The sequence below is a fragment of the Lupinus angustifolius genome, chromosome LG18, assembly GCF_001865875.1.
Source record: "Lupinus angustifolius cultivar Tanjil chromosome LG18, LupAngTanjil_v1.0, whole genome shotgun sequence".
NCBI classification, from domain to species: Eukaryota; Viridiplantae; Streptophyta; class Magnoliopsida; order Fabales; family Fabaceae; genus Lupinus; species Lupinus angustifolius.
Window position 1 is genome coordinate 11582005 of NC_032026.1, and position 72089 is coordinate 11654093.

General features: G+C 31.8%; 6 protein-coding genes, 1 non-coding gene and 1 pseudogene across 9 annotated transcripts in view; 4 read left to right on the forward strand and 4 right to left on the reverse strand.

The window, feature by feature from the left end:
- Window positions 1-733, forward strand: part of LOC109332634 (tobamovirus multiplication protein 1-like) — a 3690-nt gene extending 2957 nt beyond the window's left edge. For both annotated transcript variants that reach the window (XM_019567644.1, XM_019567645.1), the window contains one exon: window positions 491-733. In XM_019567644.1, coding sequence (XP_019423189.1) covers window positions 491-583 — 93 coding nt within the window. In that variant the 3' untranslated portion in view covers window positions 584-733. The remainder of the gene's footprint in view (window positions 1-490) is intronic.
- On the forward strand, window positions 3675-5869 carry LOC109333478 (alternative oxidase 3, mitochondrial-like). The gene is made up of 4 exons (XM_019568980.1): window positions 3675-4087; window positions 4193-4321; window positions 4927-5415; window positions 5659-5869. The coding sequence occupies exons 1-4, from the start codon at window positions 3785-3787 to the stop codon at window positions 5716-5718; spliced, it is 981 nt and encodes a 326-aa protein (XP_019424525.1). The 5' UTR covers window positions 3675-3784; the 3' UTR covers window positions 5719-5869.
- Window positions 7859-8530, forward strand: LOC109332730 (ubiquinol oxidase 2, mitochondrial-like). Its single transcript, XM_019567740.1, has one exon. It carries the CDS (start codon window positions 7991-7993, stop codon window positions 8402-8404), a length of 414 nt encoding a protein of 137 aa, XP_019423285.1. The 5' UTR covers window positions 7859-7990; the 3' UTR covers window positions 8405-8530.
- Window positions 12265-19856, reverse strand: LOC109333205. The gene is made up of 4 exons (XM_019568552.1): window positions 19152-19856; window positions 13962-14570; window positions 13073-13364; window positions 12265-12538 (listed from the first exon to the last, which is right to left on the reverse strand). Exons 1-4 carry the CDS (start codon window positions 19767-19769, stop codon window positions 12504-12506), a joined length of 1554 nt encoding a protein of 517 aa, XP_019424097.1. The 5' UTR covers window positions 19770-19856; the 3' UTR covers window positions 12265-12503.
- Window positions 28315-28933, reverse strand: LOC109332551 (annotated as a pseudogene).
- On the reverse strand, window positions 33974-34044 carry TRNAG-GCC. The gene has a single exon. It is a non-coding gene; the product is annotated as a tRNA-Gly (tRNA).
- LOC109332355 (exocyst complex component EXO84A) lies at window positions 34544-39702 on the forward strand. Its single transcript, XM_019567309.1, has 7 exons — window positions 34544-34781; window positions 35910-36007; window positions 36533-37586; window positions 37774-38277; window positions 38463-38651; window positions 38990-39126; window positions 39308-39702. The coding sequence occupies exons 1-7, from the start codon at window positions 34608-34610 to the stop codon at window positions 39426-39428; spliced, it is 2277 nt and encodes a 758-aa protein (XP_019422854.1). The 5' UTR covers window positions 34544-34607; the 3' UTR covers window positions 39429-39702.
- On the reverse strand, window positions 43985-49478 carry LOC109332362. Of its 2 annotated transcripts, XM_019567318.1 has the most exons (10): window positions 49398-49478; window positions 49012-49286; window positions 47953-48036; window positions 47460-47837; window positions 47038-47173; window positions 46719-46881; window positions 46421-46549; window positions 45950-46144; window positions 44918-45040; window positions 43985-44474 (listed from the first exon to the last, which is right to left on the reverse strand). In XM_019567318.1, the coding sequence occupies exons 2-10, from the start codon at window positions 49190-49192 to the stop codon at window positions 44367-44369; spliced, it is 1497 nt and encodes a 498-aa protein (XP_019422863.1). In that variant the 5' UTR covers window positions 49193-49286; window positions 49398-49478; the 3' UTR covers window positions 43985-44366. The 2 variants fall into 2 exon arrangements, with proteins under 2 accessions (XP_019422863.1, XP_019422864.1); XM_019567319.1 differs by lacking the exon at window positions 49398-49478 and having other exon boundaries at window positions 49012-49343.

Below are 72089 nucleotides of genomic sequence, written 5' to 3' on the forward strand. Positions count from 1 at the left end.
ATTCCTGAAACCCACTCTTCTTTCTCCAATAATGTGATGAAAATTTTATTTTTGGGCAAGTTACATAGCCCTTTTTAATGGAAAGCGTCACATGTGCCTCACTTTGTGCCACATCCTTTGCCAAAGTGTCTGATTGGTCAACAAAATTACAATCTAATGAACTTCCAATAAAATTTGTTTTCTTTAGACCAATCCCTACATTTTGGCCTTGGCACGCAGAGTAATGTGAGACAGAGGATGTGATCCCGCATATATATGCATCCTCTAACACCCCATCCTTACAACCATAATCACTCTTAATTCTTAACTAAGTGTTAGGTGAAACTTTAGGAAGATACATTATGTTACATCAAATAAGTTATGCTTGATTCAGATCATAAGCTTAAGAAAAATATCAACATTTCTCACATTGTTATTGCTTGAAATCATTATTTAACTAGCAGTTATTTTTTATAATTGTTCTCTCATTCTTGATTATTATGTATTGCAGTTGGTGGAGATTGTTCCATCCGCATTAGTGCTCTTCATTTTGAGAAAGCTGCCTCCAAGAAGAGTTTCTGATCAGTATCATCCCATAAGATGAACTACTATCTATATATCCTCTTTTAGTTCTCAAGTCTTTTTTACTTTCTGACCTGATCCATAAAAAAAGTTCAATAGTGTACATTCATAAATTTATTTTATGGATTTAATATGTATCCACCATTAGTTTAAATGTTCAATATATCATTACTCTATATTTACCAACCATGTACAAAAGTAATACGTAATACAAATGAACAATGAATTAAATGACTGACATAATTTATTTCTTTCTTTATTTTTAAGGGAACAAGTTTTACCTTTATAAGGGAAGTTATTCTAATGTCTAAAACAAGAAGTATTTGATTTAATTAAGATTTAACTAGGATCCTTATAATTTAGAAATGATAATTGCACATAAGAATTTTATATCATTTTTACATCACTTTCTTTTTAAATAATGATATTTAAAATTTTCTACGCTCTTATTTTCATTTTCTTACCGTGTACGCCTTAGAATTGACGTGTGTTAAGAATCAACTTACCTATTTTTTCAAAACAAATCCTAACTGATATAAAAGTTTGGCCAAACTATACATTTGCTTATATACGTGACTCGTATTTTTAATTGAATCCTTATATATGTAAATTCTAAACACGGAAATAGGTTAACTTGCCACCCACATGATTTATAACTTTTTATTTCAGCTAAAAGGAAATAGAGATAATACTTTTGCTGCATAATTGTCCTTAGCTAACAAAATGAGAAACTTTTCCTAGAATTTTGGATGAGTATGCAATCCTGCAGATTGTTCCATGACATTGTCCCATGATGTCATGCCACGTGCTTTCTGTCCTTCTATGTAAGTAGTATCAGTACTCTAGTTTTAGCACCCTGAACAAGTGGCACATAATCTGTTCCAGAAATTGAGGATTATCCATGTTCACCTAAAAATTATTTCAAAATATACAATAGAATTTAAATTCAAGTACCAAAAAATGCTTTTGGGACATTACTTAATATTAGGTCCATGAAATGAGTATATCAGAATTACCAGAATCAGCATCTTCACGCATTGATGTTAAAGTGCTAGTAGGGCTCATTGAATCTGTATAAACATTTCTACCAATATTGCCTTTGTTAACCTGAGAGATGATTTATTAATAAGTCATCAAACAAGCAAATGAGTCAATTAATACAAGCTTCACAAGCTTTCTGCCTGAATTCAAGAATAATACATAGAAGACCTTAGGCACTTTTGAAAAGGATTAGGCTATTTATTCAATATCATCATTGGAAGGTTTTTAGTGGTTATAAATCTATGGCATTCTCACAGTTGGAAGTGAGTAAGATAATAATCCAGTAGCAGAAAAGAAAATATTGCAATTCTAAATTCCCAGCTAGGTTGAAAGTATACCAGCAACAAAACAAAGAAAAAATATTCTTATTGCTCTGGTGAGTGTGACAATTCAGATTCCAGTTCCTTTCTATTTAACTAAATCTGAGTTGTTCAAAGTTTATTTATATCATAGATGATAATCTCAATTCAATAATGATGTATACTATTTAATATGATTTGAATTCCGTAATGTAAGAGGTGTCCAGTTTGTACTAGTGTACTACCACCTTCACACCAACTACTTTTTCAATTTTCATTTATCAGGCCTATTATTTAAATAAAAATATTTCACATCTTTCACCCTCCTCTCTTTTAAAATAACTATTTAGGATAACCAAAAAAATACAAATTTAAAAATATAATTATTTTGTAATGGTTATTTTCAATAAATATTTCCTAGTATAAAGAGATAAGTTATTTCCTCTAGCCACTAAAATACTAAAATCATAACATGTGTTCTATTTAATCATTTTCAACAAAAATATTTTTAAAATTAAACAAAATAATACGCATGTCAAATTTTTATTCGCTGGGGAAATAAATTATCTCATTGTATAAAGAGATACTTTATTCTCTATTTTGAAAGTGAAAACTGAAGGGTAATTAATTATATTTTTGTTTGTTTCAAGTTTTGTAATTTCAAGATCTATTCACTTTTTTCTGATTATAACCATCCCCCATTTGCTTGTCAATCTTCACAATCGCTTTATGATTCAAACATTAGGTTTTTTTTACAACTTCATATACTTACCATATGTTTGCATTGACATTGTAGAACTACATGCAACGCCGATTTTAACATAAATGTGAAGTCCTCTCATCGAAAATTGGCTGGATCGTTAAGCGACCACGTATCATGTTCTTCAATCTATCATATTTGATACTTCGTTAAGTTTACATAGATTTTTTCTCCCATCAAACATAACCCCTTGATTTAGTATTTTCTCATTTGAGTGAATAAAACTAAATTTTCACTCGTCACCTACACAATATAATATAAATGATATCTTGCACCAACTTAACATATTATTTGCCTCATAGTTATATAGAATTACACCCATGCTATGCTATTCATTTTTTTAGAACTTTCAAGGTTGTTATTATTTTAATTTTCTTGTCCAATTTTTGGAACTTTCAAAGTTGTTATTGTTTTAATTTTCTTGTCCAATTTGCAATCTCCTGACTTTGTCTTCTTTCTCTTTTTGACCTACCTTCGTCACGACCTAAGGATGGAAAGCCACCATTCAACATATAATAATTGAATACTTATCATCCACTATAATAATAGATGATATATTAAGAATGAAACTATGTACATAATATTAAAAGTCCAATAATAGTAACAATTAATAATCTGCAGTCAGCACAGAAGAATAGTCCAACTGCAACATTAATCATTCCAGTGATCATTGCCCTTCAATTGTTCAATCTAACTGCTCATAATTACAGGGTCCATTCCATATCCTTAACTAATAGGTGATAATATTTTATTGGTTGAGAATATAGAATGAGACAACAATAAACATTAGTGAAAATATCTTTATCCATCCACCCTCATATTACAGAATGTAATATTTTATTACTTTTTACTTTTTAATTTTTCTTTTATTAAATGTCAATATGTAATTAGTTTGGAATAAGTAATGAAACAGTTGGAATAAGTGATTTGTATCCCTCTCATTATAGTTTCCTTGGCTGGGTGACCTTCCTCTCTTCTTCCCTTCTCCATGGTGGATCCTTCTACACCCTTTCACGTTATCTTGTGACCAAGTCAAAATTGAACACTAAAAAATAAAAATAAAATCCATCCCTATAAATAGATCTCCAATTAATTCTGAACCAATTCATCACTAAATTTCATCATGAAGAATATTCTTTTAATGAGGTCAGCGGCACGAGCTCTGTTAGGCAGTGGTGGTCGGAACTACCACCACCACTTCTCTACCGCGGCGGTTGTCAAGCAGAATGGTGGCGGCGCGTTTGGAAACTCCTACTGGAGGAAGATGTCATCCTTACCGGATATAAAGGATCAAGAAGATTCAGAAGATAAGAAAAAAGAGGTCAACAACAATAACAACAACGCGGTCATTTCTAGTTACTGGGGGATCACAAGGCCAAAGATTCAAAGGGATGATGGGACTGAGTGGCCATGGAACTGTTTCATGGTAAGGATCTTTTAAGAGTTTGAAATTTCAAATAATTCCAATGTTTTAAATTGCCATCACAAAAGTGTTAAATAAAATACATAATTTTTATGATGTCTATGGCAGCCATGGGACTCATATCGTGCAGATGTGTCAATAGACGTGACCAAGCATCACGAGCCTAAAACGATCGGGGACAAGTTTGCTTTCAGGACGGTCAAGTTTCTAAGGGTTCTCTCAGACTTGTACTTCAAGGTTTGTTCAAGCCTACATATAAATTTAATACGTTAGAATTGTACTAAACAAATAAATATGAACAAAACAGATTTGGAATCTTACGCCTGTGTTTGACTTAAAAGGAATTTGTTTTATGTACAGCTAAAGATAAAGTTTTAAGATGTTTGTATAAATAAGAGATAAAGAGTGAGAGATAAATATAATTTAATTTAATTTGTTATCTTGTAAAATAAAGTTATCAAATTAATGTGGTCAATGCTAATAACACTTACCCCCATTTGTTTTCTGACAAGGTATCTGACACTACAAATATTTTTGGATAGTTTTTTTAAAATACAAAACAATAAGGGAAGGCTTATCCTAAAATGTAGATGTGTGTAAAAAGAAAGGTGGATGCGAAAAGTACTCCCTATAGGCTATAAGATATAGATTTATAGATACATTGTTATGTCATGCAATTCCACTAGATTAAGCCATTTTTAGCTGCATTTGATTATACATAATCATTAGTCACGTTTAGATATTGTATACTATACCAAAGTGATTCACAAGTTCAATAGTTGCACTTTAATGATAAATATAAGAAATTTGATCAATGAAATTCATTTGAACTATGCTTTCAGGAGCGGTATGGCTGTCATGCAATGATGCTGGAAACAATTGCAGCGGTTCCAGGAATGGTGGGAGGAATGCTGCTACACCTAAAATCTCTTCGAAAGTTTCAACACACTGGTGGTTGGATAAAAGCATTGCTTGAAGAAGCAGAGAATGAAAGGATGCACCTAATGACCATGGTGGAGCTTGTAAAACCAAGTTGGCATGAGAGGCTTCTTGTTATTACTGCACAAGGTGTTTTCTTCAATGGGTTCTTTGTGTTTTACCTCCTCTCACCAAAAACAGCACATAGGTTTGTTGGGTATTTAGAAGAAGAGGCTGTGATTTCATATACAGAACATTTGAATGCAATAGAGAGTGGTAAAGTTGAAAATGTTCCTGCTCCTGCTATTGCAATTGATTACTGGAGGCTTCCAAAGGATGCCACTCTCAAAGATGTTGTCACTGTCATTCGTGCTGATGAGGCTCACCATAGAGATGTTAATCACTTTGCTTCGGTGAGTATCAATTTTGTCTCATAATGTTCATTAAACAATATGTACTTTGCTATGGACAAGGAACAAAATGTCTGCAACTAATGAAATTAAAACAAAAATTAAAAAATAATGACTATTTAATTCTTTTTAATTAATATGTTATGTTTTCATTAGTACAGATACTATTTAGGACATCAAATCATTGTACCTTTGTTATTCACTTTGTTCTGTAACTGAATTTTGTATATTTTTCCACTTGTGCAGGATATTCATCATCAGGGAAAGGAATTGAAGGAAGCTCCAGCCCCTGTTGGTTATCATTGAGTCATTGTTTTAGTCCTTTTGTAACTAAGGAAATTTTAGCTTTTGGTGTCTATTTTTTGTTACCTAAAGGTTGAATAAATTGATTGCTGGGTGTGCATTTAGAAACCATGGATTTTAGAGATATATATTAATGAATTATAGAGATACGGTATATACATTAAATATTGAACTCTCCGTTATTTATTTATTTATCTTTTTTTAATAGTCAACTATAATGCTTTTTAAAGAAAAATAGTCATAAATAAGCTCTTGAACATTTCCATGAGATGGGAAAAATTGTGTTAATAAGTGTGCGTATGATATTAGAATATAAATTAAGTAAGTCGATCTTAAAAACATAAGTTTAATACTTTATAAAATTTTGAAAAGTTATACTTTCAATACAAAATTGATTTTTTACTTTCCATAAAGGATAAATAATAAAACTAGTTAATTGTTTACTTTCCTCCAAGAATCTGGTTGTGATTAATTCGAAATTGTAAAGTATCATTAATCACTAATTAGGTCACCACAAGCACAACTCACTTTAGTATTTCTTTGGGCTTTGACTTCATGTGCTTGAGAAGTTACTTTTCCGGTAAGAATGATTCCAATCACATATTATATCTACTAGTGTAATATCTATATCTATATTTATATCTATACTATTAATAAAGGGAAAATACAAAATAACCACCCATCATGGTGTAATTTGTGTTTTCCCATTTTGCTCTCAATATCTTTTTATTTCTACCAAAAAACCATATAATAGTATTTTCTTATTTTATCCTTATTATCTTCTTATTTTAAAAGTGTATTTAAAAAATTGAATATTAGACCAATTGAATAAATTCAACCATAAATTTAGCGCAAAATATTATATTTAAATTTATAAAATACAAACTATACATTACAAACGATAGGAAAGCGGGTTGACAAACACAACAGTGCATGTCAACACACTGGTTTATAATAAATGTTGAACAGTTATATATATAAAACTTTTATATTGTTATGACATACATTTCTTTCTCATAAGGAGATAAAGACCACTAAATTCATGACATGTGTCATATTTAATCATTTTTTATAAAATTATTTTTAAATTTAAACAAAATAGTATACATGTTATAATCTTACTGATAAAATAAGATAAGTTATCTCCTCATAGATACCTTATTTTCTTGTAATGAACCCATATAATTTACATGGCATGATCTGAGCCCGTTCTAGAAGCCCATCTTTGAGTTGGTTGGACTAATTTGTGGCCTATGATATCTGATCACAATCCATCTGCCCTATATTACTCCAACTAGATACTCATTTTGTAATAACCGTTATCCAAACTAACCCGCGTTATTTCCATTCATTTCCCTTCATCGTAGCCCTTAATCACATCATTAAACGTATCATCGACGATTATAACTCTATTATTATACGCATATGCATGACACTTTACTATATCTTCTCTTCTCGCGCTTCTTTTAATTTATTCTTCATAACCGTAATTCAGTTAAACCCGTAGTTTCTGGAAAACGCTATTTATTATTCTTTTCTAAACGATGAAGCACTTTGCAAGTTTGCATTCACTTCTACGAGCTCTGAGTTCGAACTGTTTCATGGTAAGGATTATTCTGATTCTGTTTGTATGTATTGTTATGCAAATTTCATATAGCGGTGTAGTATGCAGGTTTATGTGAATTTCTTTACATTCATTAGTTTCTCTCAAATTCATAACCTATCCACATAACCTTCAAAATTTTACCACAAGATTAGGAATATGAATATGTATAATGCTTTTATATTGTTATTATCTGAGAAATCTATTGATTATTGAATAATTGAGCTATGTTTTTATTGGAATGCTCATATACATGGTTTTCTTTTGTTTATGTAATGTAGCCATGGTGGACTTATGGATCAAACTTGTCAATTGATCTGGCTAAGCATCACGTGCAAAGAATTTTGTAGACAAAGTTGCATACATGACAGTGAAGCTCCTCAGAATTTCCACAGATGTGTTTTTCAGGTGTGTATATCTCACTTGATCTTAAAATCTACTATATTGCTTGGTCCAAAACAAAATAAAAAAATCCAAAAAGGAAATACCTGTTCTTTTTTGATAAAAAAGAGCTATTATTATAGGTTCAATCATGTTGTTTAATTATAGGACATGTTATTATATGTTGATACAAATGAGCTGTTTAATTTTTCAATCATGATTACAAAATTTGTATCATTTTTTTTATATGTAAAAATGTAATATTATTACCAATAACCGAAATTACACCACATGAGTGGGGGTTGGATCAAAGCATTGCGTGAGGAAGCAGAGAATGAGAGGATGCATCTGATAACCATGGTGGAACTTGTGAAGCCTAAATGGCATGAAAGACTACTGGTTCTTATTGTACTTTACATATTCTCACCTAAGCTGGCTCGTAGAATTGTTAGGTATCTTGAGGAGGAGGCTATACATTCTTACCCGGAGTATTTGAAGGACATTGATAGTGGTGCAATTGAAAACGTACGTTCCTCTCTCTCCAGCCATTGCAATAGACTCTATTGGAGGCTCCCCAAGGATGCAAAAATGAGAGATGTTGTAACTGTCATACATGCTGATGAGGCCCACCATTGGGATGTGAACCATTTTGCTTTAGTGAGTGTCATTCATCACTTAAGTGAGTGTCATTCATCACTTAAGTGAGTGTCATTCATCAATTGAGTAATTGAATGCAATTATGATATTAGAGGTCAAGGCCAATTGTCAGTTATGGCATGTGTCATTTATGTATGAGTTAAAAGATAATTTTTCAAGTCTAACAGACTAGACTACGTCCATGTTTCAGTAATAGTTTAATTATATATTAAATTATTCATCTTATTATCAATTATTTTGAACTTAACAATTTCATAAGCCAACTTCTATGGAAATTTTGGTTATAGCAGTAACTATAAGTGATGGTTTAAAACCTTAATAGAGCCCACATTTTGTGTGGGAACAATATATAATTTTAGCCCGTCTGTCTGTTTTGCTCTTTACCCGTTTGCTCGTTAAGACGGCATGTATTAATGTGGGTGACTCACAAGCTTAATGTTAAAAAAATCATAAAATTCAAATAATTATGATTTAATGAGTCAAAATATATAACAAATCAAGATTTTTGTTTTTTCACTCTTCAGCTTCTTTGTTTAATTTCTTTTTATTTACTTTAATGATTTTTAATTTATTATATTATTTATTAATCCATTAGCCCATTTTAAAACGAGCTAGATATGATTATTTGTCCAAAAATCACATTCGGACATGTACGGACTGGCTTTTGATTTGTGGGTTTTTTGCGGGCAAGATCTGGCCAAGCGGCCTATTTTTCCATTACTAGTGGCTATGTCATTGAGTCGCAGAAGAAGAATGATGTTGTTGCTGCTAAAGTTGCACAAAGGGAATGGAGTGGATATTTGAATCATCAAATATCTAATGGAGTTTCTTATATGACTCATGCCAATGGAGTAAATGGGCTAGGCATTTATTATGATCAGTGCAGGCTCAACAGGGACTGTCTAAAACTTATTCTTCTTCATCATCTCACTTGAATCAAAGTCATGACTACAATTTAATTGGAGATGAGGCAAAAGTAGTTTCAATGGCAAAAGACCAGCACAAATTGCCATTTTCTGCAATTCCAGATTGATAAGAGGTCACCATAGGTTATCAAGATGATACTCTCTGATGCCAAGGATCATATGCATGAGTTATGCAATTTCATAATTTTGGCAATTACTTGAATCAAAGGATTTGAATCAAGAACTACCAATGGTGACAAGAATTCCATTTTAGTCTCATTTATCAAAGAAGTGCATGTGCTGAGACATGTGTGTGTGGAGAATCATCATGAAACAAGGGTGATTCAAAGAATACTTGAAAATGTCAAAACTCTTAAATGGATGAATAAAGTAGAAATGTTATGAACCATACTTTCTCATTGATGGAAAATGTCAATGGTGATTATATCATTCAATAATGTGTTAAAGTTTTTTAGGCAGAATACCATAATTTTATACGTAGGAGTTGTATTGAGTTGTATTGATAACAAAACAAATAAAAGTAGGTGTCCATTTATTCAAAAAATGTTTGGATCATGTTCAAAGTTGTAGCACTGAGCAATACATTTTTTTTAATAAATGAACATCCACTTTTATTTGTAGCAATATCAATAAAATTAAATGCTACTATATACAAATTTTTGATACTGCATGGAAAACTTTTAAACATTGTTGGATGATATCACCATTCATATTTTTCATCAATGGAAAGTGTGCTTCATAACATTTGTAACTTCATCCACTCACATAAGTGTTTTGACATTCTCTGAGTGTTTCCATGATTATCCTTTCACATACGTCTCATCATTGCACATCTTAGATAATTGAGACTACAATAGAATTCTTCTTGTTATCACTAAGAGTTCTTGATTCAAAATTCCTTTCAATAATGTAATTGCTAAGAAGGCATGTCATTAGCTCATGCATATGATCCTTTAAGTCAGAGAATGTCATCTTGATAACCTCTAGTGACCCCTCATCAATATGAAATTCTAGAAAATGATATCATTTCGATCATTTGCCATTGAAACTACTTTTCTCGTCACACCTTCTAGTAAACTGGAATCATGACCTTGATTCACATGTGATGGTGAACAAATAATTGGTCTCAGACAGTCCATGTTGAGCTTGCAGTGATGTTCATAACAATTGCTTAGTCCATTGGCTCCATCCCATGAGTCATATAAGAAACTCCATTAGACATTTCATGATTCAAATATGTACTCAATTCCCTTTGTGGCAACAACATCAATATCTATTCCTCCAATAACATATTCAATGTCTTGAAGTCTTGAAAGACTTTTACCATAACCAGAACCTTATGGTAATGAACTTCTCATGGAGGAACAATAGATTCAGGGGTTTCCTTCAAAGAAGTATGATTTTGAAAAGTAGTGTCATTATTCAAAACATAACTTTTTAAGGTGCAATGTTGAAAAAGAAGGTCGTGCATAAAGGGTTGTTGCATTGCATGAATATGGTTCTTAGGGTAAAGTGAAGGATTCTTGTCTTTCATTGAGAAACAAGAAAAGGCAAGAACGGTTTGAAGGAGACATGGTATACTGAGATTGAAGAACTTTTGCTTCAAGAGAAGTCTCATATCGCCTATCTCTTTGTCTTGATAATGGTATAAATATATGTTGGATTCTCCTCTCATTGCAAATTAGTTTTGAGATGGAACTTTAATCTGATATCAAAGTCATGTATCCACCTTGCAGCTTAGGCTTGTGATCCTTATGTTGGTTGGTTTTTTAGTTGTCACCTGATTTCCAAGTTGTTATTAGTAGCTCTTATCTTACCACTTTCAAGGCTTGTAGTTTCCACTGCTGTTTTATCATCCGTCTATCCTCTTAGATGAAAAAATATGAAATTCGTACACTATGTAAAATATGGGATTGATACAAGGTAATACACCAGGGGTAATGATCTGAAAGAGTCGCACACAACTTGATGGCCATTCTTACCCCAATTTCCTCACGAGCTCGGTCTGGAATTTCAATAGGGAGGTTATAGAATGTGGCTGAAAGGTGTGCAAGCAGCTTTGGCTTAAGCATGACTACTAGAGAACTTGCATTTATTTGTCAGACAAAGTTAAATAGGTTGAACAGGGACAAGTTAAGAGCCTAAGAGTATACATAGACTTTACATCAGGAGCCAAACACCCAACATCTTACGCAATCCATACATAATAAGCACCCCACTTGCACGCATATCATCAATCTCAGAAGTTTCTTTTTAAAAAAAACTCCACCTTAGAAGTTATTGCATTTGAAATGGACATGAACCAAATTTTTTTGAGTACATGGACATAACCCAATATAATAAATGAACAATGAATTAGGCCAACTACTTGATAGTTGTAGTGAAAGTCAATCCTCTGCCACCCACATGCATTAATCAGTTTCATATTGTTTTATGTTAATTCCAATATTGATTTAACATAGTTTTGTTTAAATTACCTGATGGCAACATCAGAGATCAAAATTTGGCTTGTAATTACACATAACCCTTATAAAATTCTCTTATTGCATTCTTTTATTTGAGTTGTATCAGGTAGCCACTTAGTCAACGAAATTCATTGCAGCTCTGAAATTTTCCACCAGTCATAACATTTCCAATTTCCACACGAATACGCGATTCAGAACTTGCTGCCTAACTCCGTGAAATGCATTATTTAAGTTTGAAGCAAAGTAATTTAACTATGCTGCTAGTGTCTGAGTCTGATCATATATAACAAGTAGTCTAATTTCACATAAATCAACAAAATTCATTCATTGTGAGACAACTAAGCATAAATGGATTATGACTACAAAAATGATTCTAATTTCTGAAGAATAATATAAATTTAAAAAAATCTAGAGTCCCTTGAGGAATAATATAAACTAAAAGCATTCATTATGAACTATTTACCTAGAGAAAAATCCTGAAGCATAGAAATTTAAAAAAAAAAATCAAACGACAAAATTCCTGAATTCCACATGATAAGCATGCTTATACTAAAATCTATAGTCAATGAACAAGAAGCTCAAACAAAATCCACCATCAGAGTGAGTCCCTTGAGGAGTTCTGCTTCATAAGTGCAATGAAGTAGTACAAGGCAGAACACAACATATTCGTAAATCCTTTCACAAAGAACTAGAACAGGGTAGGATTAGTATATACATGGAGGCCTCTGGAGTTGCAATAATTGAGGTTTCTTCTTCTCACAGTAAACCTTGTGCCTCAAATTCTTTAGCCACTGAAACACCAGAAAAGAAAACAAATATATATGGTGAGAAGCTAGCACAGATGATAAGTTCAATCATAAAAGGGAGAGTGAGAAAGAAAATCGGAATACAAAATAGCATATGAAGTCTAATGTTCAATGAGAACATTCAAACCAGTATCACTAGGTAGAGAACAATCTCCGAATTAACTTATTAATTACTCTACTCCTAAAGAAAGAAATAATAGTAGATGATAAATTCATATTTCATTTGAGATTCCCTTTCATTATGGATGAAAGAAACACTATTTAAAGAAAATAAAGAAATCCTAAAATAATAAACCACACAAGAGCCGTCACACAACCCAAAAAGGATTAATTACCCTTGATAGTGTGGGAAAAACAAACACAATCATCACTACAACCGAAATCTAAAACAATTGATACATCAAGATTAAACAATAAAAAAGAACTCTAAACTTAGTTGACTTTTTTTATGAATGATGATGCAGAGAGTATATTAAGCATTAAAAACAAAAACAATGAAAGAAGGTGGAAGAAGCTCACCTTTAGAGAAAGGAAGAACCAAGACAACCTGCATAGTTACATTGTTTGGAGGAAGCTGCAAACGTAGAGGGTAAAGCTTTCCATTCAAAGGACTCCTAGTACACACAATGATTCCTTCTAACCCTGTCTCTTCTTCAAACTTACGACTCAATTCTTCAACTCCATTCCCATTGAAAATTAAAGAATACCCTGTCATACCTTCATCACTCACCTCTCCATTGTCTTCAGCAACATTATAGTATATCGTTCGCCCCTCTATTTTTTGGGATGTAACAACTTTCAGATCATTTGACTGCAAAGAAAAACCAAACACAATCAGCACAAATGGGGCAAAAATAAATACTAGATCAAGAATATTTGTTGTAAGAATTTTCCTAAATGAATTTTCATTCTTAACATTCTGATAGACGATTGGTTCCATTACATAGATTTACTATACCTTTCAGCTATCCTTCAATTATAGCAAATTATGCATGAATACAATCAAACTTTTTACAATCGAAAATTTGTTAAGTGCTTTTGTTTCCTGTCTTTGAATGTATAGTATATATTCGCTTTACGGGCCATCATTCTCTGCCACATATACAATACCGCACTGAATATAATAGGTTGTTAATTAACCAGCATTCTAAAGTCATGATAAGATGTTAAAAATCAAAAGATGCTAGCATGACCCATTTTTATTAAAAAAAATATTTATTTAATATATGAAAATTTTAAAAATAGTTTTTCATAGATAAGATTTTAATATTTTGATCCTTTAATCAATATGCTTAATTGCACTTAAGACTTTCTATAGATGAAAACAAATTCCAAGAAAAATGCAAAATTGAACATTAAGCAGAAGAACCCAGATAAATTTTTTGAATCTTTTTCAAGAATCTCATACCTGCTGCTTGAAAAGGCTATTAGATTTAGCATGTGGTACAGGTGATGATGGCACACTGTTTTCAAACAGGTGAGAATCCTCCTCTGTCAAGGGTGGAACAGAAGGCAATTTCTGAACGGTAGAATGAACATTTATCTCCAAAACATCAACATCCCACAATATCCAATCCTGAGTTGCAGTCCTTTGCGGAATATCATGCGTAACGGTGTTCCTCCACGGTGGTAATCCTCCATTTGCTCTAAGGAAATTACCATAACGTGTCCTAAGCTTAACATGTGCTCCATCTTTTATTGGTTCCCACTCAACCGAAGAGTCGAGCCTAGAGGGTTGAGTTTGAAGAGCCTTGCAGCCTGTCATACCGAGCAAGAAGGGTTGGTTGGAGGCGGTGAGGTACATCCCATAACAGCTCCTGAGGCGAATGATATTGTCGTAGTGAGAGACGTACTCAACTTGCCACCGTGCATTCTTGGAGGAACCATTGCGGTTTTGAGTGACGGATTCCATGTCCTCCTCCGCGAGGAGGTACTTATCATGGGTGCTTCGGAGGCGCACCGCCTTTGCGTGGTGGAAAAAGTCCATACCGGTTTTGATCTTGTTGGAACTTGGTGTCTGCATGGAAAAGAAATTAGAATAAACCCAAAGAAGTTAAAACTGATGTGAATAAAATGGTACTTTTTGTAAGTTTCAAATTTCAAGTAGATGATATAGAAATGGGTAGTGAATTGGGTTGTGACTTTGGTGATTGGTATTTATGGGTGCATAAAAGAGGGACCAGGTTGTTCTTAGCTAGTTAACGTGTGTTTTAGTCAAAGGTAAAAGTTAACGTGCTTAAGGAAGTTTCCATGTACGTGTGTTTGTGTAAACAGTGTGTGTACTGTGTCAAAAATGAGAAGAGACAGTCGTAGCTGGCGACTGGGACAACATGTAAATTGTGTGGACAAACTAGTTAATATCATATAATCACTTGGATATATGTTTGATGCGTGTGATGTGAGAACATCAAAGATATAGAATGTAGATAGAAATGTATGAGGTGGTACTCAATCATTGACATTTTTTTGCTCTTTCACCTCAGTATTTTTTTATGGATTTAATATTTATACACTAATTTTTACAGTGTCAGCACATCCATACCATTCATATGTTAGTTAGTATTGATTTTCAAACAAGAGTATTACAAATTAATGGTGGACTGACAGTGTAAAAAACTTTACACTGTTAGGGCATAGATTTTAAACTCTTTTTTTATTTTTATATGTATATTTGTATTTGTATATATTATATAACCGCCACCCTGGGTTCAAAAGGTAGTATTATGGCTTCACATCATTGAAGAAAATAAAATTCTATATATCCTCTTTCGATCTATTTTTTTATCTAAAAAAAATCAATCTATGATATGATGTATGAATACTGACCTTCAAAAAATTATGCATAAATACAGATTATATTTACACGCTAGTTATATTAATATAGGAGTAAACTTTATTTATGTTTTCAAGCCAAATACTAATATAAAGGTAATATGTAGATAGCTTTTTCATTATTTATTGATAAGGCATCATACTTTTTCATATTTTTTTATGAGAAAAAAAATGTATACATCGACAGTATATAAGTTTTATACATTGTCATTGTATTATTTATCGTTGATATTTAACGTTGATTAAGTTTTCAAAAAGATAATCTAATACGACGATGAGTGAATGTTGGATGATGAGTGCATTTGTAAATCTTTATACTGTATAGGTTTTAAACTCTATTTTTTATTTGGACTTATCATACTTGATTTAATGGACTTTGGAAAATGATTTTATCAACTAAAAAACTAATACGACATTTGTTGAATGTTTAACATTGAATTATAATAAAAAAAACAACAAGATATTAGATAGAGGTATATGTAGGAAAAAAAATTACAAGTGTTACAAAAAAAAATGTTGATAAATATATGGGACAATTGAGACCAAGTTAAATATGAAATATGATTTTTTTTAACCAAGGATGTTTCAAACTTAAGAGAATGTGAAAATACGAAGATAATATAAAAGATATGTACTGTTTTTCACTTTTTCTTTAAAAATCTATATAAGTTCGTGATTCATCCATATTAAAAATCAGTATCATATTAATGATAAAATCCTAAATCATTTTTTATAAAAAAAAAATATATCTCTTTTTAGTAAATATATACCGGATTGCATTGAGTTTAATTAATAGAAGAAATTATAATACAAGTCAATCCAATCCATTGAATTGGGTTAAAATCTTTAAACAAAACACGGTAACCCAATCAGATTAAATATCTACATTTCAAGTAAGATTGGATTGCTGACTCAGCTCAAGTCAATCAAAATTCACAATCAGTCACATTGATGATATAATATGGTGAGTTATTGGAGCTTGATAAAATTAGGTTTGTGGCTTCCTTAGCGTGTTTAAGGATACAAAGAAATTAGAAAACAAATTAAAAAAGGCATCAGAGATAAGAATACAAATGGTGCACTCAACCCAAAATAGAAAATAACAAAGCATAAAGCAAGAGAGACACATGCAAGAAGGAAATGAAACAAATACTGAGGCATAAGCTATGAAGCATGGATATATATCTGGAAAGAGACAAATGCCATTAAGAAGCATGGAACTAACTTTACCACTAAGAAAGAAAAGAAAAGAAAAATCATGAGGACAAGTATTTTTGTTAACAAAAAGTATTATAATGAGAGTAAATACTCATTTCAGTATTTTAATATTTTCAATTTGATCCCTCAAAAAATTGAAAAATCTAAAATAATTCATAAAAAATTAAATATGGATTAAATTAATTTTTTAAACATGTTTTATAATACCTGATAGAAACTAGTTTGACTCTTAAAATAATTAATTTGACGTCCATTTGAATTTTTCGAGATCATTTGAATTTTTCAAATTTTAAGGAAATAAACTGGTAAGGTTAAAAAATATAAAACATTAAAATTAATATTTACTCTTATCTTAACCAATAAGAAAAGGGCCACAAAATTAAACACACTTTTTTGCACTTTCTGCACTCTCATTGTATCATTCATATTTAATTATTATTGACTTTTCAAAAAAATATTTAAATAGATAATAAATAATATAATGATTATGTATGAATCTTTACTGTGATATATGTTACACTCTTATCTTACAATGAAAAATGACCCACAAAATTAAACACTTTGGTTGAATATAACCAGCTGACTGGAAAGTGTTACTGTTCCAGGCTTTAGCAGTGCCAAAGGAAATTTAATACTACATAAATATGACCACTCTAGTGTGAAACCATTTGTTTAATAAGAGTGTGAAAACATTTATGTGTATTTTGGTGGGTGGATGAAACGTGTCATATAACATTTTCGTGAGTGCGGAAGAGTTGGTGAAGGCATGGAGCAACAAATATACAAGTCTCTCAAATCCAACCAATTCCCAATCAATTGCTTAGTAGACTTAATGGTGTACTATTTAGATCATATGCACTTTAGTTCTGCATAATGATCACTAACATGAAACTTTATCTAATTATAAAACACCTCTAAAAAATATTTAAAATAACACTTTTTATGTATCAAGGTTGTCACCACAAGACATACAAACACATGACATACAAAAAGATTAATTCCTTTCCAGATAGAAAGATTACAAATATTTATACAAGTTCTCCCAATATGGTTTTTCCATTCAAATCACACAAATTAAACATGTAATATCATGTTGAATGAATTCAATTAACAACCAACCTGTTAGCTAAGCATTGTTCTAAAAAAATTGACTTTCACAAATATTGTTGCTCACAAGTAGAAGGAAATGTATATCAAAAATTTATATTTTATGCTCATTAAATAGTATTATGGTCATACATGAAAAACAGAAATATATACATATAGTGTAAATAAATAAAAGAAATAGTTTGAAGCACAAAATGACAAAAAATGATATTTTTTAGTTTTATAAACAATGATTTTTTACGTTTTAGGAGAGATTAGTCTTCACATATGATTAGAAGAGTCATTAATGTACACACAAAAATGGTTAAAATAAAATAAAGACTTATTCTTAATATTTAAATGATTTCAGTTTAAACTTTCATTTAAATGAAATGAGTAACTAAAATAATGTCCAAAAATAAAATAGAAAACTATATGTGGTAGTGAGAATTGTCTGTTTTTTGTAAACCAGGACAAATTTATTTTGACAAAAATAATTATTTAATTCTGTTTTGTTAAAAGACTTTTTAAATAAAAAAAACCCATTAGCCGACTCATATCTTATAAATCTGTGGCTTATAAGTCTTTTATTATAAGACGTAAGGGAAGTGTCACAAATAAACAAATTAAAAAACAATATATTATCAACTTTTATCATTTTATTTAAAATCAATAAATTTTTGTCATCGAAAATAAATTTTTATGAACATGATGTTAGTCTAATATAGTAGGTTCTGCTATATTCTCAAACTAAAATATATTTAAAGTTTGATTCCTATAAATAACATTTGTTAGGATAGAGAGCCAAGAGAGCCAAGTGAAATAATTCTTCACTCGTAACCGGATCAACAACATTTGATAGTAGTACCCAATAAAAAGAATGGAAACAATATTTTGTCTCTTCCTTATTCATTTATAACCCTCAACAATTATTTGTCATTTCACAAGCTAATTCTATGGCATACAATCATCTAACTCATTATATATATAATATGATTTTCAACTTTTTAGATGATATTTCAACCTAGAAATGACTTCAGTAAATAATTCCAGTCACTTTCTATTCAAGGAGGATTCGTCAAGCCAACCGTTTAATAGAAGGCATAGAGCGTGACAATAATCTGTTTATTATTAACCTATTATATATATAACTAATATTTTTTATATGTGATTGTTCTCCTGAGCGTTCACTAACGGAACCTTCCAACTATTGCTTGCATGATATCTAAAAATCTCTCTGAGCAAAGTAGTATAATCTCTGTACTAGTTAAACATTTCAAACCATAATTTTCAATCAATAATCAACCTAGTAAGAAATTTCACCAAGGAGAAAAAAATTAAATGACAATAAATGAAATTTAAGAAATAAATAAATAGGAAAATGTGAACAGGTGCTTAATTCACTTCTAAAGAATTTCAAAATAGAAAATAATCAAAATATACCTTACAATAACACACGTACCTGCACCGTGAAGTTGCGTCGTTTTGAAGACACCGAGTTCAACGAGAAAACGGAAATGGGGAACATCGATTCCGAATCTGAAACATCGCCAGAAGAATCAAAAGACGAATCAACACTCTCCGAGAACAACAACTCATTCATCTCTTCATTTTCCTCTTTCAACTTCACACCTTCAACATCCCATAGAACCCAATCCTGAGTGGCTGAACCAAACGGATCATCGTGTGTAACGGAATTTCTCCACGGCGGTGTTCCTCCATTTGCTCTCAAAAACTTCCCGGACCAGCTCCGAAGTTTCACTTGAAAACCGTCGCGAACCGGTTCCCAATCGAATTTCCGTTCTAAACCGTTTTCGAAGTTAGTTTGGAGAACACGGTTTCCTGTCATGCCGAGAAGGAACGGTGTGTCCGTTGCCGTTAAGTATTTTCCGTTACAGCTTTTCAACCGCACTCGGTGGATGTTGTTGGTTACGTCTTCGACGGTTTCAACCGTCCATTTGGCTCTTTTGGTTGACCCGTCACGGCTCTGACGAACCGTTTCGCAGTCGTCGTCAGCGATGAGATACTTGTCGAGGTGGCTGCGAAGTTTGATGGATTTTGTTTTGGTGAAAAACTCCATTAGCGGTTGATGATAGTGAAGCTGCAAAATTATTGCAATAATAATTTATGCACTTGTTTGATGATGTAGCGAAAGGGAATTGCGCGGCTATATAATGAAGATAAGGGACTACACAGTAGAATCGAGTTTAATTTTGATATGGATACAACTCAATTAAAATCCACAAACTCATTAGCGAATAACTATTTTTTTTTTATCGGCAGCGAATAACTATTACAAATCCACTGCTCTCACAGATATGTGTATATATAGATATTTAATGGGATGTGAAACTATTAATTCGGTTTGTATGAAATTAATATAGAAAGTAATGTAATCTTTATCGAGCAAATTCATGCACTTAATAGATTGAATTGTATTTAATTTATCTTTCATGCATAATTTTTAAGTCAAGTTCAATTGAGTTGATTTATAAATTAAATTTATTATCTAAATCAATGATGTAAAAACTGTATTGTATCGGTCAGTTTAACCAAAAAACCGGTGAATCAAACTCCTAACCGATACAATACAGATGTTGAATCAGCCAAGTATTAAAACCGGTCAAAATTGTTGAACTGACCGGTATTTGACTAAACCGGCTGATTTATACACATATTGTTTTTGAAAAAAACTTAAAAACTCATTATAAGGTGACCTATCTTTCCAACTCTTCTTCAACACTTCAAGGCACATGCTTCCAAGGCATATTTAGATTACATATTTTTGTTCCTAACATTTTTGTGTAATCTCAATGACATTTGTTTATTTGTTTTGTAGAGTGAGTTGTGAACTTGTGTCATTTATTTATATGTTGCAGTTGTTAAGTGATCCTTTTGTATTGATATATGTTTTGTAATTTAGACTTTGAATTTGTTAAAGACTTAAAGTTGTTTGTTTATGTGAATTTTGAGTAGATTATGAATATGGATTATAAATTTGAGTATCTACGTATTTGAAATTTTTTTGTTATAGGTTTGTATATATATATAAATATAAATAGGTATGTCCAGTTTAACCGGCATACAGTTTAATTACTGAACCACAAGTTGAACCACTATATCACTATACTAGTAGCCTGACCGGTTTGATAACCGATACAGTTTTAACAAAACTAATCTAAATAACAAATTGAATTTCAATCAAGTTTATTCAATTAATTGTTAGATTTTGAAGTTGAATAAGTTCAAAAAATTTGTTAATGATATAAGATTTTGTCATGGACAAATGTGTAATGTATAGACTATAGAATTAAAATTTCATTTAATGTATCTTTCATTTTCCCTTTATTTTTCATAAATAATATATAAAGAAAATAAAAATGAATGAAAAAAATAAATAAATTTAAATATTTGATGTCATATATGACACACTTCAAGCCAGATTAGTTCATTGTTTATAAGATAATAAAATATTCTTAGTAATACAAAAAAAGACTATTTAGTTACATTTCGAAAATGATTTCTAGTCAAATTGTTAATAAGCATTTTATTGCATAAAAAATAAGTAAGTAAAAGAGATAAAAAGAGAAAAAGTAAAACAGTTAAAATTATTGGTCGAATTAGATGATGTTATATATAATTAATGATTATCTATAATACATAATTAAATACAAATTTAAAATTCTACATATTTATTAATCACTATAATTATATTGAAATAACATCTTTTAATTTTTTTGACATAATTAAAATAAAACATTAGAATAATGTTCCATTATTTTTTAAATTTTATGTAAATCATCTAATTTACTTTATAGATTATTGCAATTTAATTAAGTTTTACACAATTGAACTGAAATTTACCCGGTCCAATCCATTATTCAATTTAGATAACAAACTATAATTATTTTGAAGTCCCACCAACCATTAAACTAGTCAGACTACTAGGTCCGGTGCTCACACCATTACTTTCAACTCTAAACAAATAACACCATTGCTTTTATTTTATAATATTTGCCGCCATTTGGCTTCTTATGGGACAACCACATCACAAAAGTGTCACCTAATTGAAGCATAAAACGTTACATGTCATAGACACATGGCCACCATCGGTTAGAGACGAAAGAGGCGGCGATATATTTTAGGGTAAGAATGATAATTTACTGGAACTTTGATATAATGAAATATTTTTATAGTCAAACCTTTTATTATTTTTTAACGAGAGGGAGAAAGAACAATTCTGGAAGTTTGTACTCTATTACTTATAAATTTAGTTAACTCTAGAAACTTTGTTCGGGTTTAACTTGTTTTTGGGTGATTATAGTTGCTTAATTAGTGGGTCATATTTTAAGATTACGACAGAGGAAGATGGAAACGAAGTCCTTCTCGAAGTTGATTGAGAAGAGTAGCAATAGAATGAATCAAATATAAATAAACAGTTGATAGAGAAGGTTCCAGTTAACACAAATGTTTAAGACGAAGAGTTAAGATTAATATTAATGCTAATGTTGCGTGTTTAAGATGAAATTGTCTGAAAAGAATAGTAGTCATTGAGGGTGACGGAGTATTTGGAATGGCACCATGGAGGCCGGAGTAGCTTAATACGTTTTATTTGGGGATTGTTATTATTTTTTTGTAGCGTATTATCAATAATATCTTTTACTCGTATCGAAATGAACTAATCATTTTTTAAAATGTTATTGTCACTTAACAAATGTTGTTCACATGAATTGAGTAATGACCTTTTATTCGTTTTCGAAAATTACTTCGACTTAATATCATTAAACCAACATTTTGTTGGTATATTTTATTGGAATATTTCTAGACATATATTCCAAATTTATATGACGCTTCATTGTTTTAAAATATTTAATAAATATTTTGAAATTATCCTGCATATGTTTTTGATTTATCATTTTTTTATATTTTTTCATTTATCATTTTCTTATACTGCCATATAAAGAAACAATTAATACATAATTTCGTAGTAAAAGTTGTTTTTTGTTGTTGTTGAAGTGCATACTTAAAAATGATTTGAAGTATAAACGGTGGGATAAAAGTGTCTAACGATTCAGAAATTAGGATAGATTAGTATTTAGGTGGGAAACAGGAGAAATAAAAAATACACATGTAGTTATGTAAGGTAGATAATACTTTTTTCTTTTCTTTTCTTGTTTTTATTAGGGGTGAGCAAGACTCGTAGACCCATCTTAATCTGGTGAGTCTATATCTGGGTCATCTGACTCGTCCCTTATAATTATATATCCAGAATAGTTGAATAAGTACATATGAATACTCATTATGTTAGCCCACATAACTTACATACCTACAAGTCCACACAACATATCCACACCACTTAGTATATGATCATTATTCCTTACCTTTTTCATTGTTTAATTCTCTTGGATAGTAAATGACTACTACAACAAGAATGAAGGGCACTATGACACTTAAAAGTTACTTATATTTTTCTTCTCTATTGTTTGTTCCTCTTTGAAGTTGTTTAGGCTTATGGTATTGCCTCTGATTACCAATGTCCAATAGCGTTCAAACTGTCTTCCTCTTTTTTCTATTATTTTCTAGCCACTATCCAATCCATAATAGACCCTACTCCTTTTCCATGGTAAGTAGGTGCACAGATTCTAAGCTTTTACTTCCACAAAATATAAAATTTAAAACATAAGTTTCAAAATGATTGGTGCTTTTTATTTATAATTGATGTGACAAATCGACCATCTTGATTTACTAGGTGTCTATGTGGTTAATCATTCTTTTATGTAGTAAAATTTTATTTAAACAAAATTAATCATTAATTTATAATAGTTATTGCAGTACGTCAGTACCTTGTGTCAAAATGAAAGTTATAGTGGCACCTACATTTTGGAATGAAAGTGGAGGTCAGAAGGTGTCAAATATTTCCGAACATCTTGGAAGAGAACACTATAGATGGAGAATTTGACTTTGACATCTTGGAAGGCCATTTGGAATGTCTAATTAGATTCCTTAGGATAAGTAACAAATAGTGGTAGTAACTTCTAGAGGTAGGTTGTTTTCTTTGCCGATCATTCTTGCCTGAAACTCGATTTAACTCATAAAATAATACTTTTATATGAATGTCCACGTTTTGTGTATGATTATGGATCAAATGAGCCGATTTGGTGTTGATTTTTTGTTTATGAATTTTTATGTGTTTGTGTTGGATAAAAGAAAATGGAATAAGATGAAGATGGTAGCGACACAAGCAAAATAGTTTGATAAGCCAATGATATTCACCACAAACAAGTATGTTTGATGAGAACTAAGGTAAGGCGCCACACCAATGGTAACAAGCCTATAAACGCCACAAGGAATGATCATTGATAAGTTCTAAGTGTAGGATCAATACTCAACTAACAAGAAGGGATTTAATCCAAAATAATATTCAAGTTGTTCATTCATGTGTGATTCGATTTACATATAAAGTCGAAAATAAAACATAACATTAAACATGTAATAAAGATATGATTTTCATGTGTTGATGGTCTTCCCTTTGATTTGGCTCGGCCAAGATGATGCTCACGCCCAAGGTTAGTCTAGGTTCATTGAATTTCCAGGAAAGGAAAGAATCTTCATCATAACTTCTTATTTTTTAATTCTCACTTGATTTGTTCCCATTATAGAAATAAATCATATAGTGCATTAGAATCCCGTAAGGATTGCTTGAGGTTTGGGATTGTAATATTTCCTTGATTTGAATCCCCATATAGCTTGTGCTTATTATTGGAATAATAATTTCATATTTGAAATTTGAATCCTTGTCATTTGCACGCCTAATCCATACATGGAAGGTGGTAATTTCATGTATTTGAATTTCTTACCATCTGCCTTAATTTTATTCAGATTTGCTTTTCATTTGGCAAGTCATAAGTCATAATCATTTGTAACTGAATTGAATCATGCTCCTTCTTAGAAAGAAAATGATTTATGGAAGGAATTATCTTACCACACAGCTACTTAATGCCTTCCATAATTTGGAATGGCCGAATTCAATGAATCACCCCATATGGCAAGAATACCACACAATTTGCTTTACATGGAAAAAGATAACTTCCATACTCTTGAATTTGAATTCTTGAATCTTCCATATTATACGGCCATTCAAGGCTTTATTCTAAGATAGGAAATAACTTAACATATCTCCCCCATATAATGACTCCTTATTACATGATTGCTCCAAAAGAGGCAATACTTAATAAATTATTGTCCAAACTAAATAAATAAAATATAAACTAAGTTATAGGTGGGACAAAAGACTCACATTTTATTAAATGTAACTTAAAAGTCTCATGTCTTCTTAAGAAAAATATGGCCTCCATCAGGTGGTTCTTCAAGCTAGATGATGCACTTGATGGCCTTGTACTCTTCATCAATGTTGGACCCTCGCTAGATCTCATCAAATACATTATAGTGTAACCAATAAACACATAGATCAACTAGTAAGAGTTGCTCTGATTTAATGAGATGCATGTGGTTTGAGTTCTTGATAAAACAATTATGTTTGATAGTGAAAATTTCTTCATTCATAGTAGTCTTAGCTGACTTGAGTTATTTATAAATAAATAAATAAAATTATATTATATAACAATATAGGCCAATCATCTACCTCATTATTATACTAAAACATTAGTAAGTCTAGATATGCATGATATGCCTGATTAGACTTTGAAATAATAGTATATGTAGGTAGTCTATCATGAGAGCCCTAAACAGACTTAATCCATTTGAAATAAATTTCTTATATAGACTCATATTTGAGTGTGACTAATATTTTCTAATTGTACATGTCTATGTTATATCAATGTGATTTCATCCTCTATCACATGTCCCATCATTATTCTCTTACGAGTTATTGAAAATTCGGAAAGACATTAGTAAATTCCTTTCTTGTGTCACCTTGTTGCAAGTATTTATTGTTTTCTTTCAAGCTCACCATCTCAAATTCCATTCCATAAAACCATGCAAATAAACAAACACCGACATATTCCAATACAACGATTCACTTTTCTTGTTTTATATATATTGGTCATCACTAGATTGATGTTTTTTCTTCTCAGTCATATTGGGTAAAATAAGAAGGAAAAAAATACAAGGAAGGAAATCTTTTAAATACCTATGTAGTTAATTGCGAATTGCAGAGCATAACGGTCAACCCGAAAAATATTATAGCAGGTAGCAGGATGACCGCTACAACTAAGGGGAAAATATAAATAATTTATATCCTAAATATATAAATACATACAAAATACTTAAAATACATCATATTACATATTATGACCTACACATATAGATATACAACCACAGTAAAATATAAGTAATTCCTATTCTTTAAGTTTTTATAACAAAAATTTCAAGGAAGAAATGGAATGGGAAAAATAAAAGAAAATGAAGGAATGGAAGGGGAAAACAAAAGGAAAGAAAGGGGAAACAAAAGAAATATAAATTATACATTAAAATGGAAATGTCAAACATGTGAAGAAGGAAAACAAAAAGAAATTCGCTCAAGGAAGGGAAATGAGAAAAAGAAGGGAAGGAAAGAGAGAAGTATTTTTCAAAAATCATAAAATATAAATCCTATGTAATAAACAATAATGGCAAAATGACATTCCCATTTAAAATTAGGATTTTTTATGCTCGAGCGGGTTCTGCAATGGTTTATGGACAACGACTCTATTGCTAATCAACTTGTGAGGTATTGCGAAAACATAAAATGAATATTATGGATATTTCTCATTATTGATCAAAGCATGAAGAGCCTTATTTATAGTACTTGAATAGGTAACAAACTTACCTAACTAACTAGCTAACAAACTAATAAACACATGTTCTAAAACAATTCAATGTGTTAAATGTGTAAATCGTGTAAAATATGCTAATTACAATAATTGTTCAATCAATGTTTCACTTGATTTTCTAAGTAGTTAATCGGTTAATTGATTAACATTTATCCAGTTAATCGATTAACTATTACTGCTGCTGTCTTGTTTCCATGTTGACTTTGTTCTCCAATAGCCCCCCTCAAGTTGGAAGGCAAATGATAATGACTCCAGCTTAATAATTTGATTTGGTAACAATGTGATGAATCAGAATCTATATTCTAATATGATTGGATTTTCTCAACCACTTGTGTTAAAATGGTAGGAGTCATGCATGAATGAGAAAGAAAAGATGAATAAGAAAGAAGGAAGAAAAAGAGAAAGAATAGATAATCAAAGCCTCATTTGAAATGTAACATTTCTTATTATTATTATTGAATTGAATGAATAAGAAGTGAACCAATATGACTTATTTATACAAGAGAAAAGAAAGCTTGTAAAACATGTAACTAATGCAAATCTAACTAGCTAATTCCTAACTTCCTAATTAATTATCATCTTCCAAAAATATCATCTAATATATCTTTAATATACCCATCAAGCTGGTGAGTGAAAATTTTCACTCTCCAGCTTGGAATTGATTTGAATTGATTTGAAGCAATAACAATGCTTAACCATCCACGACTGAAGTTATATAATCAAACGCTTAACCATCCATAACAGAAGCTATATATTTGCTTAACCACTATGGACATAAGCTACTCATCCCATGCTTAACCATCAATGGCAGAAGTTATATTTGGCTTAACCATCATGGACAGAAGCGAACCAACTATTAATGATGAAAGAAAGAGAACGGATCAGAATCTCGATCCTAATGAAATGCTTCAATGATGAATAAGGAAGAATGGTAAATAATGAAGAATAAAAAAAGATTTAATCTTGTATATGATAAATTGATGATGAATGATGATAAATGTTGAATCTTAGAATGATGGAGCCATAATCGGAAGCATTTTCTTGTAAAAGACCTCCTTGAACATAAGCAATCAGGTCTCGGGTGAAGATTAGTGATGGATCTGTGCATTTGAAAGAAGAAGAACAGAGCATTAGTGGTGCAATTTGAGAGAATAATGAGTATTCTTGATGACCTTCTTAATGGTTTTGAGGAGTCAACAATGGTGATTAAAGAGAATGAAAAAGAAGTTGCACCACTTCAACAAGGTAGTCCACCTACACCCCTTGATTTACATTATGATCATCACCATCCTTAGTCATAGTGCAAGATTCCTCACTCTGATGATTGATGCATGATGATGATCGAATAATTATGCTTTGATACCATGTTAAAATGGTAGGAGCCATGCATGAATGTGAAAGAAAAGATGAACAAGAAAGAAGGAAGAAAAAGAGAAAGAATAGATAATCAAAGCCTAATTGAAATGTAACATTTCTTATTATTATCATTGAATTTAATGAATAAGAAGTGAACCAATATGATTTATTTATACAAGAGAAAAAAAGAAAAGAAAGCTTGTAAAACAAGTAACTAACACAAACCTCACTAGCTAATTCATAACTTCTTAATCAACTATCATCTTCCAAAAATATCCTTTAATATATCTTTAATAACTTGATTATTTTCCTGGTTAGAAATCTTGACCATATTCTCATGGTTTTTCCATGATTTTACATTATTGAAATTTCCTTGATTGCTCCTGATCATAGTATTTACTTTCTTGATGTGAATTTCATTCATTTTCTTGACAACATTTAAATCTTCCATTTATAAACAAGATCTTGTAAACGGGTTAAAATAATCTTCAAAACATTATCACAATGTTGCATACAACAACATAAGCTGCACTCTAAATAAGAAGAAGATAGTGAGATTTGATTGCCAATAAGTTGCACTGCTTCTTTTTCTCCTTTATAACCACATTCAGGAACAACAAATGGAAAATCACTTCCCCACATTACATGGTAAGCACCAAAGTGGGATGCAACTTGAGATAAAAGAGGAGGCAAATCCTTCATCATCATTTATTGGTGGTTTGCAGAAGGCCAAGTGATCAAGCAATGCAATTGTTGATGGAAATTTTGTGCATAATTGCTCAATTCCCAATATATGCATATCAAGCCCCTTCATACACATGAAGCCCACTGGTACTTTGAGTTCTCCAGCCCTTCGGAAAAGTTCCTTCCCAACCTCATTCGTTATCTTTTCTCCAGGTGGCCACAAGTGAGTGTTAAATCGAACAACATGATAACCATCCTTCAAAACAAGATTTTGAACCTGCTTAAGTCCACTTCTATCACCGGCTGGATTAGCAAGGCAAATAAATTTGGTTGGGTATTTCTTCAAAATACTTCTTGTGCAGAATTTGCACATGTATTGTTGTTTCACCAATTCTTAATCTTTTTTCATTGAATTCTCTTGTTGAATATTGAAAAAGAAAAATAATAATGATATTGTAGAGAACACATAGCGGTTACTAAAGCTTTCATGATAAAGGCTCTAATACCATATTGCGCAAATATTGTGAAAGCGTAAAATGAATATTAAGGATATTTCTCATTATTGATCAAGGCATGAAAAACCTTATTTATAGTATTTAAATAGGTAACAAACTTACCTAACTAACTAGCTAACAAACTAATAAACACATGTTGTAAACCATTCAACATGTGTTAAATGTGTAAAACGCGTAAAATGTGTCATTACAATAATTGTTCAATCAATGTTTCACTTGATTTTCTAAGCAGTTAATCAATTAACTATTGTGTTGATCTATTAACATTTATCCAGTTAATCGATTAACTATACAGTTAATCAATTAATTGTTATTACTAATATCGTGTTTCCGTGGTAGCTTTGTTCTCCGATACGAGGGGAGCGACGACCAACTATACCACTATATATCTTATCATGTGGGAAGGATGATAACATTCACAATATATGATAAGACACCACTATCGCATGCAATCAACTACCTAGATACATACCTAAAGAAAGGTCTCAATAATAAGAATAGAATATAAATCTGGAACTGAATTCATTAAAAGACTTAATTTTTTAGAAAATCAAACGTCATGTTGCTATCTAGACTCAAAGCATTATTTTCCTAATTTATGACCCGATTTACTCGAACTTATAACCTTTGGCTTTTGCATGGAAAAGAAAGGGCCATTATTTTTTTGTACTAAAAGAATATGTCACTTTTAAAAATATATATTTAAGTTTAAAATTTAATAATAAAGTATTTTTTGATCAATCAGAGAAAGTAACACATGAACTGACACAATTTTTAATATAGAAGATGTGCTACCGAAAAATGATGAATAATGATGAAAGCAAACTTTAACACGAGAACAATTGAAATTAGTAAAATAAGAAGGAACAAGAGAAATTTTTTATACACACCTAATGAGAAAGTTGACTTTGTTATAAGATTTGTTAGTATATATTAGATATAAAGTCAAATCAAATGTTATAAATAATTCAAATAATATAAATAGTAAAATTTTAGATTAGAATTAAATAAAAAATTGAATTTAAAACTTATAAAGAAGTAAAAGTTTCTAAAAAACTAAAAATATAGATCTCCTACGATAGATGTCAAAACTTTTCTAAGAAGCATACTCACAAGTGTACATATTACATAGTATATCATACACATTTCATATAGTATTGTCTCTTACTCTTTAATAATAATAATAATAATAATAATAATAATAATAATAATAATAATAATAATAATAATAATAATAATAATAATAATAATAATAATAATAATAATAATAATAATAATAATAATAATAATAATAATAATAATAATAATAATAATAATAATAATAATAATAATAATAATAATAATAATAATAATAATAATAATAATAATAATAATAATAATAATAATAATAATAATAATAATAATAATAATAATAATAATAATAATAATAATAATAATAATAATAATAATAATAATAATATATTCTCCACTTATATTTTATTATCATTTTAAAATTAATTTTTAGTTATCCACTCGTATAAACTTATATCTTTTTTTTAAAAAAACATATTAAATAAAAAATGAGAGTGTAAGAATGAAATGAATATAAATGAGGTCTTATACTCATGTCCCTAACAAATAGCATTTCCCAAAATAATATAAAATATTAATTTATGTTTTTTATAATTTTTTCCCTCAAGTAACACATTTTGAATTTTTGATTGGCTTAATACACCATTCAGGACACCGAGTATAAGAGATCTTAGTTCATGAATGAGAGCCCTGCACTACAGCTATCACAAAAAATGAAAATTGGACCTGGTTTAGAATTTTTTTGGTACACCTTTTTTAGTAAAGAACTAACCCTTTTAGAGTTTATAGTTACCCTTCCTAACAAGTATCGTTCCCAAAAATTGAATCATCAAACCTTGAAGATTTAATATAACCTAACATGCTCTAGAATTTGGCAAAATAAATCACGGTATAATCATTAATGTATATAAAGGGTAAAACTCTCCGGTCAGGATTTAACACTGAAGATAACTTACTAAATCGTTGACTGTCATACTGTGTCAGATTGCACCCAGAGTTCCCCCAAACACTTCACTAGGGAAGAATGAATGAATGATATACCATATATTGTATACCAAAAATCCCATAATTCCTAGCTAGAGCTAGAAGATCCTGAGAGAAGTGTTTGAGAGGAACTCAAGGGGATAACTGACCTGACCTAAATATTTTCTCATCATGTTTTAATTTGCTTCTGTGGTGATGAAATAATGCAAGCAAAACACAATATTTATATGACGAAATCTATCTTTTTCAAAGAATGGAAAAAAAAGGCCCTTTTGAGATGTTCTTGGTCTATGCTTGTAAACGAGACTTCCTCATTGAATTTGGCCAGGATTGTGGGAAAGATTAGGGCATGGAAGAATGAGAATAACGTTGGAAGTGCTTGGCCATGTCACCAGCTTTTCTGAAAATCTCTATTGACTCGTCCCATTCAATCTTTTCATTTGTTCCTAGACACCAATCGTTTGATGATAGAATATAATATTAATTCAGAAGTTGATTGCATTAGCTTATGCTCACTTTTAATCAGAATTAACGAATGCGTAAATAATATCTACAGCATTCAGAGTTCAACTTTATATGAGAATACATTATCTTGATGACCACAATATTTGCACAGAATGATTTCTTTCCCTTGTAAAAAAGAGAGAATATGAATCAAAAAGTGTACTAATATTTATCTTATTTTATTATTTAAAAAATGCATATCAGAATGATGCCATCAAAAAGTGATGCAGATATTTATTGTTGGTAGAAAAATAGGTAGATTTTCTGGCAAGAAGATTCTTTTATAGTCACCATATTTTATGTGGACTATAGATCCGTCGAGGTTCATCATCACATTTTTCTACAATATGATATTGATAAACAAATTAACATGTCAAGTATCTCTATGCTGAAAGTTCTTACGGAAATCACTACAATATATATCAGTCACATTTCCTCACTTGAAGCCAAAAAGTGTGCATGAAGCAGTTGAAAACTCATTTCAGATGTGCCCCAAAGTTCACTTCAACACTTCAGTATGGATTGTTTTTGGATCAAGACTTTTGGTATCCTTGGCTAGTCATCCCTATGTATTGATGAAGTGTTTGGGTAGCCCTTGATGCTTGTAAGATTATTGTTGGAGTGTATATAATCAGCAATCCTAAAAGTATATTGATTTATATTCAAAAAATTTATGAGAAAAAGATGTATGCACTTATAATATAAGAGTTTTTTATGTTATGGTTGCATCATCTAATATTCATATTTAATTATTATTAAATTTTAAATAAAAGTATTACAAATGAATGATATATTAATTGTGTATAGATCTTTACAATGACAATACATAAATATTATTTTTTTGTAATTTATTAGTAAGTCTTCTCATTTTGTTGTGATGATATGCCTTTATACTTACCATCTTGAAATTATGTGATGTCTCTTACTATGTGACATTCTATGTATTATTCATTTTGATTTTTCAAGAAAATATAATTATAATTTACTTAAATTTAAAATAAGTTAATGATTTTCCGATCAATCAAAATAACACATGGAATGAAAATCATCCATATGTCATAAAACCTTTTGCTCAAATTCATTATGATTTGAGTTTGATTCTCAAGTTTTCCCAACTAAAAATATACTCAAATTTAAGAACAAAAAAAACCTCTTAAACCTACCAAATTAATATTGACCAACTTATTATTTTCCGATCTTTGATTAGATTAGATAAAACTCTCCCCATATGTGACTCCATCCACCTTATATACTATTACACATACATATGAGTTCATAAGTTATATTTTAATATTTATAATATTACATTATACATGTGAAGACCTAATGATCTAATGACAAGTAGAATTTTAGTGGTCTATTGACCCATATACATTTATTGGCATATTTACTAGTGAAACATGTTATCATATTTAAATATGAAAGCTAAATTGCCTTATTGAATAATAGGTCTTTAAGAAAGTTTGAGACCAGACTAAACTGACCTTAAAATTTGGCCTATGATAAACTAATGTGTGAAACTCATAGCTTCAGTTTGGAACTCAAATAAGACATCTTTATGTTAGTCTAACTTAACCTTACCTATTTCATCCCCTGTTTTTACATGGATTGTGCATCCAAAAAAATTAGGTAAATAAATCCAGACCAAATCTTTCTAAAATTTTTAACCAAATCATAATTTATGGTGAGACTATTAATACTCCTACCTATTTATGTGTATTTCTCCTGACAATTTTGTAAAATAAAGGAAAACTAAAATAAGATTGATTAGTAATTTATTTTTATGAATAAAAAAATAAGATGTTTTGGGTCTCAAATGCTCACTAATATAGGCAATCCTAGATATATTATAGAGGTATAAATTGAAAATTGTATCACCTAATAATTTAATGCGGTGTTATAAAAAATAGAAACATTGTGTTAGAAATCAAAATTACATTCCCTTAATATAATTTTTTTAATATATTCCAGCAACCATTTTCTAGCAAGGTTTTTATCTTAAATTTTTTATTTAATATTCTACTTGTTATGGCTAACATTTCCCTTAACCCAAATTATTATAAGGAAGAAAAATGAAGGAAGGTTTACGACCAGCTTGCACTTCCCTTCATTCCATGATCCTATTTTTAAACATCAAAATCCAAATAATCATATCTTACACCATTCAATTACATTTCCTTTATTTGTATCATTTGATAAAAGAAGTGCACTTTAGAATGGACTCAGCCATAATATTTTTGGCTGTCGCTAGTAAATAGGTGAACGTAATTTTGGAACCTGGGCCCTCAACACAAATGGACTGGGCCATGCACGAACGAGACAAGTTAAAAATCAAAACCTGCACCAGCCGGGAATCGAACCCGGGTCTGTACCGTGGCAGGGTACTATTCTACCACTAGACCACTGGTGCTTGATGGTTTAGTATTGATTTAAAATTAACATATAATATACAGTTTATAATGTAACCATATTATTCACATACTAACCATTTAAAACACTACCTATTCATCGCATACTAACCATTTAAAACACTGCCTATTAATTGCATACTAACAACATGCTATTTGAAATGTTGAACTTAAATATTAATATTAGTTAGGCTACTCCTCCTCTAAAATTTGTAATATTTAGTAGGAATTAATATTTAGCCGAAAAAGAAGGAAGTTAATGGATTTTCTTAACTCAGCCCTTAAAATAGAGAATAAGAGACTAAAAAACTGAATACTTTAAACACAAAAAAATAATCTTTTAATTGCTTATTTGAAGTTAACACCATAACATAAATAATATTGTAAAAAAATGTTCAAGAAAGAAACAAACATTACAAGTCTTACGTGTGTTGTTTGGAATGAGTTACATGCATCTTAAATCTTCTTTCTCAACAATATTACTTCACCATCACCATATCAATCTAACTCTCTCTTCCTTTTAACTAATCATCTTTCATTTCTTCTTCCATCAATTCCATTTACAATGGAGAATTCACCATTCACCACTCCAAGAGGATCATCATCAAGCATAGGAAACGCAGGAGAGCTTGAGGTTAATGCCAATCTCACTCTCAGCGATAAGCTAAGGGTTTTCAAAAGTTCCACCTTCGATCCCAATGCATACGTTGCTACCAAATCCCGCAGCATGAATGAGAAGGTCCCTCTCATTTTCTCTGTAACTATAAACAACACTGAGTTCTATGCATTTTGGACAAATGGGTCTATCTGTTTATTCTATATGGACATTTATTTTATATTAATGAGTCCAAAAATGTTATCTTTGTGTGCTTACGTTTGCATGTGCATATTGTACGGTTTTAAATTATAGTCACAGACTCCAAAACCTTAACGTGTTGGATCATTGCCAGAAAATGAAGCCAAATAAAATGACTGATGTGATCATGTGGTTTCGGAAAGACCTAAAGCCATAACATTGCGGCTTCAATTGTGGTTGTGTTCTTATATCTAAAGTCATGCTTATTATGCTAAATAAAGCTGATTATTTTAGTTTTTTGAAAGTGTTTTGCTTATAAGCACTGTACTCATGCAAAAAAACTTGCAAGTTTGTTCATATGTCTACTATGTTAGATAATCCAACAATAACTCAACATCTTTTTATCATCACCAAGTAAGGTGGTTATATCTATGTATCAAACAATGGCCTTATATTATGTTATACATTTTTCCTATTGTGCACTGGTTTACAAATTTAAAGAAAATAAATCTTTATGGGAGAATGAATATATCCCAACTCAACATCACCTGCAAACAAAAAATTATTTTTTATTGGATTAGGTGTTTGCTGTGTCCCAATTTTCAGTTACACGACTTTTTGGAGACCGATTGTGTCCATAGGTACAAAAGTCGTGTGTATGGTATAAATCAAATGTTGAGAAAGGCTACTGTATTAGATAATGCGAGAGGCAAGAATGGTTCAAAAACTGTGATGTTTGAAGTCCTATATATTCATCCTAGTAAAGTCCTATACAAAACTGTGATGTAAAGGTCCTATATATGCATCCTAGTAAAAGGTATCAATCAAGTATGGTTCAATAATTGCAAGAATAAAACCACTTTTCATGCTTGGATGTGTAATTATAACTTAAATTGTAATTTCCATGTTGTTCTTATGCAATGTGTTGGCTGGGCAGTGAATGTACCAAATGCCAACATGATTCTTGGTAAATAAAATGACACGGTTATGGAAAAAATTACAACGTTTTTCTTTTGATGATAATATGATTGAAGTACCTTTCTGCATTCATATTGTTTAAACTGTTTACAGGAGATAAGACATTTGTGCGCTTATCTTGTTGACCTGAAGAAGGCTTCTGCAGAAGAAATGCGCAAAAGTGTTCTTGCTAATTACTCAGCCTTCATACGGTGAGAGCACACCTTAAACGGTTTTAGTAGTTTGAAAGTGCTAATTAGATATATTGGATGATGAATCTTTGCTGCAACATTTTCAATTTCTTATTATGTCATATCGATTTAAGCATTATGCACTCGTCTCATTTTAATTGTCATCTTAGTATTGCTAAGCTTTTTCATATTGTTTGTCACTTTAGGAAATCAATGTGACCCTAAACCCTTACATAAAAGCCTCTACTTTTAAACATAGACCAAGTAACAATTGGCGATCTTACTTTACATCATGAGAAGGATCATACTTTAGGCCCCTTAGTGAGCCAAGTATGAACACCATGTCAAAGATCCATTTACGAAATTTAAACTTTCGAACAAGGGGCCAAAAATGATATTCATAATTCCACCATAATCTGTGAAATCTATTATATCAAGTGCTTGGTTTGATTGCCTTTACATAAGGAGTTAAGGGCCAGTATCTGCAATCATGGTTATGATTGCTAATGCTATCTTGAGAACTATCTTTGCCATCTTTATGTGCAGAACATCGAAAGAGATTTCAGATCTTGAAGGGGAGCTGCTTTCCATGAGAAACCTTCTATCCACTCAGGCTGCTTTGGTTCATGGTTTAGCAGAAGGGTGTCAACTTAGTTCCTTGATTGCAGGAAACGAAGATTCGGACATGGATTATATACTAGATGAAAAAACAGATCTATCGCAGACCGAAAAATGGCTAATAGGATATCTAGAAACACTTGAAGTTCTATTAGCAGAGAAAAGGGTGGATGAAGCAATGGCTGCCTTGGAAGAAGGAGAAGGAATGGCGGAAGAAATTAGTGAACAGAGAACATTGAGCCCAAGTTTATTCCAGGCATTGCTAGATGCAATCACTGAACACAGACAAAAACTAGCTGATCAGCTAGCAGAAACTATCTGCCAGGCATCAACTAGGACTGCAGAGATTCGCTCAACGGCATTAGCATTGAAAAAGCTTGGGGACGGTCCACGTTCCCATACGTTACTACTCCATGCTCACCAAGAAAAGATGAAGCGTAGCATGCAAAGTCTTGAATCCACCTCTTCTGGAGGAGTAGGGGCATATACTGCTACCCTTTCACAGCTTGTCTTTTCAACCATTTCACAAGCAGCATCGGATTCTTTGACAGTGTTTGGTGAAGAAGAACCTGCATTTACTTCTGAGCTAGTAACTTGGGCTGTTCGACAGGCTGAGCAGTTCGCTGTTATCCTTAAGAAACGTATTCTGGCCTCAACAGCCGCTGCAGGAGGTCTGAGAGTTGCCGCCGAATGTGTTCATGTTTGCTTGAGTCACTGTTATCTGTTAGAGGCTAGTGGGTTGGCCCTTTCTCCAGTTCTGTTAAAATATTTTAGGCCCTTTGTTGAGCAAGCAATGAATACAAATTTGAAAAGAATTGAACAAACTAGTGCGGCACTAGCTGCTGCAGATGATTGGTTTCTTGCTTATGCACCAATCGGCAGGAATGTTAGTTCCCTACCTCCAGTTTCTTCTTTAAGTAACTTAACTTCATCCCAGCCAAAGCTTTCAAGCAGTGCTCACAAATTCAACTCAATGGTTCAGGTAATTACTTATATCTATTTTCAGTGTTATCCTAGAGATTATTTTAGGATCATTTCATTGCTCTTTGCACTTGAATGTTTTTCTGAGAACATCATTGCTGAGTAGCTTATATTACTTTGAAAAAGTTTATTTATGTCTTTCACTCCCTGTTAGATTTTTTTAATACAGTTTTTGATTGTGTAAATAGGAACTTTTCGAAGATGTAGGACCTCTTGAAGTCCTGCAATTAGATGGTCTTGCATTTGAAGGACTTCTACAAGTGTTCAGCTCCTATGTGAATTTGTTAATAAATGCATTGCCAGCTACAGCAGTAACTGAGAACCTGGAAGGTTCAGGGAGCAAAATTGTTAAGATCGCTGAGACAGAATCACAACAAATAGCATTGTTGGCTAATGCAATACTGCTAGCAGATGAGCTGCTCCCGCGTGCTGTTGTGAAGCTTTCATGTAGCACTAGAGGCGATGAGTCTCATAGAAGAGGATCAGACAAGCAACAGCGGCTTCCAGAACAGCGTGAACTGAAGAAAAGGCTTCAGCGCGAAGTTGATCACCTACGAGACAGCTTCTGCAGGCAACATGCTCTCGAACTCATCTTCACAGAAGAAGGGGATGCACGGCTGAATGCTTTGGTATATCTGAGTTTGGATGCTAAAGAAGAGCAACCTGAATGGTTCCCTTCTCCAATTTTTCAGGTAAGATGTGTAACAAATGGATGGATCATGGATGCTTCCTTTAGTGCTATGTCATGCCTTTGAATCAAAATAATACTATAGTATGCTTTCCCTTTAATACATAGACACATGTATGATGTATTGATACAAGCATATCAGTTTTTCTTAACTCTAAGGTTTATCATATCTTGCATTATTTTGTTCAGGAGCTTTTTGCAAAGCTTACTCGAGTGGCAAGCATTACAACAGATATGTTTGTAGGAAGGGACAGATTTGCGACTGTTTTATTGATGAGACTTGCCGAAACAGTGGTCCTGTGGCTTTCTGATGATCAAGCCTTCTGGGATGAAGTAGAGACAGGTCCAACACCTTTAGGTCCTCTTGGCCTTCAACAGGTAGTTACTTGTAGATGAATTGAATGAGTCCTTTGTTGTGAGTGACTCCAATTGGCATATTTTGAATTAAACCTTTCTTGATGCTATATAGAAAACTGGTAGAGTATTAGAAGAAGGTATTTAAAAGGTTATTTTTAGTAGCCTTTAAAGATAAAAATAATGTCTGGTATAAACATTCAAAAACTTCACTTTGAGAGAATTTGAGTGTTTTATAAATGGCCATGTGAATAGCATTTTTAAAAGGTAGTTGGTGACAAATTTATTTGAAGGCATGAATTTGATGCATGGAATCACTCACCAAAGATAATATAAAACTCACTGTTGGTTAATTTATGCAGCTTTATTTGGATATGCAATTTGTGATGATATTTTCGTCCCAAGGGCGTTACTTATCGCGTCATCTATCTCAAGCTATCAAGACCATTATTGGTAGGGCTATTGATGCTGTTGCTGCTACAGGGCTAGATCCCAACAGGTACATCTATCTAGCATGAAAAATGTGTGGATATGTTCCTATTTAAACATCAATGGAAAACTAGAGAGAAATAAGGGAAATTTGTATCTACAAATGCATCATATAAGTACATATATATGGTCAAATTTTCCATCTTTGTTACCTGCTACATAATACTAATTAAGAACCCTGGTTATGGCAGTGTCTTACCAGAGGATGAATGGTTTGTTGAAGTTTCTCAAATAGCTATAAAGATCTTAACAGGAAAATCGGCTTTCGACAATTTAGAAGGAGATGATGGTAGCCCTGTTGCATCCTACTAAAGCATAACAGTGTCATAAGTCCATACTCATGGGACTGATGGGAGTAACAAAAATTCATACAGACTCTGGAAAAGCTTGATTTTTCAAGCAATTTGTTAAGTGAGAGTTACCTTCTTCACTAACCAATTTAACTGCTAGTTCACTTTTGTATATGAACCCCAACTATGTTGAGGGAACTATCCCATTTCGGCATTTCCCTCAAGATATGGTGAAATACCTTCTCCTAAGAAACGTGGCTCTCACGTTTTCTTCCTTGTCAAGTTCTGTGTTTCACTGCCCAACCATTTCTTAACAATGAATTTCGCAATAAGACAGCCTTCATAATTTTCATACTGAAGCACGGTGGCTTAAATATCTTGCTTCATTATTAAGAATGGATATTCTATGCAAGACTTTTGTCTATAAAAGGCAATGCTTATGGTTTGGTTTTACAGCTCAACAAAATATCAAATACACAAGACATTGAATTAATACTTTTGTGAGAACTTTTGTGTCATTCAAGAGAGTATTTGTGAGAAAAAATATTGTTTTTTATCTTCATTACTTATTATAATAAAATTTGTTATATTTTCGTTTTTACTTGGTAAAACTTTTTGTTCATGGTCACTTGGGTTTTTTTTGTCTCTCACATTGAAGGAGTTTTCCACTTAAACCTTTGTGATTGACTCGATAATGTATTTTTGCATAGGCTTGATACTGTAACAAATTCCTTGGCGTTCTTGAGACTCAATGATAACTATGAGTGGAAATATACATCTAAGAGTGACAAATTGATGGATTTAGATTTGGATCTTAATAGATAGATGGAAAGTTATTCATCAATCCATATTAAATCTATTAAATCATTTTTTTAAATTATCTAATTCATCCATATCTAAATTTAATAGATAGATTTGGTTCATTCCATCCATTTCATCCATGTATCTATGTTAATGGATTGAATGAATGAATATACAATCTATTTGTTTTTTTTAAATTATAACTAAATTCATTTTTAATAAAACATTAATTGAAGAAATATTTTTAAAACTTATTATTTAATAAAGTATTTTTAAAAAGTACATTTTTTAAAAAATAAAACACTTTTAAAAAGTATTTTTTTCAAAAAAATACTTTTAAAAAAGGTGAATTATGTGAGGTTAAACCATGCAGATTTGGATAATTCCTACCACTTTATACATTAACTTGGATATACTGTGTGCAGCAAAAGAAAAATACGAATCCAATCTATGTATAAGTTGAATAGTAGATTTGGATTGCTAATTGAATAATATTGTATGGTATAGAATATATGGGAATTGAATACAATTTCATCTATTTATTAAGATCCAAATCCATCAATTTGTCATTCTTAGATATATATTTCCACTCAGATGGTCACCATCGAGTCTCAAGAAGGCCAAGGAATCTGTTAGAGTATCAACCCTACACAAAAATACATCATCGAGTCAATCGTGAAGGTGTAAGTGGAAAACCCCTTCAGTGTGAGAGACAAAAAATTACGAGTGACCACGAGCAAAAAGTTTCACTACGTAAAAACGAAAGTACAACAAATTCTTTTATAATAAGTAGGGCTAGCAATGAACTGAACCAACTCCGTATTCGTTCAAAACTTGAGTCGTTATTTAGCTCGATAAACTTGGTTCATGAACCAAATGAGCTGAACTTGATCTGGAAATTGAGCTCGTTAAATAAACGAGCCAAACTTGAGTTGTATATAGTTCGACTCGTTTGATTCATGAGCTGACTCGATATATATAAACTAATTTTTAAGTTTATTATGACCGTACATTATTTTTTATATTTATTGTTATTATATATAAAAACAAAATTATATTTATATATATATAACTTTTTTGAAGTATTTTTTCAAAATTTAATTAATTATTTGAGTTGTCCAAATGAACCATTCGAATTGAACCGAACAGTTCGCGAACTTTAACCGAGCCGAACTCGAGCTAAAATAATAACTCTATGGAACTCGAGTCGAGTTTCGAACCGAACCAACTGAACCAAGCTGAGCTCTGGTTCGACTCGGTTCCAACCCTAATAATAAGTAATGAATATAAAGAACAATATTTTCTCTCACAAGTACTCTTTTTGAATAACACAAAATTTCCACTTTCTTGTATATGTATGATTTATATTCTTGAATAATCATAATTATATCATACAAAGCATTATAATTTTAATTATGATGAAGCAATATAAGGACCAAAATAACTACAGAGGAAACGAAGATGGGCAATAAAAAAAATAGTATAAAGATGCATGAATGAATATTTCATTCTCGGAGTGTCTCCTTTTTATTTGTTAGCATTAAACTCTAAGATTTGATTGTTTATATCCTAAGGCGAAGCATATATAATTATAATTTTTTTCCTTCGTAAATTGTAATTGGTAAAATTCTTTGTTACTCTTCTTTATAGGATGCATCCATATATTATATATACCTGTTGTGGCGAAGATATTTTTGTAATTATGTGGTTTAACCTTGCATATATGGGAATCCTCCATTATTTTTTTTGGATAGATCGGGTATATAACAAAATCGATATATTTATTGATATAATGGATAGATTTGAATTTATCTATTATTAATATTAACCATTAAATTATATTCATTTAAATTTATTAGCTCTAAAAGATAAATTTTGATGAATTTAATATAGGTGAATATAGATGAATTATGAATTATTGATATACCTCTTTTCTCTTCAATGAGTTTCATTATCGAACAACAAACTAGAATTAGTTAAGATGTAAGGTTTTTTATTGGAAATTGTTAATAGGTACGGGATCTACTTACTCCAAGAGTAAGTGGAAAAAACTTACTCCATATCTCAATCATCCATTCTTGAGAAATTCAATGGTTTAGATTTAGTCACTAATTCAAACCGTTAGATTTTCTAAGAATAAATGATTAGGATGTGGAGTAAGTTTTTTTCATTTACTTTTAGAGTAAGTAGATCTCTTCCTTAGTAATATGTTAGTATTTTTTGTTAGTGAGATTTCAAACCCTCAACTTCCTTCACTCACACGTTTCATACTCACCATCAAACCACTTTCTAAATTTTTGTTGTTGACGATATTTGAATACACAACCTTCTACACTTCATTCCTTAAGCCCTTTATTTTCATTATCAAACCAACTTATGACTTCCGTTCATTCATGAATTACTGACATGGATTGAGTACTCAATACTTCATTCGTGTAGTAAGGATGTGATACCAATTGTTAAACCTCACATCAAATTCACTTGATTAATCCATTACCATACCTGATTCTGTTACTAACTTACATGATACTTTTGGATGATCACCAACATACATTTATCTTTCTAAAAACAACTTTTCAAGTGGAATGGATGAAATTGGTGTAGGAGGGCAGTTTAACATTCAGTTTCTGAATTCATCTCAACCTTCTGAAGGGTACATTGCCAAGTTCCATAAAAGGCTATATTATATTCAGAGTTTAGATTTGAGCTTCAATAACTTAGCTTCTAATAGCCAGAGGTGCTGGCAAACTTGACCTTGTTGGAGAAACTAAAGCTGCAAAAAAATCATTTCAGTGGTTGTATACCCAATGGTTTTCTCAACTTGAGAAAGCTGAAGAAACTGAATTTGTCAGACAAATTTCTTGAAGGGTAAACCTCTTATTGACTTTCGTGGGAGTTCTTATTCTGGAAATAAGAGTTTGTATGAGAAGTTTCTTATTTTGGCTACATAGCATTCTGAAACAATTGCACAGTGGAATTTTCAGTATACCTTTTCATGTATCCTTTAGAAATAGAAAGTTGAGACACAGTGGAATTTTCTTCATGCAGTACCATGGAACTGACATTAGGATTTGAGTATCACATATTACTACCAAAAACATTGTAAGTATTATCCTCAAACAGGGCTTGATGGTAAGCAAGCTTGAATTCCACTAAAGAGAAGCAACCTTAGATCACCTTAGGAAAAAAATAGTTTGGATTGATGTGAAAGTTTATCTAAAAATATCCTAAAAAGACAAAAGGTTGGCTTTTGTGAAGATAGAATTCAACAAGTTGCTTTCAATGACCATGCACACGTTCAACTAAGAAAGCAGTACGATTAGTTTCCATCTTAGGTAAACATATGCTGTACCACAATAATGTATTACTTTATATGTCACTTTCTCTGATTGGTTAGAAAATATATATTTAAATTTAAAATTTAATAATAAAGTATTTTTGTGAGTAATCAGGAAAAGTGACACACTTTTTGGGACAGAAGATATACTCCCATGATTACAAAAAAATTCATGCATAAATCTATAGTAATGAGATGTACGTGTATTAGACTAATAAACTAGCTAGTAAAATATTCACTTATTACTAAGAATTAATTATATAATTAAACATAGTGAAAAAATTGTATGTACGGAACGTGCATGAGTTTGATACATTGTCAGTACATCATCAACCATTCATATTTAATTATCATTGACTCTTAGAAGAAGTAATATAATTGAATGTGGATAATATACTGACCGAGCATAAAACCTGTATTAATAGTGCATAAATATAATATTAGTCATTAATTAATAATGTCTCAATAATTTATATTTATCTCATGTGCAACTCTTATATGTAAGTTTTTCTTGAGCAATAATATTTTTTTGCTTCCAATAATTCAAAGATGAGTAATTATAAGCATGGACCCTCCCTGTCGGTAATTTAAGTATGCATGGGTAGGACCATGTTTGTTCAATGCTTGTGCCAGTGACCCCTCCTTGAGGCTTGTTTGGTCACAATAACAAGATAGTCATGGCATCATCCCACACTCTGTTGCCTCTATAATTTTACAGGACAAGATGTTCTACCATGCCAACAAAATTGCCGTATAAACGCATCTTGAAATGACCATAATTGACCATAAAATTGTAAAATTGCTAATACTTTTATCAGTAGGTTAGAGAGCATCCTCAGGTAGCACCAGTTCCTGGTAATTCATGTAGTCAATGCCATTTAACCTAATACAACATAATACTTGCTCTGGTAGCTCCTCTTCTTTGTTCCCCTGTTACATTATAGGATGCAAACATTAGGATACTAATCAACAATTATGTTATTCCTACACCTAAGTTTTTATAACTGGCCTTGGCCTTAACCTTAGTTCTGTTGACCTTGTTATTGATTTCTAACATTGTTAGTCTACTAGCCAAATTATAAGAGCATTATGATGGATATGATTCAGATTTGTTATTTGTGATTCGTTATCTTTTGCATAATGGTGCATTGATCCTATTACTTGTATTGACCTGTGTTGCATGTTGTAATCGGGTTGGCACTCCATGTGCCCTTTATAATTTATTTGCTAAAAAAATAAGAGCATTATTAACCAATATCTAACTCATCAATCACTAGGTGTCGGGTTTCACGCGTAGATTAAACAATTGTCCATAATAAACAGGAGCAGAAGAGAAAATGCATTTGATTTTTGGTATAAGAGAATCAACTTGCCTGAATTGTGAGGCCAACGTCTAGAGTGCACATCTTTAATCTATCCATGAAAGCCTCAAAACCTTTCCTTGAGATATAACTGAATCTATGCATATCCAAATCAATCTCAAAGTAATTTTCTCCCTACAAAACAAATATCAATTTGGTTAGCTGATTCAAAAGAAGATCACTAAGTAAAGTACTACATGTGGATATCCTGTGTCTTTTATAATGAAATGACACCACTATAAGTTGCAGATTTAAGATAAAGGGTATCATTAAGATTCAACAAAAATGTACTACAAGTCAACAAGGGGAAGGGGACCGCAGAAAAGCTTCAATTTTATAAATGTTTTTCCTCTAATGATCTACAACAACAACCTAACTTTAATCCCTATACGTGAGTTTAGCTACGTGGATCGAACAATATCATAATGTTCTATCATAAATCACGTTCACACTGAATTAACTGTCATATTAACTCTTAACCTTGAATAATATCACTGAATCATGGAATGACACTGACATGAATATGGACAGAGACTGGACTATTTATCATTAAAGAAAATGTTAGCATCACATATGGTAAAGGGACTAGAGTGGTTGAAAAGGAAAACATGCATGTGCAAATTCTTCACATCCAAATTTCACTGAGAAACAAAATAAGCTTTCAACATCAATGACGACATCCAATCCAATACCTTACATGCGGACTGATAAAGATAATAGAAAGCCTTGGTGTTGCTATATTCAACTTCAAAATGGTATTATATGAGATGAATTATAGGGAGACTAAATGGAAATAAAAAGTTACCAAGGTAATGTTTGGTAAACATGTCAAAATAGGATAAAACTTATGTGTTGGGTGAAATTTATAAATTGGAAAGAAAAACGCATATGGTTAAAAAATAACATTTTTGTTCCACTAGAAGAGGGTGGAACCATAGAGAAAAGAACATGACATCACGTTCCATATTATTCTGTCTGCATGATGAGCATGTAAAAACAATTGGCTTGTGCATTCTCTAAGACCATTCAAGTATTGAGACTCACAAAGTAAAACTCATGTTGGGGACGTGAAAGAACCGGTTTCTCATTGTAAGCTTGCATAAGCCTTCGTTGTGCTGCACTCAAATTAAGATCTTCCACATTGACAACACGGCCTAATATTTTCAACCTATCCCGGAAGGGTACAATTGTATCTACACGATAACCCTTTACCTTCTCAACTTCGTCGTCCATCAATCTCTGTAGAAAAACATAGACTGATGTTACACATGCAAGGCCAGTGAAACATGAAGTGATTGAGCTTCCCTCAAATTAACAGACATAAAGACAACAATTAAAGAATTCAAGAGGAACTGAAAAACTACAAGTACTATCGGGAAAGATTTGGTTATGGCATATAAAGATAACTAAGCTTGGAGATTTTTTATTTTATGGATAATCGAAGAGCTAATCTTAAAGCATTAATCTTGGGTAAATTTAAGCAATAAAGAAACACATGAAGGCTCCAGATCTTACACTCAAGTTTTCTTGAAAATGCAATGGAAGTTCCTTGGAGTAACTTTCAGAAAGTTTGAAGTACAACACAAAACTTACTCCTTCCCCATCAGTTTTACCTTGAAAATATGAGGCCGGGTAGAGTGGAATCTGAAATCCACAAAACAAAGAGCATAAGAATATGCAGCCACAAAATGATGTTTATAAAACCTTTGTTGACAATTCGCCATAATCAATTAAAGGCAAGAGTGGAGCTCGAAGTCCAATTAATTGTGTGTAGATTTTAAAGAATAATTCAATTTTAGCAAAATAGAAGTACCTGAACATTTACAACAAGTAATGGTGGGAATTTCTCTGAGGAACTAATAGCGGGAAGCTCCACAAACCGAGCTATATGGTCCAATTTTCTTGGAGATAAAAATACATCTACGCCAAATGGGTAATATGCAGAATAGTTTGCAGCAAATTCCTTTATCTTGTCCCTTCCATAAAGAATAAAAGGCAAGCCAGACATTATTTTTATTGATATTTATGTAAATAGTTTCAATTTAATTATGAATACTGTGCATTTTTAAATACTGTGCATTTTTAAATACTGTGCATTTTTAAACAAATTACATACAGATTCTTAATCTTACTTAAGATAATTTACACCTCGAACTTTGAAAGTGCTTGGATTAATCTGTGACCAGGAATCAAGAATTTTCTTATCGATTGGACAAAATGGTACTTGAGAACCTGCAACCGGTCTTTCGAGAAGTGTCTTGGAAGAAACTGAAAACCAGGAGAGCAATAGAAAGAATCACAACAATTATATTTACTCAACTTCACCTGAAGATGCATTCTCCAGGAAAAACTACAATTGACTAAAACATATGTTAGTATTTTAATCGACAACAACACTACATCTTATATGAAAAAGTACATTTTTTCCCTCCAGCTACAAAGTAAAACTTCGAAGGTGAATTGTAATAACTCATGAACTTGAGTGCATGACAGGTTAATGAAAGTGGCAATGACATGCAATGATAGCAATGCTGTTTAAAGAATTTCCACTCACATAGAGCAGCATTCTCATGTCCTTCCTTCGAATTAAAGGAAGGTTTCATAGGAGCCTTCTTCCTTGCACTAGGAGGACTGGAGCTTGAAGATCTTCTTTCATCAAAAGATGGAACTGGAGATGCCAGACATGACAAATAATTGTTAGGAAGTGTCCCACAATTGTCCAAAATACCATCATCCTTCTTTGACCTAGAATCTATTGAGGAAATTTCATCGAGGAACACTGCTTCATTTACTTCATTTCCAACAAATTTACTTCGAGTATCATTGACATCTACACCAGAATGCTGAACATATGAACTTATATGGTAGGCATCTCTTGATGATCGGACACTTGATATGGATCCACCTTCAATCCCATTAAGCGATACTAAGTCTGCATATATAAATTGTATTTGATTATATATATGTATATATATATATATATATTTAAAGATAAGTAACCTATAAAAAGTAGTTATTAAATATATCTAAAATAATATAAAAAACACCTTCAAGAACACTCTGAAAGTCGTCATCCCGATCAGAACCAAATTCTTCAATTGAATCAAACCACGATTCGTCAATATTTCCAGCTGCCACAAATTAAAACTCCAAAAACAAGTTAGTAATAATGAAGGTTGATAATATGAAAGCTAACCAGGATTTCCGGGAAAAAAAGAAGAGAAGGTTTTATGCACCAGCAGCAGTTAAACAAGATGATAATTACAAGCTGGACAGAATGTCTCTTGAGGGGGGCATTAAGCAATCACCAGAAGATGGAATAGATCCATGGGGCCAGTCATTGCAAGATTTACATTTTAACTACTTCAGAAGGTAATACAACTCATGCTATCATAAGTTCTAATTCTACAACCCCTCCCTGCACGAGTGAGATAATAAGGACCTAATCCGAGCAACGAATGCAACTTTTAAGTGTTCATTTCTCAGACTGCAAAAGAAAGCTGTAGTGGATGCAACTCACCTACTGCAATTACGCTCAACGGCACACACAGAGACATGAGTATTACAAATACCCCAAATTTCAATACCACTTTTCCACAGAAATCTAATGTGTTCATTCATACTCCAAAGGGAGGATTTCAACAGCTCCCTTCATATAGAGAAGAAAATGAATTTGCCTAAGCCTGCCATTGTACCATAGACACAATTACTGGCATTGCTTTCGGTTGTGAATGAGAGTAATTGATTAGTACCACTAATTATTAACATTTACTCCATTCTCCTAAAGTAATTGTTTAGCATTTCTGCTGCTACATCTGTCTTCCATTGCACACCAAGAAATCAACTCCAGCAACATTTCCCAGAGTCCAAACTCCAACCACCCCAATAGAACTAAAACACTTAGCAAACTCATTACAAACAAGAAGGATTCAATTAAAAGTATTCCAACAACAAAACACAAACAAAAAAATTCCAACCCGAAATAAAAACAAAAAACCAAGAAACTTTCTGCTGTCTCATAATCTCATTTACATACTTCCACCCCAAAAACATTCCACGGAAATGCATGTCATAAAACAAAAAACAAATACAAGAAAAGCATCAACCTTGGAAAGTGGGGCTGACAGAGGAATCATCAGCCTTGTCCAATGATCCTTTAGACGACCTTGAAGACACTCTTCTCCTCAGTCCACCAATCCTCCTCTTCCTTGTCTGCCTCCTGGAGGTAGAACTCAACATTCCTCCTACGCTCCCTCGTTGCTGTTGAGTTGACATACAAGTCCCCATAGCATCAACACATTCACATTCACATTCACATTCACATTCACCTTCAGGCTTCAGGCTTCAGCTCAGATCCCTCACCCTCCCAGGGAAAAAACGTCTACCATATAGACACGGTGAATATAAAAGAGAGAAAGACACAGTCATGAAACTGAATGTAAAGAAGAAAATTAGGAATTAAGAAAATAAATAAGGGAGAGGTTGAAGCTACCGTTTGTTTGTGTGCAAGTCACCAGAAAGACTGCAACTTCTTTTCCCCTGTCATCGTCATCATGAAGACAATAAATAAAATCTGCCCAGAAAACAAAATAAAATGTTATGATTATAACACTTTCACAAGTATATATTTTGTTGAGTTTATAATATGTGCACCGACGGCGTAAGGTTTTTTACATTGTCAGCATATCTCCACCATTGATTTGTATTACTTTGATTTGATAGTCAATGGTTGTTAACAAATAAATAATGGATGATTTACTGCGTGTAAAAAACACTTACACTATCATTGTATACATATTAAATCCTATTTTTGTTTTTAGTGTAATGTATATGCATATAAAAATTTATATACAATTTATATTCATCAATTATTTGTATTATTTATATTTTTATGTGAATTTTTTTATACAATTAGGATATACATATTTTTTTGTATATATTTCGTAATCAAAACCAATATGAAAGTCAAGTACAATTCAATTTTAATTATAATTATAAATAGATAACAAAATTGTGTATTTAATTTTAAGGAAAAATGCATAAAACTCATTTAAACTATATGTTTTTTAAAAAAGATATCATAAACTATTTTTTCTTATTAATTAGTTCAATTGTGAGAATATTGTTAAATTACTAATAGACCAACAAGCAAATTATTCTCATTAAACTTTCAACATTAGAAATTCAACAATACAGGTTAGCCAATATTGATGAATACATGAAATGGCCATTAAAATATCAATTAATTAAAAAGAATAGAATGAGTAAATTTTAGAGTTAAAATTAGTTAACGCATTAATATTGGTATATATAAAAAAAAATAATGATATGAAGATTAATACAAAATGTATGAGTTAAAAAAATTCATTTTTATTAATATAACATTATATTTATGCTGAGAAAAATGTCACCAACATTTACAGTTTAAGAGGTAAATAAAAATATATTTCATACTCATTACTTATAAAAGACTTAAAAATTTAAGTTATTTTTATATTATTTTTATTAATCAATATTATTTTACATTGACATTCAAACATGTTTAATTCAAAGACCATCTTTTATCATATAATTAGTTTTTATCCAGCTGTAAGAGTTGTTAAATTTAATTATTATAGAAAGAAATAGTGCTACGGTTGAATTTGAGTTGACTTTTATATTATTTAGTCTCCTCATATTCAGCGTCAAAGAACCTCAAAGTAAATGGAAAGTACGAAATTAAGTAAATAAAAGTCCTACACTTACTTTTTGTATGCAACATAACTTTCTAACCTGTTGAACTTAGAGGATAACAAAATCCAATTATTTATATAATACTTGTGTATTTAATATGTTCACAAAATACTAATAGATTATTGTATTTAGATTTTTTAACTATTTAATATGCCAAAAGCATAATTTATCTATATTTTTTAGCATATTCAATATGCCACATATAATATTTTATTCAGTTTTTAACATATTTAACATGCCAAATATGTAATGCATTTAATTTATTAGCTATTTTATATAGTAGTCGTACAGAATTTAGATTAAAATATTATAATACAGTATTATATTATTAATCATACTATTTTAAAATGCATTATAATTATTAACTAGTTGGTTTAATTAATATATCATATTTTGAAATTCGAATTTAATTGGAACGTCAATTATTTACTCTTTTGAAATGCAATATTCTCTTAGTGAAATTATTATATCACTTATTTAGTATATTTGATTTATTAGTTGAACAAAGTTAGATTTTATAGTATATCATATAAAGATAAATGTTGATATTATAATAACATTTGTTAAAATAAACAATTATAATACCATGAAGAGGATTGACATTAAAAAATTCAATTAATATATTTATTTGTATCATATTTATATATAATATTTTATAATTTATGTTTTACCTCTCCTATAATAATTATAGTTATTTTCCCACTCGTTACCTATCTTATTGACTAGGTAAGGCAGATAAATTGTCTTCAAGCACTTTTAATCAATAAAATAATCCAATAAAACTAGTCATGTGTAACTAACTTTCCTAATTTTTTAAAAATATATCATAGCATTGCAATTTTACACTCATTTAATATTGTAGTATTTCATAGTTAATAGTATTGAAATGAAGAAAGTTCTAATTTAATCTTACCCTCAACCAATTACTTCTCAACAAGTAAAAAATAGAGATACTAGTTAAGACATTTAATAAGGGCAAATCGGGAGAGAAAACAAATGTCTGATAATAAGAATTATGAAAACTTCTTATATGGCGCCTTACCATAAAAACAAATAAAATAATATCGTAATAAACTATGCTTATAATATATATTAGAATTAAAACCGTACAAATAAAAAATTACTAAAATAAAGGCCAAATGAAAAGAAAGAAAAGTCAAAGTTGTTTGGATTTCAGAAAAAATAGAAACAGAAAAATTCAATACTGCACGGTGACCGCAATGATTGATGTGGACAGAAAATACATGTCTTTAATAATGTTTCTTTTTATCTGTTTCAGATTTTAAAAACTAACAAAAAAAAAAAATTTCTTTTTATTTATTTGATAATACTTGATTGACCTAAAACATGAAATCACACACCCCGTTTCTTATAACTTGCTTTGAAGTTGGCACTTAGCAGCAAAAATGGGTTTCACGAAGAATGGACAAATTTACCACGTGTCAAGATGTGATTAGGCGACCGTGTGGAAGAGTGATTCAGTACGCAGAGTGCAGAGTTATGTGGACCAACTCCTACCTTGTTGCTGAGTTACCGTACAGTTTTGGCGTTTATCTGACGTCGTTTCACACACTTATGTAAAGGTCGAAGTATCTTTATCAATGTCCGTGGATTGCGTAAGGTCAATCCAAATGTGTGTTTATAGGACTAAAGGATCTGTTGAATGGTACAGATACATTCATATTAGTACCTTTTTCGTCAATTACAATTTGGGGTCCCCAAATGCAGGAGGGCCTTATATGTTAATGCTATGTTGGATATGAATCAGATTTACCATACTATAATTGACTTTAGTTTTTTTCTGACTCGTGTTTTTCTTCTGACTTGCGTTTTTCTTAAAATAGATTTCAAGGTCTTACAAAGATAATTTGATATTTTTAATCCTTTTTAAAATGAATGAATATATATTTCATTGAGATTCGAGTTTAAAAGGGAAAATTATATTCAACATATTTGAAGTTTTATCACGATAGAGTCACAACGTGTTCTTTTTTATTTAAGAAATAACCTATCAAATTTTGTATTTAATAATTATGACGTTGAGAAAATTATACTGATTATTAATTGTACTAATTATAAATATTTGTCTTAGAAATAAATTTAATTAAATGAAGGAAAAAACAAGCAATTAGATTAAGACTATAGTTACCAAAATGGCTCCTCAAGTATGATAAACTAGGGGTGGGCAAAATCCAATCTTACCAGTTTATCTTGTTTGGCTCAATTATCATCAAATCTGAGGTCAAGTTCGAATTCAAAAAATAGACTCATACAATATTTAGGGTTAGGTAGGGACCAAATATGACATGTCTCGACATGTCTTATACTTACTCGCTCATCATGTTTGTATATGTCTCTATTCAATTGTACATATAGTAATGACATATCTTTAGTTGAAAGTATCACTTACTCTCTAATTTTTTCATCGTATATATATTATTAACAATATATATAATATATCATTTCTTATGTCTAATTACATGTTCATAATAATAACTAAAATATTGAAAAAACTATTGGGAATGTTTAAAATATATTATTACATGAAGTCTCACATTGCATAGTATTAGGATATAGTAGAATATCAATGTTATATATTGGACTCAAGTCCCATTTGTAATGTGCATCAGATATAAACACCAAATAGAAACATCTCATGGACAGGTGGGCCCATGTACGTGTTAGGGTTTGTAATCCTTATTCTCTAATCATATCTTGGTAGCCGCTCAACGCTCCCGGGAACGTAGGCACAATTGGCCGAACCCCGTTAACAAATTCTTTTGTTTCTTCTTTTCTATTTATTGTATGTCTTTATTTGATTGTTGTGGCCAACACTGCGCAACGATCTGCTGCACCAACAATTGGTATCAGAGCCAATTAGTAGATAACTCTTAACCCAAATGTTAGATAATGACTAAAGAGGGTGAATGCGTGATGGCTAGACAAAGTGTGTCAAAGGTAATGACAAAGATAGAGTATATGAGTTGAAGGAGAATGAAACATGGCGGAACTGTGGTGTAGGCGATGTATGCGTTGATCCAGAACCCCATAAGTTCATGTATTGGGTTAGGATCAAGGTGGAGATAAGAACTAATGTGTTGAGTTTGAGACAAATGCTGACAATATCTTTCTAGATGTTGAGAGAATATTCTTATTTCAAATGAGAAGTGAAATACCCTAATGACGTGTCTGAAACGTTATAGTGAAGGATGTTAATTGCTAGTAGATCCACAAAAGCACAGAGGCGCTAACTGACTTTGATGTAAGGTGTAACATGGGCATTGACTTTGATGCAAGTTGTAACACGAGCATTAGTAGAGATGTAGAGTGTGACATGAACATTGGCTTGGATGCAAGGATGTGACGCATACATTAGTTAGCATTGATGTAAGACGTGTGTTGTGGATATACTCCTTATGTGGAGTATGATAGTTCTTTTGAACTAGGATTGTCGGAGTAGACAATGATGGTAGTAATTGAGGCTTTCCAAGAAAGCTCCAAGGTTCAGTTTGACCCTGTATTGAAGGGGACGATTGTTGGTAAACTTTTGTGTAGAGGTTCCAATATGTCGAAAGACTTCCTAGCAATAGGTGGCTAGGCAGCGTGTTCCATTTGGTGGCGGTATGAGAAGTTGCACTATAAGTTTGGAGAGTTAGGCTCTTGGTAACATTGTCAAGGATACTTAGAAGGTCTATGATGTAGGGGAGCAGTTAAAGAGAATTAGGGTGAGTCATATATTCGCTAAGGTGGAGATTCTTGTGTAGATTTCTTAAGGAGCGAGATATTTGCCTATTTCAATCAAGGTGGAGATTATTGGGATTGTTTGAAATATATTATTATGTGAAGTCCCACATTGCAAGTATTAGAATGTAGTAATATCAATGTTATATATTGGACTCAAGTCCCTTGTTGTAATGTGCACTAGATATAAGCACCAAATAGAAACACCCTATGGGCAGGTGGGCCCAGGGGTGTGCCAGGGTTTGTAATCCTTATTCTCTAATAATATATTGGTAGCCGCTCAGCGCTCCAGGGGACGTAGGCACAATTGGCTGAACTCCGTTAACAAATTCTCTTGTTTCTTCTTTTCTATTTATTGTATGCATTTATTTGATTGTTTGTGGTCAACGCTGTGCAACGATCGCTTTCGTTACACCAACAAAAACTTTATCTAAAATGTGTATGTATTATATTTAATCTGGTCTATGGTCGAATACGAGTTCAAAAACTAATTCAATTGACATTTGGCGTCGACAATAGACTAAACATATATTTAGGATCGGCAATAGACAAATCTTACTCGATCCAACCTAACCCATGCTCATCCCTATCACAAAATGATTCACAGTTCCTTTGCATTTATATTCACGAAAGATGAAGAATCAAACCACCTTTCCTTTCTTTGGTTTAAGAGGAGAGAAAGTGGGTAAAGAAAATGATGAGAACGAGCTTGTAAAGAAAGAAAAAAATGTGAGGAATATAGTTGATTTTTCTATTAATTAGTATAAGAGAAAAGAAAAATTAATATGTGTTATTTTTCGTTTGTTTAATAGAGTACAAAAGAAGAGGAAAATGATAATATTTTTTAAATGTCAAAAATATCCTTCAAGCAAATATAAAATAAAAATTATATTCCTATTAGTAGTAAAATTAATATATTCAATATTATGATATATATTATTTTAATTATTAATTACTAACTAATAATTATAACAATCATTATTTTTGAAGAGGTAAAATTAGGTAATCAAATTTTGGAGGATATAATTAACATTTTCCATATAATTATTTTTTTCTCTCACTTTCTTCTCAAAAGTGGAGAGTCAGGATGACAATAAAAATCGAATATGTGAGTACCCGCCCGAACCAAACTCGAATTTAATGGGGAAAACCAATGTGATTGGGTTTTACCCGGGTTTAACTTTTGGGTTCGGTTTTAGTATAGCAAAGACCCTAACCCGAACTCGGCCCAAAGTAATGTAATTCAATTTAAAATTGAAATTTCTATCGTGTGCCCATTGTTTTTAATTTCTAATTTTAGTTTATATACAATTGGATCTTTCAAACATGAAAGAAATGAAATATTACAAGAGAAAATAAAAATGCTAGAGAAAAAAAAACGAAAATGATATCATATTTTCTTTGATACATTTATAATTTTCGGGTTTTTTCGGGTTCGGGTTACCCGAAACCCGACGAATTGGGGGATGGTATGATTATTTTCAACCACGTTGAATTCAGGTTCAGATTCTAAATTTTGGATTCAGGTTTGGGTATGTGCAAACCCGCTCCGCTCCGCCCCATTGCCATTCCTAGTGGTTCTCTATTTCAATCAAAAGGAAGAAATTCTTTATTTCTCATTTTTGTTTTTCTCTTTCATGAAAAGACTTGTATAGAAACATATTTATATAGAGATAACCCATAAAAAATTGATAAATATTAAAAATTTAGTTCTAATTAAAATTTTGTCGTAGATGATAACACCAAAATATATAATACAATTTCTCCAAATATGATATAGTAGAAATGTCTCTGCATAATTTTTTCTCCTCTTTTCTTTTTCTGTCATTGCTAAATCTATCCTACCAAATAAAGGAATAGAGTAGAGAATTAGAGAAGAGTTTGAAGAAAATCAAAGTGCAAACAGTAGGTGCAACCAAGAAGATGAAACTGGAACCCTAAAAACTAAAGCTGGACTAACGTAGTAGTTATTAGAAATAGAGGCAACTATTTTTTTCTCAGCATGGCCAGATGGCCTACTAATATATCAAAGCTTGAGCTGATTATTAATTATTAAAAGGTGAACGTATTCTACTGCCCTATCTTACTAATTATACTCCTTCATTTGATTTCAATTTATGAAAAATCACTATTGTAGTTGGTCACTACTTTCATATTATATTATTTCAATAATTTTATAATTGTATCATTTAAAAAATTATATTAATAGTGTATCCGTTAATATTTTAAAATGTACCACCGGCCCAAAACATATTAACTAAATATAATCATATTGTATCATATTATTTAATATGGAACAGGTGAGGCAAGTGCACCCACATTTTTCAAGACTATCTTAGAGGTAATTTTCTGAGTATAGTTCAAAATATTAACAACAAAACTGAAAAACAACACTTCTATACAACTTTTTAGGCATGAAGAAATTTCAGTATTTTCTATAAAACCCTCACTCCAAGTTCTATGAGGCTTCACTTTAAAAATGTTATATCTACTCATCCTAAATTTGTTTATTCAATTTTAAATTTTAAAATTTATATTTATATTTATTTTAATAATTCTATATATTGTTTGTGTAAATCATGGTCATCCAAAAAAATGCCTATTATAATCAAAATCCACCGGTAATGGTATTACCAAAAAAACTGCGTCTGACATATTTAAGAGATGACACATGAAGAATACAATTTTAAGATGCATTCCATAAAATGAAGATATAATAATATAATAAATAAAACATGGTATTTATAATAAAATAGTAAATAAATAAATAAGATGATTGAATTGAATATAATATAGATAAGGAAAGTAGATTCTATTTATCACTACAACTTATTATGATATAGAAAAATATATTGTAGTAGTAATTGAAAAGAGAAAATGTTTATTTTAAAATAAATGTAAAATGATTTACTAATGTAGCATTGCATTTATTGACAAAATTATATCGATATTCCCTAGTCTTTTGAGAATTTGGTAGGGAGGAATAAAGTATATTGTTGGGTATTTTAAATATAAATATGAGTTAATATATTTCAAATATGAGTTAATATAGTAAAGTCTCCCCATCTATAAAAATTGATGTGTTAAAAAACATAAACATATCTTAAAGGTTTTGGGTAAGGTGGTGTCTCATTTATATGTTTTTTCACTTAAGCCCATGAAACAATACTTTAGTGGAAGGATGAAGATCTCATTATTTGGACTCCCAAATTCCAAGTAATATTAGAGTTGATGGTTCAACAACTCAATTGAGTATTAAAGCAACAAGTGGTTAATAGATCCATATTAGGTTATCATGTAGAAAAACATTCTGACGAGAGGTCTAGCAATGTGTTCTATTATTGACAAGACAAGTCAAGATGGTACAAGTAGATGGAAAACTAAGCTATAGTGTATCAATATTCAAGGGAATTAACTCACACTTGAGTAAAAGATATTTGGTACCGCAAGTACTAGTTAGTGTAGTGAAGAAGTCTCACATTATATATAATAGAATGTGTTTAACGCTTCATTCCCTTAGCCCATAAATCATGGAGGTTATCAAAGGATAGCAATTACAAGTAGAAGTGGTGAGAAATGCCACTCCGTGTTAGAATAAAAGGGGGAACATTTTCTGTCCTAAAAGAGTGTAGCACTTCATGTGTCACTAGTATATAGAGTTGGCACATTTGTAAAGATAGGAGATGTGCTTCACGGTAAAAGGTTCCAATCAAACCATGCTTTCAAGCAGACATTATATGTACATTTCATACCACCTCCTTCAGCTAAATACCCCACGAAATCATACTAATGGCTAAGTACCGAAATATGGATCAGATTCATAACCTACTTGTTGAACACCAAAACTTGATGTACAATTATCCGATACACTAAAGTATACCGTCACACGATAGGGCAGAGGGCTGAATAACTCGAGCGCTCAAAAATTAAAATAATATAAAAGCATATTTTTCAACTTTCCATAGATTCAAACAGCCCTGTGTGAGCAGAAAGCGAAGAGAAAAATTCATACCTTTCTGTCCAACTATCTGAGACACAGTAGGCAGTAAGCTTCCATAGAAGGATGAGGATCTGAGCAATTAATTGGCAGAACAAACAAGCACACTGCAAGTTAAACATTATGTTAATTTATTTCGTCTCAAAATGCATTGCCTGTTCAAAGCTTTCTCATTATACAATTAAACGAATGCATACCATATTCGTCCCAAAATCCATTACCACAACTAACAAGCAAAAAATAATCCCACTAGGTAGGAGGGATAGGGTCATGCAGAACAGAGAAGAAAAAACTTTTTCACATCTTCAACTCTTTATATAGTTTAATAGCTGTATCCACTTATTTTAAAATCCAATGACCAATGTTGTTCTTACATAATGAAGTTGGTCATTGATTACTTCTGTAACATTTCATTTTCAAATTTAAGTGAAGGTTCAATCTCAGTGGCCTTCTAATAAATGCAACATAATTGGACTTTTCTTTAACTTAATCTTTCCCACAAAGGTATACAGATAATCGTTAGAGTATTGACTACTCAACCCCAAACTCCCCCCTCAAGACGTGACCTTTTGCACTAGTTTGGCAGCAGCCTCACCCCTTATTCATTTATAAGGGCTTCTCTAGTTCTCTTATTTGATAAATCTGCATTGCAAATGGATGCTGTTTTTTTTCATGATTTTTCAGTTTTGAACAACTTTAGGAAACTGAACTGGATTTGCAACAATCCAATAAACTAAGAATTTAAGTTCACATATGAATTATTGAGACTGGCATTTTCTGATTCTTTGGTTATATGTGGGTTAGATGAACAAACCAATCACAACAATTTAAGTCTGAGATGAAAGGATAAAAAAATTCTTCTTCAAAGAAAATGTATTGTCCTCTTTGACTGCCTCAAAGCTACTTGTTCCTCTATATCTAACGATAATAAACAATATAGATTTTTGTTGATATGGTCATCTCCAATGGCTAAAGTGCATATAAACATAAAGGAAAAGACTAAACAAACCTGTTCCTTCTAATAGAGAAAACAAGTAGGCTCTTGAACCTTCTCTTCATTGCTTTGAACAATATCTTCCAACCTAGGAAGGGGACATTTTTATTTCAATAAGAATTAAATAATTGAATTATTCATCTCTAAGTCCAGAAATGAAGAAAGGACCAATATCTTCTGTTCACTCATTATTAGGTACCATTTGCATAATGCATCCACACAAAAATGAAGGAATGAACAATAAGTAAACAAGAAAAACATGTCTGTATCATGTTTCTTCTTTCTATACCGAATAGTAGTATAAATTTAAAGAATCATTTGTAAAAGAAGTTAACAGATGTAATTTTTTTTGGGTACAATTAACAGATGTATGATACAAACATTATTTTACCTATTATCCACAATCTTTGTATTCTCTGCACTTGCTCCTTATGTTGCAAAATTGATGAGAATAACATGGTGTCCTGAAATAAAATAATTATTGTACTGATATACACATATATGAAATAGAATATGCTTCTTGGTCTCGAGCACTAATAAGAAGGAATGATATCTAAAAACAGTGGAGTAAGAGATATATTTTGAAATCAAAATATCAATAAGAATAAAATATCCAACTATGCAGACAAGTCCAATTTATGAGGCAGGGGAAGACCTTTTGAGCTATTCACTTTAGCACACACATACACTAGTGTCACTATAGCTTGTAGGTCACCCAGTTGAAAAAACATGGATGGAAAAAAACGTGCTTCCAGTACCTGAATTTTTTTCCTCCAAATTGTCAACATATACTTTGAAGAATTACAACAGAGAATAAAGTTTGAGAAAAATGAAAAGGTATCGAACATATAAATTAGATTGATGTCAAGCATCATATGTTAAAAATAAAATTCTTCTACCTCAAAATGATTAATTCCATTTAGCTCTTCATTCATATTTTTGAGTTGTCAGTGTCGATAAATCTTAAGTTTCCAAGTTCATGCTGTAATGCCTTTGTATTATCCACAATTTGATTGATATTAAATGCCTCCTTCTCTATCAAATCAAAGAGTAATAGATGGGAGTTTATCTTTTCTGAAAGGACACAGAGCATCCTATCTTTGGTTTCAATTGAACGTTTCATCGAGAACTAGATTCCTGCATAACCCATTCTCTTCATGTTCAAATACAAAATCAATGGCAGTCCATAATCAGGAGAATTCTAACATTTAGTAGTTCCATATAAAGTTTGACCCTTGCTGGGTTGGTGACATAGACAACACCCAATATCCACATCCACAAATCTCATGGTTTAGATCTACTAACCTATATTCCTCCCTCCAACTAAAACGGAAAAGCTTCAGTTATACTCAAATGAGTAATAAGAGGCACAGAATTGGTAGTTTTTTTTCTTAACTCACTAGTCACTATAATTGCTTAGTTATCAGACAGAAGTAAAAAAAATGACCACACACAGTCAGTTATGCTCAAATCCAGACACACTTCATTTATTTGGAAAATTCAACAATAAAAACGCAATGAAAAATCTTGAAATTATCAGGAGGAAAAGCCTCTCTTCCTGTCATTGATTAGGAATTTAGCATTATCCTTTCTCCTTGACATATGGCACAACTTATATCAATACATCATTCTAGTACTCACTTTTTTTATTATTATGGTACTCATCAAGCATTTCATTAGATGCTAGTTATATTCAATATAATTTCAAACATTTATCATGAAATCAACAGTCAATAAATGTTTAACAACTCATCCTAAGTACCATATCCGCTGGGCTACCAGAGCATAGTCTTTTTAAACACTAAATTCTTTATAATAATTACAATCTCAATTTTGGACTCTCTCAATTTCTCTCTACTTCATTGCATATTCTTTGAAGATCATCGACGACCACACAAAAGATTTTGACCCTATTGGAACACCTATCCTTGTTGTTGATTACTTCATTAATAAAAATGCAGATTTAAGACATTTCTGCCTTTTCCATTCAATCTTCTCTGTCCATGTTACATCAACTCTCTAGCTTGAGGGGTATTGAAATATATTTTGGTATTTTTTATTAATACTGCATTATGCTAGTAATTAATTTAAAATCACCATTTACCTTTACGGTTAGAGTTAGTTTTAGTTAGTTAGGCTTTGTTTCCATGTATATATAGTTTACTTTCATTTATAAACTAAGATAATTCAATTCATTCCATTCTATTCATTCGATGAATGAAATTCACATTCTTTTCTTGTTCTTTGATTTCTAATACTAACTGAATAAAAATTGATGGAAGAAGAGAATATTGAAAACCTGGATTAGCCAGTGTTGTTGTTCGGTGGCGGAGCGTTCTCTGTCCTGAAAGAGTTCAAATTAATTGAAGAAACGAAGAAAACGAAAATGGATATCGGATTCATAGACGGAGATAGTTACCCTGAGATTTCGAACTTCGGTGGTGCGGGAATGGAGTTGGAGCAGTTACATCACAGTTTTCATCTTCGCGTTTCAAATGCGCTAACATTTTATACCCCGAAGCTCGTTTAAAACGACACCGTTACGGGGCGGGTGACCCGGGTTCGTAAATGGTTAAAGTACGGGTCGGATACGAAGCTATACCTCAAAGCCCAAGTTCACCCAGATGTTTGGGTTTAGAAGTAGGCTCCAATGTACAACCTGAAAGTCACACTACTTAACCAAGAATAGCCTCCAAGTTCTTAAATTTAAGATAGCTTAGTTTAAGTTCACATGCTAATGATGCTATGGCTCAACAATTGATTAATTGTTTGTTAATTTTTTTAACAACAACAGGATAATAGCGAGTCCTAAATCAGGATAAAAGATGAAGTCAACATAAAACTTTTATCTAAATTCTATGAATCAACAATGTGATAACTTTTTGTCCACTGATGCATGCATATTCTTGTGTTTAGTATTTTCTTTTAACAATTAGATATTTAAACTTTAGTATTTTCATTCTTCATATTCACTTATCGTCTCTGGCAAACAATATATAATTGGCTTCAAATTGAACTTATTATTTCCTAAGACCTTAGGAGCCATTTCTTTATGCACACGAGATTACCTTTCAACAAAGTGTGTAAGAAATTTTGGAGCATTATATAGCTTTCTAGAATATGGTCAATCTAATAAGGTCATCTTCCATTCTTCCACGAGAATCATCCAGTAGATAGTAGAAATGGTGAAGGTGAAACTTTAGCTTTGGATCAAAGGCAAGAATGACAAACATATTAATTCGGGATGAAAATTGTTGTGAAAGCTTATTTTCTCTTTATTCCTAGTTTGTACTTTTGTGAAAGCTTATTTTCTCTTTATTCCTAGTTTTTACTTTTTTGAAACTCTCAGAACTTTTTATTAAAGGTAAATCAAGATAAGCAAGTAAGCCAAGCAAGCCATGATTGTGTCATTAACCATGTTAGCATGAATACTGATCGAGAGTCTTTTACCTTTGATCGAGGAATTCTGGCTCATGATCGAGGGTGCCTTGATCGTGACTGAGGGAGCTTAGACTATAACCGAGGAATGCTGAATTGTAGCCTAGAACGTGACCGAAGATGCTTGGAATCTAACCAAGGAATGTTGGCTCGTAACCTGACTAAGTTGTCCATAGGCATGACCCATGACTTGACCATGTTGTTTCCAAAAATGATGCATTAGCCTTGGCGCACTAGCATCAGCCTTGGCGCACTAGCATCAGTCTGTTGCATCAGGCTTGACTAGTGGTGCATCAGACCTGACTTAGACATATCAGCTTGGCGCACCAGTTTTGGCCTGTGGCCCTACACTAGACGCATCAGGGTCAAAAACACAAACTTAGTGTATCAAGCGCACAAGTTCCCCAGGCTTGGCACACCATTATGGGCCCTTAGATCATGCTTGGACTTTCTTTTTATTTTGAAACTCTACATAAGCATATTTTTTGCTATAACCTTTTTAGTCTTTTTTATTAAAGTTAGTTGAGTTAAAGGTTGTTATTTTTATATTTTTGTCAATTCCTTGTTTTGCAAGCAACTTGGGTTATCTTGTATAAATGTAGCCTTTGTGAGCATTTGATAATTCAATGAATGGATGTATTATTCATGTTATTTATGCAATATGGTATCAAGAGCATCATCTTGAAAGAACCTGCTCAACACTTCTCTGCTACACTATTCTTTCTCTCCAAAAATTACTCCATTCCTTTTCTGCCTCTCTTCAAACTGATCTTGGATTGAAGCATGACAGAAACAACAAGCATGGATCACCAAATAAATACCCAACTCATCGCTTATAACAGTGAAACCAAGAACCCCTACTATCTTCATCATGGGGATAGCCCGGGGCAACTCTTGTCACACCACCTTTGGATGGCACTAACTACCAAATTTAGAGCAGATCGATGAAGAGAGCCTTGCTTTCAAAGAACAAGTACAAATTTGTGAATGGCTTCATCGTCGCACCAAGTCGAGATGATCTTGAGTATGACACATGGGAAAGATGCAATAACATGGTCATATCATGGATCACAAGGTGTTTGACACCAAAAATCTCTCAAAGCATTATATACATTGAAAATGCTCAAGACCTTTGGGAAGATCTCAAGGAGAGATTCTCAAAGGGTGACTATTTTCGCATGTTTGACCTCTTACAAGAAGTGCACTCCATAAGACAAGGGGATAGAGGCATATCAAAATTCTTCACTAATCTAAAGATTTGGTGGGAATATCTTCAATCCCTTATACCAATGCCTCTTTGTCTATGTGGAAACAAATGCACCTATGGGGTCTATGAAAATATGAGAGCATATCGTGAAAAAGAATATGTCATATTCTTTCTCAAGGGCCTGAATGAGGAATTCAACCCCTGTAAGGCTCAAATCCTTCTAATGGAACCCCTTCCGTCTATAAATAAGGTATTTTCCATGTTAATTCAACAAGAAAGGCCATTGGAGACAAATGTCCAAGGAACCAAGATTCTCTTCAACTCAACCAACAAGGGAAACACCCATCAAGATGAACAAGGACAATATTGTAGATCAAAAGGTAATCCTGGAAGAAGCAACACCAATCAAGGAAAGGGAAGGGGGTTAGCAAGATTCTACAAGAAAACAAACATGAAGGTGTGCACTTATTGTAGCAAGGAAGGTCACATTGTTGACACATGCTATTTCAAGCACGACTTCCCCCAAACTATCAACAAGACAAGGCAAACAACAAGCAGGATGAATAGCGTAACCACTAAAAATAACATAAAACCTGAAAATAACAAGGAATCATCAAGCTCTAAGAACTAGGCTACAAAAGGCTACAATTTTGGGGCAGAACAATATGCTTAGTTAGCATCGTTGTTGCAAAGTGTTGGAACAAGTGAACCTGATCACAATATAAATCAACTTAGCATCACACCTATAGCACAAGAAGGTAATGATGGAGAAGATGATCAACAAGTATCAGGTAATATCTCTCTATGGATCTTGGACACTGGTGCCACAAATCATGTGTGTCCTAATCTAGATGAATTCAACATGTTTCATTCTGTAACACTAACCATCATTAATCTGCCCAATGGCTCTACTACTTGGGCCAACATATCAGGGACAATTACGTTGTCTAAGTCCCTGACCCTACATGATGTCTTATATGTGCCTGACTTCAAGTTTAATTTAATATCCATCTATAAGCTAACAAAGTATATGCATTGTCAACTAATTTTTTATGGCTTAACATGTTGCATCCAAGATATGACTACCTTGAGGATGATTGAACATGCTGAAGTAAAGAATAGTCTATACATCCTTAAGAGAATCACTAGGACAAAGGCTAGGAACAATCATAATGTGAATAATGCTTGTACTGATTACAATTTTAATCTATGGCACTTTAGACTAGGTCACCCTTCTATTGATGTTTTAAAATCTGTATGCAAAACTTATTCCTATGTCAATCATGATTCTTTTGATGCTTGTGATTATTGTCATCTTGAAAAACAACCAAAGCTGTCTTTTCCTAGTAATAACAATAAGACCAGTAATACCTTTTATTTGGTCTATATGGATATGTGGGGGCCAATAGGGACTAATTCAATGCACAACCATAGATTTTTCCTAGAGCCAGGAAATGCGTATTCCTTGGCCACAGAACAGGAACCAAGGGATATGTTATGTTTGACTTAAAGACTAGGGAAACCTTTATATTTAGACATGTTGTTTTCTATGAGCACATATTTCCTTATAAGGTCAATTACTTAGGAGACAAGGGAAGCCATGAAGATAACTTAGACCTGACATTCTTAAACTATGAAAATGACAACAACAATGTCAATCACTCAAAAGAATCTGACCATAAGAATCAGCCTAAGAATTCTAATTCATCATATACCAAAATAATTCTTATGATGATTCTCCACCTGCACATACCCCTAGGAGATCCAACATGGTTAGACAACTCTCTACTCATCTTAAAGACTTTTACTGTAATCTCCTCAATGCTAATAAACACAAAGGGAACAAGAAAATATATCACCCTATTACATCTGTGCTATCCTATGGATCATTATCCAGGAGTCATGTCCCTTATGTCTTAAGCATAACTGCAATAACGAACCAAAAACCTACAATGAAGCCATAAGATCTGAATATTGGATCAAGGCTATGCAAGAGGAACTCAATGCCCTGGAGCTAAACAATACTTGGGACATAGATGACCTTCCTAGTGACAAGAAGCATATAGGATACAAATGGGTTTACAAGATCAAGTACAAGTCTGGTGGTAATATAGAAAGATACAAGGCAAAGCTAGTGGTAAAAGGGTACAACCAAACTAAGGGTATTGACTTCTTTGACACTTTTGCACTTGTTGTTAAGTCAACAACAGTTAGGTTACTACTAGTCATTGCTTCTTGCCAAAACTGGATGTTGCATCAATTAGATGACAATAATATATTCTTGTATTATAACCTTGATGAGGAGGTCTACATGAACATACCTCCAGTTGTCAACTGTAGCAAACCCAACAAAGTTTGCAAGCTAAGGAAATCCTTGTATGACCTCAAACAAGTAGGAAGGCAATGGTATACCAAATTTTCAGAATGCCTCATTGGCTTAGGATACACTCAATCTCACCATGATCATTTCCCTTTCACTAAGAATGAAGGTAAAGCCTTCACTGCCTTACTCGTTTATTTAGATGATTTGGTCTTGGCAGGAAACAACAAAACTGAAATAAACAGAGTCAAGCAATGCCTAAATGATAACTTCAAGATTAAAGACCTAGGATCCATTAAATACTTCCTAGGACTTGAGATTGCTAAAGTAAGAAATGGCATAACTATCTGCCAGAGAAAGTATGCCTTGGACATACTAAGTGACACATGATTTTTAGACTTTAAACATGTGCCCAGTCCCATAGTCAAAAATATCAAATTACACAAAGATGACTCCTCTAGCTACATTGACCCAAGTTCCTACAGAAGACTTGTAGGAAGACTGCTTTATTTAACCAATACTAGGTCTGACATTGGTTTTATTGTCCAATAGTTAAGCCAATTCATGGACCAACCTACCAATCTGCACCATAAAGCCTTTTGCAGAGTGCTTAGGTACATCGAAGGAATCCATGGTCGGGGACTATTCTATCCTAATTCTTCTATTCTAAAAATAAAGGCCTTTAGTGACTCTGATTGGGTTGCCTGCATAGATTCTAGGAAGTCCATCACATGTTGTTGTGTTTTCTTTGGAGACTCTCTTGTCTCTTGGAAAGCCAAGAAGCAGAACACAATGGCTAAGTCCTCTTCAGAGGCTGAGTATTGTGCCTTTGCCTTTACTTCTTGTGAAATTCAATGGTTGACTTACTTGCTTGAGAATTTTAAAGTTCCTTTTATACAACATGCTCTCATATATTGTGATAATGACTCAGCTAGATATATACCTACAAATTTAGTGTTCCATGAAAGAACAAAACACATTGGTATTGATTGTCATGTGGTTAGGGAAAGGTTGCACTCTAAGATTTTTCATTTGTTGCTTATTTCTACTCTTGAACAGGTTGCAGATATTTTGATTAAGGCATTAGATCCTGCTCCATTTCAATACTTACTCTCCAAGCTTGGAATAGTCAATATGTACTCTCCAGCTTGCGGAGGAGGGGGTATTAAAGGTAAGTCAAGATAAGCAGGTAAGTCAAGCAAGTCATGATTGTGTCATTAACCATGTTAGCATGAATGCTGACCGAGAGTCTTTTGCCTTTGATCGAGGAATTCTGGCTCATGATCGAGGTTGCCTTGATCGTGACCGAGGGAGCTTAGACTATAACCGAGGAATGCTGACTCGTAGCTTGGAACGTGATCGAGGATGGTTGAAATATGACTGGGGAATGTTGGCTCGTAACCTGGCCAAGTTGTCCCTAGGCATGACCCGTGACTTGATTAGACTGTCTCCAAAAGTGATGCATCAGCCTTAGCGCACTAGCATAAGTCTAATGCATCAGGCCTAGCCAATGGTGCATCAGACCTGGCCTAGGCATATCAGTTTGGTGCACCAGTTTTGGCCTGTGGCCTTGCACCAGACGCATCAGGCATGGGTCAGAAACACAAACTTGGTGCATCAAGTGCACAAGTTCCCCAGGCTTGGCGCACCATTATTGACCCTTAGATTATGCTTGGACTTTTTTTTAATTTTAAAACTCTACATGGGCATATTTTTTGCTATAACCTTTTTAGTCATTTTTATAAAAGTTAGCTAAAAGTTAGTTAAGTTAAGGATTGATATTTTTCTGTTTTTGCCAATTGTTTGTTTTGCAAGCAATTTGGGTTATCTTGTATAAATGTAGCCCTTGTGGGCATTTGATAATTTAATGAATGGAGGTATTATTCATGCTATTTCCGCATTACTTTTTATAGTTCCAGTACTTAATAAAAGATATCTTTTTGCTTACCAAAAAAACTTGAACTAAACAGACAAGCTGAATGTGTGAATGGGTCTAATGGCCAATTCAGTTCAACAATTGGATGGAGGAGCTTTATGCAATGTTGAAGCTTACATTCCATAAAAAAGAAGATAAAGTAAACATATTAATGTTATTCCAAATTAGTTTTTCATTTTACTGTCACTCTGTACCTCGAGAAATAGAAATTAGTTTTCCATTTTTCTATCAGTCAACCTTAAGAATTAGTTTCACTAATGACATGCTTTGCAAATTATGTTTTTTTGAGTTTATTTGAACATTTATTGGTGAATGCAATGGATAAGTGATGAAATGACAATGACTATTCCCTCCCAAATTCTATACTTTTTATTTACTTTTAATACTCAAAGTTGGTTTCCGTTATCTTTTCAAAGGATATGATGAGTTGAATTTACTTTTCTTAAAATGATTACTTAGATTATTGGTTATATACGTATTATTCAAGGTTAATATGCTACCATTGGTTATTTTTTGTCTGGAAATATATTTTACATTATTTTTAATCATTGTTCATAATATATTTTATAATTCAGATAAAAATAGGTCATTTGATTCATATTTCATAATATAAATATTGATTTTTTTTTGTATTAGAGTATCTCACCTTTTGGATAAGGAACTAATCTTTTTCGTAGTACGTATGTGTCCTCCCAATAAATATCGCTCTCAAAAATTGAAACATCGACCATGAGAATCTAGTAGAGCCTTACACCACTAGTTCTCTTCTTTTGTTTCTATTAATGTATTATCTTTATCTTTTGCAAATTGGTGTATAAATCCAAAACTTTGTATACAACTTTGCTCTACAAAGTTGACCGCTTGATCTCTTTTGTATTGGGTGGGCACCTCTTGTGCTCGTTTTAATACAATTTTCCTTTATCAAAAAAAAACGTCTTGTTCATTATATAAATATCTAATTGATAACATTGGTAAAAGACAATTAAAAACATAGACTTACTCACTTCTATAAGATCAAAACGTGATAACAAACAAACATTAATTAGAATGACTATGAACATATTAGACTGATATGTTATCCTACTTGTATTCATCTCTTTTATCTTATTCATCCTTATCCCATGCTAGTGTCAAGCAAACCCTAAATTGACAAATGTCTTGATTAATTAGCGAGAAACTAGAATAGACAAAACCCACAGTATCACCGAGAAGGACATTTGCAATCAAGTGAAAAGAACCCCTCAGTAACTATTAACCTATCCTAGTTGCTCCAAAAACTAGTTTGCAGGACAATTGCCAGCTAACTCGACATAGAAACTTTTGTTCATTATCATTGAAGACGAAAATGGCTGGTAGATTGACAGTTCAACAGGTTTTTTAGTGCTTAAATGTCATTGAAACATTATGTCCCTAACTGTACTTAGCAAGGACTCAAAAATCTCAGCACTTTTGTTTCCATTTCTTCCCTTGGTATCAACCATAGTGTCTCAAATTTTATGGCTGGGGTATAGTACAATGGTTAGATATGAATTACAAAAAATTGTCGGCAATGAACTGAGTCACGAACTAGGTCGTTTTCTTGAAGACGTTTTGTGGCACACTCCAAGTAATAGATCTCTTGGTTATGAATAATGTTTCATTTGCCCAATATGAGCTTCTCGTTTTTCATTTGACACAAACAAAAACTAAGAATAAGTAATTAAAGATGACAACCGGTGCAGAAGGCTTTCTGGTTGGGTTTGGTTATATAATTAATTTGTGGACAATTTTTTCGTAGTTAAATTGAAGGGTGACTCGTGACTGGATTATAACTTCTTATGAAACCAGGCATTAGTTATACGTTACACTTTCCTTACTTGAAGAATCACCTCCCTTATTTTATATTCCATATTTGTTTCTCGCACCTTTTGCAATATTTTTCTGTAAGACACTATACTTGTATCTCTTAATTTATGTGTAGTTTGTGCGTAGTTTGTTATGAAATAAAGATACAAGGGGGTATGGATAATTTACGAAAATATCAATTTTCGTTAAGCTAAAAAGTAAGGTTGATGTAATTACTCTTTCATGAAATGATTTAATTTTAAGACATTGGCATTAATGGTTGGTAGGTTTAGAATTTAGATAATATGAAACTAGACCCATTAAACTTCTCAGTCAACAAGTTGGGCTAATTTATCTAGTAATTGCAATTTCATCAAATGAAAAATTATGAGATAGTTGTGATCAACACTCATAGGTAATTAATTGAAAGAGAAAATATTAGGAAGGGAAGGAAGGGAATGAAAAAGTAAGGAAATTTTATCCCTTGTTTGAGAGTATGAAATTTAGATGAATGAAGATAAACTAATACTAATGATAATGTAAGAATATTTTTTATTTTTCTTTAAAAATGTAATTAACAATGAGAAAATGACAATAATATATAATTATATATTATTACTAAACATATTTAGTTATTTTCATATTTTATCTCCAAAAAATCTCAAATTTGAGGAATTTAAAAAATAGACATGTGGAGGGATTTGGAGGGAGAAACCCTCAAAAACCTTCTCATCTCCTTCATCCAACTCTCAAATAAGGAGAAAATTTTCTAAAATCATTCATTTCATTCCCCTCCAAAACTTTATTTCCAAACAAGGCCTTACTGATCATGTAAAATGACAAAACTTTTTAGAAGCCAAATGATAAATTATAATAACAGAGTATTGAACATGTTGATTTTGAATAAACTCAAATAATTTTAACTTATTAAATACATATCATTGATAAATAATTTTATTGTGTTTTAAGTTATTGATCTAGGACACAATAACTTCTAGTGTCATGCCATTTTATATATGTAAATTAGCACGTGGGGTGTTTCATGGTGGTAATTCCCCATCTGCTAAAATGTGATTTTCAGCACCGAATAATAGTGAAACGTGCTCAAAATGCTTGCCAATAGATGTTGAAATTGCAATACCTAAGCGTTTGATTGAGAAAAACGTGCTATATATTACAATCACCATCATATACATGTGCTAAAAATGTTTAAGTGAACGCGTATTATTATTTCTGGACACTGTTATATAAAGCAAGAAAGAAGGTAACTTTCTAGCTACTGTCTATGCCTAACTAAATTTGCTATCAGATATGGCAAATGTGTTTGGCCGAGACAAGTGGATGAATCAGTGTCACTTTGATAAGTTGTACTTTTGCATTATTAACTGGAGGTGCCAAATTTGGTCTGGTCCAATAGTGTACACACAAATATGAAAAGGGATATGAAACATTGTAGATTAAAACTACATGCCACTACTGGATCAGAAGGAAGGGTTACACATAAATAAAAGAAGAGTTCGAACGAGAGATAGAATAGAAACGTGTCTTTAGGTTTTATGTATATTGATATTATGCAATAATGTTTCAATAACATCAGAAGTAGGGCAAATGTCCTTTTGGGCTAGGGGCAAATGTCCTTTTGGGCTAGGGACAAATTGAGGCTAGTTGAAAGGGAGGACCCAAATTAAAATAAAGATCCATGTTCCAAAAGAATTCATACTTATGTGTTTTAAGTCAATTGCATTCTATCAAATAATATAGAAATTTTTTATAATTTTTTTTTTAATTAGGTGGTGAATACTCATTAATTGAAATGAGACAATATTGTGACAAAAAATGATAAAGGTATTTTAGTAAGTTTGGGTTTTCTCTCCAATTTTAATATCCATCAATTAAAATATGATTGATCTTGTATAAGATTTAATTGATTTTCCTACTTTTTCTCTCTAGGAATTTTGTCAAAAAGTTTTCCTTTTGAGAATTTCAATATTATA

Coding starts and splice junctions, on each gene's coding strand:
- LOC109333478 (XM_019568980.1), top strand. CDS start 3,785: ATGAAGAATATTCTTTTAATGAGGTCAGCGGCACGAGCTCTGTTAGGC. Junction 4,088..4,192: donor GGCCATGGAACTGTTTCATG/GTAAGGATCTTT, acceptor TGTCTATGGCAG/CCATGGGACTCATATCGTGC. Junction 5,416..5,658: donor ATGTTAATCACTTTGCTTCG/GTGAGTATCAAT, acceptor CCACTTGTGCAG/GATATTCATCATCAGGGAAA.
- LOC109332355 (XM_019567309.1), top strand. CDS start 34,608: ATGGAGAATTCACCATTCACCACTCCAAGAGGATCATCATCAAGCATA. Junction 34,782..35,909: donor CCCGCAGCATGAATGAGAAG/GTCCCTCTCATT, acceptor AACTGTTTACAG/GAGATAAGACATTTGTGCGC. Junction 39,127..39,307: donor ACAGGGCTAGATCCCAACAG/GTACATCTATCT, acceptor TGGTTATGGCAG/TGTCTTACCAGAGGATGAAT.
- LOC109333205 (XM_019568552.1), bottom strand. CDS start 19,769: ATGGAGTTTTTCACCAAAACAAAATCCATCAAACTTCGCAGCCACCTC. Junction 14,571..19,151: donor GACGCAACTTCACGGTGCAG/GTACGTGTGTTA, acceptor TTTTCCATGCAG/ACACCAAGTTCCAACAAGAT. Junction 12,539..13,072: donor GGTTCTTCCTTTCTCTAAAG/GTGAGCTTCTTC, acceptor CTGGTGTTTCAG/TGGCTAAAGAATTTGAGGCA.
- LOC109332730 (XM_019567740.1), top strand. CDS start 7,991: ATGAGTGGGGGTTGGATCAAAGCATTGCGTGAGGAAGCAGAGAATGAG.
- LOC109332362 (XM_019567318.1), bottom strand. CDS start 49,192: ATGGGGACTTGTATGTCAACTCAACAGCAACGAGGGAGCGTAGGAGGA. Junction 47,838..47,952: donor CTTTCAGAGTGTTCTTGAAG/GTGTTTTTTATA, acceptor TTATATATGCAG/ACTTAGTATCGCTTAATGGG. Junction 46,882..47,037: donor CGAGGTGTAAATTATCTTAA/GTAAGATTAAGA, acceptor TCTTTATGGAAG/GGACAAGATAAAGGAATTTG.